Source organism: Notamacropus eugenii, chromosome 1 (genome assembly GCF_028372415.1).
Source record: "Notamacropus eugenii isolate mMacEug1 chromosome 1, mMacEug1.pri_v2, whole genome shotgun sequence".
NCBI classification, from domain to species: Eukaryota; Metazoa; Chordata; class Mammalia; order Diprotodontia; family Macropodidae; genus Notamacropus; species Notamacropus eugenii.
The window spans coordinates 737,096,050-737,164,112 of NC_092872.1; the positions used below are offsets into that span (position 1 = coordinate 737,096,050).

A 68,063-nucleotide genomic window follows, 5' to 3' on the forward strand; every position below is an offset into this window, starting at 1 on the left:
ATAATAATAGGTGAGCACTTGTATAGTGCTTCATGTTTTCTGTATGTGTCTGACTGTGCACGCACACACACGTCTTACTCTGTAAAACTTAAGGCTCTGTATGTCACCTATTATTCTTCTTTACCTCTTGCCCCTGTGGGTATTTGAAAAGCCCCCAGGGATCAAGGCCCAGAAGTTGGGCTGGGAATTACTGGGAACATTCTTTAGAATCCCTTGTTGGTTGAGGGCTGAGAACAGGAGGGGCACCTCTACCCACATTCAGAACTGTCACATCAGAGAGGTCCTAACCTTGGTCTGCTTGGCTCCAAAGTTCAGGAGGAAGGGTGGGATTTACAAAGAGGTAGGTTAGACTTGATATCAAGGATAGCTTCCTAACAATTAGTACTGTCCAGAAATGGACTGGATTAAGATTGAGATTGAGGGATCGCCCCTCCCTAGAGAGCTTTAAACAAAGGCTGGGTGGCTACCCTCTCATGAAGAAAGTATTGTGGAAGCAATCTTTGTTTGCGTAGGGACTGAAGTAGAAGATCTCTGAGAATCCCTTCTGATTCTGAGGTTCTAGGATTCTATGATGTTAATAGATGTAGCATGAAGCTCTGCCCCCCTCACTTTGGGACCCTCCAAAAACAACCACACACTGGAAGAACTATGTGCCTCAGCATATACTGGAAAACCACAGCTCATGAGTCCCCATATGGGGGTTGTTGTCTTTTTCCACCAACCAGAGGTCACATTATTTAAAAGCAAAAGACATTCTATCAAACAACAGAACAAAATAAGGGACAAAAAAAAATCCCCTCATATGCAAAAGATACAGTCCTCCTCAAGTGATCATCAGACCAGTGGGGGAGGTGACAAGCATAGAGAATCAACCAATTAGGGAAGAAGGATAGGGCACACATACATAGAGAACATTTAGATGGTACTATGGATAGAATGCTCAGTTTGGAGTCCAGAGGCTCTGAGTTCAAATCCAACCTCAGACACTAGTTGTGCGACCCTGGGCAAGTCACTTAATTCTGTTGGCCTCAGTTTCCTCATCTGTAAAATAAGTTGAAGAAGGAAATGGCAAAGTCAGACAAGACTGAACAACAAAACTGGGTATACATATGTAGGAGAGATGTTTGGCCAGGTAACACACGTGACGGGGCACAGGGGCAGGGAATCAGTGTAGTCAGGTAACACTCATAAGCCAGAACAACGGAGTGCTAGATGTGGTATAGTGATGTCACCAAGACCCACTGTGCTCCTCTCTCTAGCAACCTCCACAGCATCACTCTTGCTCTCTGCTACCATCTGTTGGTCTTCATGCAAAATGCGTCTTTTTCCCCCACAGGAAAGAATCTCCCATCTCTATTTAGTTTATGGCCCTAAGGATTATCTTAGCCTTTTTTGCGACACAGACCCCAGTCAGATAGCTAAGCCCTTCAACTTCTTAGTCACTTTTGATGCCTCTCTGGCTCTTTCTATCAAAACACTTCTTTGGCTTAGAGGGAGAGAATTGCTTTGAGTTCTTCAACATTTCAATTATTCCTATCTTGGTTCACAGAAATCACTGAGCCTGAGTGGAGAAGAACAAAAAAGGCGAATTTTGTCCTACAACCTCCTCCCCTCCCCCAGGAATCTGTTGCTGTACTCCTTACACCTATCACAATAATTCACACGTATCTAGAGTAAACTGAGATTTATAAGGCACTGTTCATGTAACAACCTGATGAGATAAATAATATGCTTATTATTATTCCAGATAACAGACATGAGGAGTGAAAGGCCAGCAACTCCAGATGGAATTCACGGCCATTTCTCCTATCCCTAGAATACAAACCCAGATCCACAAATTCCCCCAAGCCAAGGTGAGGCTCCTGAAGAAAGCACTGGATAATGTTCTGGAGGATAGCATCTTCGCAGCTATCATGTACCTTATCAATAATCCCCCTAGGAGAGGGAAGACTGTCAATCCCCAACACCTAAGTGTGAGTGAATTAATCAGACTCTTTCCTTCCCCTCCTGACTGCGCAAGAAGTGGCAGCCTGGGGGCTGTGAGGATGGCTGAGCTGGTTTTGGAAATAAAAGGTTTCATAGGCAACTACTTAATCCAGTAGATAAAGCTCTATTCTGCCTCAGACACGTTCTAGCTGTGTGGCCCTGGGCAAATCACTTAAGCCGCTGTCTGCCTCAGTTTCTTCAAGTGTAAAATGGGGATATTAACAGCACCTCCCTCCTATAGCTGTTGTGAGGTTCAGATGAGGTATCACACGCACAGGACTTTGTAAACCTTACAATGTGTGATATCTGTGAGTTCTTATTATTTAAAATCTTCTAGTTCACACCTTCATTTTGTAAATGGAAAAACCAAGGCTCAGAGAATTTAAATGACTTGCCCAGTTTACACAGGTAGTGTGAGAAAATTCAGATCCAGGTGTTCTGACTGCAAATCCATCGAACACTCTTTCCTCTAGACCAGTGCCCTCCAAAATTTTTGACTCTGGCACCCTTACTGGTTGAAAAAAAATTGAGCATTCACCCCCAATATATGCATATGCATTTTTTATTTATAAATCATATATGCAGGTAATGCTATATTACTATATCATCTACCTCCTAAAACAGAGATGAAAAATACATTTTTTTTCAAAGAATTAAGAAAACAATATCTTATTTAACAGTACAAAAAAAAAACAAACCTTTGGAGCTCCCTGAAAATCACTTAATATTTTTACGAATTACATTGAGGAAAAAAGAGAAATATAATATAAATATATTTATAATATAAAAAGAATATAATAGAAAATTCATTATTTTTGAAAATCTTGGTTCATATATATAACATTAGGAATGTCTGTTTCTAAATTCTTTTTTATCCATAGTTTCAATGACAGTCATAACTGGACAAGGTACACAGATACATAAATCCAAATAGAATAAATGCATCATTGACTGTCCTTAATAAGTCATAATACTCTTTTTAAAAATGAAGTCTTATAATCAACCAGAAAATCATCAATAGACATGAATATTTTCATATTCAAAGAAGGCTGCAAAAAATAACTATATGAAATCATTAATCTCTTAATAACTAATCTATAATAATAACACTAACCCCCAAGATTATTGTGAGAATAAAATGAGACAATTATAAAGCACTTTGCAAGCCTTAAGGCTTCATATAAATTCTAGCTGTTATAATTTTTATTATTATTATAGACAGCTTGATTTTACATATATTTAACATAGGAGTTGCAACACTGCCCTGCTTGTCTATTTCCCCTTCTCAACTTTCTTCTCTTTTCTGTGTATTTTTTAAAGCTTCATTCATGTTTTTCTTCTTTTTTAAAATCAGTCTCAATACCCCCAGATTTCACCTCCCCACCCTGATTAAAAGTCCTGTCCCTCCTTGTAACAAATAAGTATTTATATGACAGACTAAACAAATTTGTGTCATGTTGGTTGTGTGTGGAAACACACATCTTATTCTGCACCTACAGGCCATCTCTGCTTCACCAAGAGACAGAAAACATACTTTGTAATCAGTCATCTGACGTCATGATTGATCATTGTGTTGATCAGAGATACAGAGTTTCCCAAAGTTGATTTCCTTTACAACATTGTGGAAAATATATAAATAGTTCTAATTCCATTCACTTTACTCTGCATCATTCCACACAATTATTCCCTGGTCTCTCCAAATCCATTCCTTTCATCCTTTCTTACTTTGCCATAATATTCCATTACATCCATAATCTGCTTAGCCATTCCCCAATTAGTGACCACTTCCTTATTTTCCATTTTTTTTTACTATAACAAAAAGTGCTATTATAAATATTCTTGTACCCATGGGTGCTTTCTGTCTTTATCTCTTTGAGGTATAGGCTTTTGATTTTTTAGTTGTTGCAGTTGTATCTGACTCTTTATGACCCCATTGGGGGTTTTCTTGGCAGAGATACTGGAGCGGTTTTCCTTTTCATTTTCCAGCTGAGGAAACTGAGGCAAACAGGGTTAAGTGACTTGTGAAAGGTCACACAGTTAGTAAGTGTCTTGGAGCAGATTTGAAGTGGGAAAAATGGCTTCCTAACTCCAATCCTTGCAGTCTATCCATTGTGCTACTTAGCTTCCCTAAGGCATAGACCTAGTAGAGGCATTACTGAGTCAAAGAGCAGGCATATTCTTTGGGGGTTTGAATCCAAATCCCTTTCCCAATGATTGGACCAATTCATGGCTCCACCAATAGGGTATTAATATGCCTAGCTTCCCACATCCCCTCCAACAACTGTCATTTCCCATTTTTCTCATTTTTGCCAATCTGATGGGTTGCTTTAATTTGCATTCCTCTTATTTTTGGTGATGTGGAACATTTTTTCATTTGGCCCTGAATAGTGTACCTTTCTTCCCTTGAAAACTGCCAGTTTATTTTCCTTTGACCATTTTGCTACTGGGGAAAATCTCTTGTTCTTATATATTTGTGTGTGTGAGTATACATATATATGTATATATATACACACACACATATATATACACATACATATACGTATATATGTACATATATATACATATATATCCATTCCCTATATGTCTCAAGTGTCAGTCCTTTATCAGAGAAACTTGCTACAAATAACTGCTTTTCCTGCTAACTCAACAGCTTTTGCTTATACAAAATCTTCAATTGCATCCAATCAAAATTGCACATTTTACTTCCTGTATTTCTCTCTCTATTCATAATTGAAAGTGATCTCCTTCCATTCCCCTCAAATGCATTTATGGGATAACTTTTAAGATATAGGGTTTTTTTAGAGTTTATTGTGGAATATGGTGCGAAATATTGCTCTAAACCTAATTTCTCCCAGGCTGCTTTCCAATGTTCCGTTGTACAACAAGCTAAACAAATTTGCAATATTGTTGGCTGTAAATGGGAATGCACCTCATTCTGCACCTACAGACTATCACTGCTCCACTTTATAGTCAGTCACCAGACATCATGATTAATCATTGCATTAATCAGAGATCTAAAGTTTCTCAAAGTTCATTTCCTTTACAACATTGCGGCTGTTATATAAGTAGTTCCAATTCTGCTACTTCACTCTGCATCATTTCATACAATTATTCCCTGGTTTCTCCAAATCCATCCCTTTCATCATTACTTACTTTTCCATAATATTCCATTACATTCAGGTAATACAGTTTGCTTACTGTTCCCCAATTAGTGAACACTCCCTTAGTTTCCATTTTTTTTTTTTGCTATAACAAAAAGTGCTATTATAAATATTCTTGTACCCATGGATGCTTTCTGCCTTTAACTCTTTGAGGCATAGGCCCATTGTTCAGACATTTCTGTCATGTCCGACTCTTCATGACCCCATTTGGGGTTTTCTTGGCAAAGATATTAGAGTAGTTTGCCATTTCCTTCTCCATTGAATTTTACAGATGAGGAAACTGAGGCCAACAGGGCTCAATGATTTGCCTAGGGTCACAAAGTTAATAAACATGTGAGGCCAAATTTGAATTCAGGAAAATGAGTCTCCCTGTCTTCAGGTCAGCACTCTATCCACCACACCACCTCACTGCCATATTCATCAATGCCTGTCTACATGTCTAGTGCTTTAAGAAAATCTTTTGTGATAAAAGAAATAAATGTTCATTATCTGATCCATTTGGCATCCTGAGTGTACTTCCAGAAGATATCTTGTTAGTCCTTTGCACAACTCAAATTCACCATGTCCAAAATGGAACTTATCTTCCTCATTCTCCTTTCAAGCACACCTCTCTTCCCAACTTCCCTATTTCTGTTGATAACAATCAGAACAAACAACAGAAATTTATTAAGCACCTAGTGCCAGACAGATACTATCTGTCCCAAAATTGAAAACAGCCCCAGGCTTCCAAGAGTTTACATCTATGCTCCCGTCTAGTATTCACAAATCCAGCTCTTCACTCCCTTACTTTCCATATTCAGTAAGTTGCCAAGCCTTGTGGATTTTATCCCTAAAACATTCCTTATGTCTGTCCCAATCTCTTCACACTCCCATTCTTTTCAAAATCACCCAGTCTGAGGCGTCATCATTACTTTCTTGCCTGGCCTAATTTAATAGCCTCCTGATTAGTCTCCCTACCTGTAACCCATTCTCCATGCAGCTGCCAAGTTAATATTCTTAAAGTACAAAACTGACCATATCAGTCCTATACTTGAAAAGTTTCAAAGATTCCCTAATGTCTCAGGTATAAAATATAAATTCCATTGTTTGTTTCAGTCTGTTTTTCCAGATAGAAGTCATATCACTCTCCTTTACCCAATCTACAATCTGACTAAACTCACCATTTCCCATCTGCATGCCTTTGAATGGCTTGTCTGTCCCCATGCCTAAAATTCATTGCCTCTTCACCTTCACCGCTTAGAATCTCTAGCTTCTTTCAGGATTGAGCTCAAGTGACACAAGGTCTAAACCTGCCCACGTCCCCATCTTGTCCCACCCTCTTGGATCCAAGTACTGAGTCCCTGACATTGCTATGAACCTGCCCCACTCATTTGTCCACTCCCCAACTTTTCCCCTAGGGCTGGATTGGGGAGGAGAAAGAAGGAATAGAAATAGAGAAAAAAGAAATCAGGAAACAACGAAGCTGCCTACTCTACTCCTGTGCTTATTAAAAACTTCAGTAAAGAAAAAGGAAAAGAAGGGAACAGAGAATGCAGAGCAAGGCACACAGTCTGACTAATGGCCATAATTCCCCTACTGATCATTTCCATCTGGACCTTGGACCTTGGAAATCCTAGACCTCTTCTGTTTACGTCTTGCTTATTTGGGGGAAGTGAAAGGAGATATACGTGGCCATAACTTCTACAAGGCAATCAATCATAAAAGGGTGTCACCATGGGGAGCTAGGCACACTAGTCCTGACTTTTGTCATGCCACTGGACTTTGATGACTGGAAGAGAAAATGAAGCTGATGACTTTGTACAATTCTGCCTCCCTTAACTCCAATTCCCAGGCAAGTCAAGATGTTGTCGAGCAATATCATTAGTCGTCCTTGAAAATGAAGGGTGAGTGACAACACAATACAGTCCCTGGCACACAGCAGGTTCTTCGTGAGTGCTTCTTGATAGATCCATCCGTCAGTCTGTCCTAAGTCCAGTTCTCTCAGCCAGTCATTTGAGGAGAACACGGGGGAAAATGAGAAAAGGGAAGGGAAGGGACCAGTCATTTATAGAACTTTACAAATGCTATCTCATTTGATCCTCACAATAAAGTAAGTGCTGTCCTTATTCTACAGTTGAGGAAACTGAGACAAATAAAGGTTAAGTGACTTGCCCAGGGTAACACCGCTGGCTAGTAAGTATCTGAAAATAGATTAACTCAGGTCTTCCTGATTTCAAGGCTCTATCCACTGTCCCACCAAGAGAGATAGGAAACCTGCCCTCGGAGTTCAACTGACACTCATACATAGAACAAAAATGAGTAACTGTGAAAGATAGGCATTCAGTTCCAAGAGGTTCTCAGAAGGGAGCAATCACCCTCAGAAGGCTGTAGAGACTGTACTGGAGGACACCCCTGAAGAGACGCCTGGACCCATGGGTGGGACGGTCCAAACCTGAGGGCAGACAGCCAGTCCAGCCTCAGTTCCTCTACTGGAGCCCCCCCATTCCCCACCCTCACCCCTTCCTGGGAGGATTCATTGAGCTCTCTGAGACCAAGAGCCCTTGGGGCACTAGGCAAGGATGGAGAGGACTGATTTCTGCCTCATGACTGATTCTTCTCAGGCTTTCACTTCCACTTCCACTTCCACTTTTTGACTTATTCTGCTTGGACTAGAGGAGGTGGGGGCAGGGGCAACTGTTATGAGTTCAGTGGGGCTGGAGGGAGATGCACTATTACATTTCAACCAGAAAAGCTTCTTGGAGAGTCAAGGCATGAGAAAAGAGGGGTCCCCAAGAATCACCCCATCTATCCTCCTGTATAGCAATTAATACCTGGGGTGGGAAGGTGACAAGGAAAGGGGCATACCTCTTGTTTTTTAAGATCTTGCTGAGATGATTTAAAAATGGAGAGTTTCCCCTCCCCTAGTTCCAGGCTGTTGACCTGAAAGTTTGGTTAAAGGAGGCAAACAGTTTAAGTGATATGTAAATTCATATAGTTTATTCCCTTAAAGCTAGCTCCATGATCATGGAGACAGAAGGAAACTTCTGACTGTCTGATGCAAGAATGGCCAGGCTTAAATACACTTTTAGAACAAATCCCAACTCAGCAAGTCTGTGTCACTCAAATTTATGACCTCCATACATGTTTAATCATATTCTGAGAAAGGAATTTTCTTATTTGAATAGGTGGTAAATACAATAAGATTAGAGAGTTGACAAAGCATCGAGTGAAATTATGACCCAGGATATCTGTGTTTTCTTTACTATTAACATTCCATAACATAGTATATGTCTGCAAAATATTAAGATATGGGAAAAGTCCTGTTATTCAAGATAGTGTCTCGGGTTAAGGGTCTCATAAAGAATGCTTTTAAGTCAGCCCCATCTGGTCCTGTTGACACAGGAAGAGGTATTCTCTGAGTTTACTCAGAGAACAAAGAAGCTGTTACCTCCAAGCTCTCCTTCTGGCTGACTAATTCAGGCTCTGGCCCTTATTAAAGTCCCAAAATGATATTAAATGATTATCAAGGCAGATTGGTAAGAAATGGGAGACCTACTATCTCAGATTCTAGGGGTAGTTGGTAAGGTCATATGGCATGGGGTTTCCATGTGTGTACATGGTTTGTACCATGTGGTGGTAGGACCTTTGCCCAAAAAGGGAAAGAAAACCACCAGGCATCCCATAGCATGGCAGGACACAGACACAAAAAATGGCCTCAAACGCTACGCTGGTCTACTGCCCAAGCTCACACAATTTAGCCAGCCCCACCCCACAAACCTCAAAGTACTTTCAGTGGGGGAACCAGGGCCCTGACCAAATCTCTGATTCCCCTTCCTTTTCCCCTAATCAGAAAGAGGATGTGAGAGAATGGGGGAGGGAACCAGGAGTCTTTTCTTTATAAGAGATAGGGGGATGGGCATGAAGGTTGAGACCTGTTCTTTCTTCAGTCCTCACTGCCAAGATGGTGCTGGATCATATATCCAGTAGAGGAACCTAGAAGTGAGATCAAGAAGGGTCCTTTGAGACCATCTGACCCCCTCATTTTACAAGTGAGGAAACTGAGCTTCAGAAGTTCAGTGATTTGTCCAAGGTCACACAGCCAGTAAGCAGCAGTTGAGATTTGAACTCAGGTCACTTGAATCCAGACTTGGTGATCTTTTCCCTCTGACTGAAAATTCAGTATTTTTTCCTTCATATCATTCTTCATTCACTTACTCATGTGAGGCAGTATGGTGTGGAGAACAAGACATTGAACAATTTCCAGCCCCTTTCACCTTCTTGTTTGAATGTACTTGTTTGCATGTCTTCTCCCCCATTATATCATAAGCTCTTTGAGGGCAGGGACAGTCTTTGGACTCTTTTTGCATCCCCAGTGCTTGGCACAGTGACTGGCACATTTTTGTTGCTGTTCAGTCATTTCAGTCATGTTCTAAAAAGTTCGAGAGAGAATTTCTAGATAATTAATCATTTCATTAATCATGCTAGCAAAGATCAACAAAAGAGGCCAATAGGGGCTATTGATTCTGATTAGTTAACAAGTAATGAGGGAGAATGAATATTATAATGAGAGGTGGATCCATTCTAATGAAGGGCTGTGGGATGGGACTCTGATTGTGTCATTTACTTCCCAATCACCCCCAGTCTTGTGCAATCTAATCAAAGAATTTATCCTTCCCCACCAAACCTGAGTAGAACACAATGGGCTTCCACACCTTGGGTGGGGTATGAAAAAGACTGAGGAGAAAGCCAATCCAATCCCATTATTAGCAATGTCCTTGAGATACTGGTTTGGCACAGTAGAGGATGAGGTTTCAGACGGATAAATCCCCAATTTTAACAGTTATTTAATAATCATTTCTCTCATGTGGGGTTTCTTGGCAAAGATCATCATTTCTCTGTGACCCATGTGGGGTTTTCTTGGCACAGATACTAGAGTGGTTTGCCATTTTCTTCTCCAGTTCATTTTACAGATGAAGAAACTGAGGCCAACAGGGTTCAGTGACTTGCCCAGAGTCACACAGCTAGTATCTGAGGCCAGATTTAACTCAGGAAGATGAGTCTTGCTGACTTCAGGCCTGGCACTCTATCTACTGTTTCACTTAGCTGCCCCCAGTAAAGTTCTGAGTAATCTTCTCCATAGGGCAAGGATTGGCTTACTTGTCTTTGTATCTCAGTGGAATAGGCAGATGAGAATAACTGAAGGTGGCTGAAGGAGGTACTTGGTCAGACATCAAAGACCCAAGGTAACTTCTGTGTCCCAGCCATCACCAACTGTCCTGACTTTGTCTTGCCACTGGACTTCAATGATTCTAGAAAAAAGAGTGAGGTTGAAAACTTGGCACAACTCTGCCTCTGTTAAATCCAATTCACTCTAGAGTCAAGATGTCACCCCAGAATGTCATTGGTTCACTTCCAAAACAAAGGAAGATCAACAGCTTAGTATAGCGTCTGGCACAAAGCATGTGCTTAATAAATGCTTGTTGCTTGACTGACTAATTGAAAGACATAAGAACAAGGATTGGTGAAATGACTAATTGTGATTCTGTGAACTGTTGGTGAAAGCCCATCTCTGGTGACAAACTATGTGTGTGTGATGAAGCTCGCATTGTCAGTCATGACCAACGCAATGATTCCCTGGGCTTGGCTGTGCTTCATTGTGCGAGATGGTTCCGTGGAGCAGAATCATGAGAAAACGACAACGATGTCAGAAAAAAGAGAATCAACTGAAACATTTCTTTGATTTTGAAAAGGGTGGTGTAAGTTTCCATTGCTGTATCACTACATGGCTAAAGATGGAATGGAAGTTAGACACCAGGAAGGACTTCCTACATCATGACACTGAAGAGGCTTAAGCTGGAGACCCAGTGGCACTGCCTTCTCTGGAGGACAAAAGGATATCTCACCTGGTTGAGATGAATTTATCATTCTATTCCAGACCATCCATCCCAGAGACCTGGGTAGGCTAGTTTAGTCCAGCATAAGCCCACAAGACATTCTAAGAGGGAAGATTCTACTACTCTCCTCCATGAAACAGTAACAGAAGGCCCAGAATGTAATCACAATGAATTAACTGGTATTAAACTAACTGTTAAGATGCCTCTAAGTCCTTATTCCTTTTGAGGTGCAAATAATTCTCTGATTAATTCAAGAAGTCATTTATTGAACAAACCAAATAGCCAGGTTTGTAGGAACCTTAAATAACTAAGCCCTGGATCGATTTCAATGGTTCTTGAGACTGAAGAGAGGAATGAGAGGCCTACAGAGGAGAACCCTCCAGGAGCGAAAGGAAGACATTTCTCCTCTTCAAAGTTACATAGCTGTTGGGAGGAGAGCATAGAGAGGAGTGAGACCAGAAGGAGACATTGTATCTAACATAGATACATTCTCCAGACAGATATGGATGGAAAGACAGTCACTCTAAGAAGGAAATAGTTTCAAATATTGTGACCCCTGGCAGCAGAGAAAAGAGTTTGGAAATCAAGTAAAACAAGGCCTTCCTAGCAGAGAGCCTACATGCAAAGGGAGCTATATGAAGACTCTAGGGAGAAAAAAGACTTCCAGACCCTACAGTATCAGGAGTTTTGAGTTGTGTCACTGTACATATGACTGTATATATCCTCACTATCACTATACTTTAGATTTGAGCCTATCTTTCCCCTGGACATTGTGTGTTTCTAGGAGAGTGTGACCCAGATTTGAGGGAGAGTGGTGTGTTTTGTAACAACTATTTTTGCTATGCCATTTGAGCAAATTGCTTTGATAAGGGCTAAGTATACCTATTGGCTGATTGCTTCTAAAAAAGCACCTAATGGAGCTTGTGAATTCAAGTTGTAAGTAACCTACAGACATGCCCATGGAACCTCAGGCAGTGGCCACCATGTGGGCCTCAGTCCTTGAGGATGACTGAGGGTTGGGGAACAGCTCCCAGAGAGAATGCTATGCATCCCAAAATAGTGAGGGGGAAGGAGGAGGAGGAACTAGAAGATCCCTAAGATTCCTTTCAACTTTAATATTTGGGGATTCAATGAATCACCTAGCCTAGTTTACTGGTTCAACTCAAATCAAAAAAAGTATAACCAGCCCTGACTGGATAATTATGTCAGGAACTAAAAAAGGTAGAGTCCCAGCCTCTGGCAGCTTCCAGTTTCACTGGGACAACAAAAATCATATCCATGAAATAGAAGAGAATCATCCTGTGGTTCAGATTTTGAATGGTAGGATTGCTTATGAGAGAGAGAAATGAGTCCAGAGAAATTAGGTGAGTCTGCTTGGAGAAGGGTAGAGTTGAGTTGGACCTTTAAGTGGGGGCGCTAGATGGTCAGGTAGGATTTGAAGGGACAGAGAAGATAGGAGAAAGTGGGAGAAGGCAAGTACAAATTCAGAGAGGGTGTTTGGGAGCTAGTGACCACACCAAGTGGGAACAAAGAGTTTGTATAAAGAGAAGAGTAAGGACTAAGAACCATAGCCCATAAGAATTAGAGATAAAAGGGAATGTTGAGACCTTCTGATCCAGCCTTCTCCTTTCACAGATGGAAAGACTGGCTGAAAAGGTCAGAGATTTATTGCTTGAAGGGAGCTCAGAGACCATCTCATCCACTCCACCCCCCTCATTTTACAGGTGAATAAAGAGAGGAAGTGAGGAGCCCAAGTCACATGAGTATTACGTGGTAGAACCAAGATTCATCTCTAATTCTCCAAAACCAGTCATCTTTAAGGGTGGTATAGAGATGGTACCATGGACTTTGTCCTATAAACAGTAGGAATGATTAATCTGCCCAGGGTAGATTTGAAGAAGAAAATGGAGACTAGTTGGGTGGAAGTAGGACAGGGTCCACCCCTGCTCACTGACTTTTTGTTCCTCCTTCCACCCCCAACACACAACCATGTACAAGCACAGAGACCCAAGCCACACAACCTTATCACTTCATCCCCCAGATACAGATCAGAGGTGGGAAAACAGTTCTAGGACAGGGTTATGTGGATAACCAGAGCTCCAATTGGAGGAATGCCAAACAGATTCCCTCGCTAGCAGCCCCACCATGAGTTGGCAAGCAGGGAAGAGGGCGGGGACAGAGTCAGGGAAAGTATCCACCCAGAAAACACTTCTGTTTTCTCTAGGCTGCAGAGTTCCAAAGCATGGAAGGCTGTGGTGAGGAGCAGGAGAAGAGTCTTGAAGCCCTGGCAGGTAAGAGACTGTCCCCCCTTTCCCACCAAGTCAGCAGGCACAAGGAGGGTAGATGAAGAGCCCTTACAGGAGGCAGAAGGGGTACAGGGAAGAATTTCAGCTTTTCAGCTTTCATCATAAAGAAATAGATACAAAGACAGAAACACACACACACACACACAGAAGCACAGATGGGCAAAAAACACACAGCAGAAAAAGACACAATGATATAAACACAGAAAGAGACAACACCAGCACACCAGAGACAGACACACAAGTACTTCGACTGAGATGACACATGGTAGACCAATACCCTGAAATATTGGGGATCAAACTCACACAATCTCTGACACACTGTCTCACTTGGTCCTATGACTTGCACTCGTTCCTGAGAGGCCAGAGAGGATCAGTGGTCAGAGAGCTAGCCTTGGAGTCAGAAAGTCAAGGGACTCAGGTCCTGTATCTGCCACATACTGGTTGGGTAAATTATTCAGTCCCTTGCTGGGGGCTCGAGGCAAGCCTCTGACCAACTTACAGAGCAGTCACTGATCTACATTGGTAGAGGGAGTTTCCTGACAAGGGAGCTCCCTACACCAATAAACTCCTTTGCCCAAACCAAAAAGAAAACATCCTTTGTGCCTACCCTGGCCTCTGGCTGTCCACCCCTCTATCTCTGGCTTTACTGAATCCATCCTCAGGAAATACCCATTGGCTTAAACAAATTACTGCATCTAATCCAAGCGGTCATGGCAGAACACTTCCTCTTTCCTTCCCAACCCCCTTTCCCCAGGGTCTTAGCCTGTTGGCAGCATCTTCTGTGAGTTACCCCCAATGCTGACTTCCCTTTCACACAGGGACCATGACAATTACAGCCCTCTGACCCCAGCCCTGGGAGAAGTGTTCCCACTGGGCCTTGAGTTAATCTGCAATCTACAGTATGGTTGTGACTGGGGAGGGAGGGATAGAAGGACCACAAAGTATATTCCTAGCTAGGATGGTAGAAAACTTACTAAGGAGGAGGAAGAGCCTTTGGGGTAGGGGCCTGTTGAAAGAACCTTGGTCAAGGGAAGTAGTCTTGTGTGGAGGCAGGTGGGAAGAATTTCTCTCCATCAGAGGCAAGCCTGAGTCTGTCCCTCCCCCTCTCACTCTAAGCCTCCCCCTAAAAAAAAAAACCCTTCTTTCTGTCCTAAAACACCTCACTTAAGATTTCTCTGATTAAAGTCTCTTTAAACCAATGGGTATTTACTGTGGATCTACTATGTTCCCCCTGAAATCAAGTTGGGTTTGGTACACAGGAGAAAAAAGAGGAGAGAGTGGGATCCTGCCCTCAGGGAGGGGATACTCGATTGGGGAGGCTTCCTACCAATTTACCCCAGCTCTGGGGTCCATAGATTTGTTCGGTTGCTGCTTATTCTGTCTTTGTTTCCATGTCTTTCCCCTCAACATCTGCATCAGATAGGACTTGGGTCTCCATCACCAAACTAGAGACTCCTTGACTTTATCACCTATCACTCATATGCTCTCTGCCACTATCTCCTCCTTCACCTTTATCTCATGTGAAGAGACTGCCTTATTCCTTATCAAGACCCACCTGTTCTAATGATCCCATCCTATGCCATCTCAGCCAACAGATTGCCCCCTTTGTCATCCCCACTCTATTACTTATTTTCAATCTCTCCCTATGTACTTACTCAGTGCCCATTTCCTATAAACATGTCCATGCCTCTCCAATCCTGAAAAGCCCTCATTTGATCCTTCCTTCCCATTGCATCCTGGGTCATCTCCAGTCATCCTGATGAATATCTGGTCACTGGATCCAGATGGCTCAGAAGGGGAAAGTGAGGCTGGTGACCTGCACAGCCCTCACTCAAAACAAAGTCAAGTGCAAGTCATGTTATCATTTCTCTGATGTCATGGTCTTCTTTGAAAACAAAAGAAGAACACAGATAGACCCTCCAATATCATGCTTTATCTCTTCTGCACTTCATAGTTAAACTTCTTGAAAGAACCATATTCAGTAAGGGTCTCCACTTTCTTACAATCCGGCTTATACCTTCATCATGCCACCAAAACTACTCTCTCCAAAGTTACTAATGATCTTAGTCACCAGATCCAATGGCCTTTTCTCAATCCTCAGTCTCCTTGACCTCTCTGACTCCACTGATCACCCTCTGGGTTTTTAGGACACTCCTCTCTCCAGGTCTTTATCCTACCATTCCTTCTCTGCCTCCTTTGCTCCCTCTTCATCCAGACCATGCCCTCTAACCATAGATGTCCCAACAAGGTTCTGGCTTGGGCCCTCTTTTCTTCTTTCTCTAGTCAACTTCACTTGGTGATCTCATCAGCTCCCATGGATTTAATTATCCTCTCTATGCTGACAATTGTCAAATCTCCCTCTCCTGCCTTAACTTCTCTGTGGACCTCTAATCTCACATTTTCAGCTATCTTTCAGACATCTTGAACTGGATGTCTTGTAGACTCAATGTGTCCAAAATCTAACTCTTACTCACTCCTCCTAAGTCCTCCCCTGACCCTCCTAACTTCTCCACTGCTGTCAGGAGCACCACCATCCTTCCTGTTTCTGAGGCTCAAAGCCAAGGGCTCATTCTAAACTTCTCTCTCTCTCTTATCTGCCATATCCAACTTATTCCAAGGCCTGGCAATTTCACCTTTAGCATCCCTTGAATAAACCCTCTTCTCTCATTTGACGCTGTCTCCACTCTGGTGTAGGCCCTCGGCTCCTCATCACCTTGATGGTTACAATAGCTGCTGGGGGTTCTGCCTTCCTCCAGTCTCCATCTACCTCCAGTTCATCTTCCATTCAGCCACTAAAGTGATTTTCCTAAAATTCAGGTCTGATTATGTCACCCCCTGCCCAATAAATGCTAGCGGCTCCCTATTGCCTTCAGGAACAAATAGAAAATCCACTTTTTAACATTCAAAATCCTTCACATCCTAGCCCCCTCCCACCTTTCCAGTTTTCTCATTACTCCCCAACAAGTACTCTTTGATCCAGTGACACCAGCCTCTGTCTCTCGGCTCCAGGCATTTTCTCTGACTTTCTTCCATGCCTGGAATGCTCTCACTCATCTCCTTCTAACCTCCTTGGCTTCCTTTAAGTCTCAACTAAAATTCCATCTTTTCAGGAAGCTTTTTCCAACCCCCCTTGATTCTAGGGCCTTCTCTTTATGAATTATTTCTTATTTATCTTGTATATAGCTTGTTCATACATATTTGTTTGTCTCCTCATAAGGTTATGAGCTCCTTGAGGGTTTTCTCTTTTTGCAGCACCAGTGCTTAGCACAGTGCCTGGAACATAGTAGGAACCTCACAAAATTTTGACTGACTGATTGAAGGCAGGGCCTGTGTCTCCTCCATCAAACCAAGGCCTACTTGAGGGCAAAGGCAACCTTCTCCATCAGATTAGGAGCCACTTGATGGTAGGGTCTGTGTCTCCACCTCAGACTCTATCCCACCCAGTCCTGTACCCAAATTGTAGTATAATAGTGATTCACATTTACATAGCCCTTTCAAGGTGGCCTGTAGGTAAGGACCACATTTTTATGCCCATTTCACAGATGAAGAAGCTACAGTTTAGAGGGGTAGAGTTGCCCCACTCTAGGGCACACATTTAGTAAGACCAGAGCTGAGACTGACCTCCATGCACCCACTTCATCCACTCTACACCTCAGTGCTTATATAGTCATGAATGACTAGAGCAAGAAGAAACTTTTCAAGGAAGTCTTTCCTGAAGGAAAATCTTTGAGTTCATTTCTGTGGCAGAGAAGGCACCCAATGGATGCCAGTGGGTGAGGGCAGAGAGTTCCCGAGATCAAGGCAGAGTTTCTCTGAAAGCCTGAAAGAGGCAATTACTTATGTCCAGTAGGGCAGGTCTAGCAGGGTACAGATAGGGAAGAGAGTCCCCAGGGACTTCCCCAGAATGAGGGTTGCCATCAGGGAGGTCCTGAGTTAGGGGCCCATGGACCTGGATCTTCCAGCTATCCTTGAAGATGTTGACGACATCAGAAAAAGCAGTTATGCATCTTCCCTCTCCGAAGAAGCCAGCACATCTGAAGATGAGGAAAAAGAGCTGGAAGAGGTACAGAGACCCCCACTAAACCAACACTGCAATCCCACCTCATTCCTCCCCAAATCAACTGGCCCAGAACCCAGGCTTATCCTGTGGAGACAGGCCTCAATATTCCTTAATACCTAAATACCTGAAAGCTGTGTCTATACCTTTAGAATGGAGAGCATGACTTTTAAGGGAAATGACCATAGTGGCTAAAAGATCATAGACTTCCAGATGGAAGAGAACTTAAAGGTGATCTAATCCAACCCCTTCATTTCATGGTTGGGGAAACTGAGATCTGGAGAGATTGACTTGTCCAAGGTCACACAACCCAGAGGCAATTCTCACATACAAAAAAAGGGCCACCAAGATGTTGTGGGGATTGTAGATCATGCCAGATGGGGGTCATCTGAAGGGACCATGAACCTCCTGAAGGCAGGGACTATGGCCCTCTCTAGGAGGCTGACCAAAGAGGCCCAGGAGCCTAGGGTGGGCTGTGCCAATACCTCCCTTTGTGCTGTTTCAGCAAGGAGCCTGGGAGCAGGGCCAGAAGCAGTTGATGGAATTAGAAGAAGGTGAGTCCATCCCTAACTATCTCCCCCTCTCCCTATCCTCTGCCCTCCCTAGAGAGAACCAGGAAGTCAGACAAAGACCACTAGCATGCAAGAGAGAAAGTGGTCAGGACTGTCCACTAGATGAGCTAAGTCACCAGAGCTAATGAGGCCTGCTGTGATCCTCCTTGCCCTTATGGTCCACCAAGCATTTCACAAATATGTGCCATTGGCAGAGAAGGTAGTTCTGGGAGTGTAGATGGCTCTAAGTGGCCCGTCCCCACTGTGAGGGGCCCAACTCCAAGGCCTATCAAAAGAGATGATGGTATTTTGGAGAGATCCATCCTCTCAGAGATCCCTCGCCACCAGAAAAGTGACAAAACCTGGCCCCTTGTCAGGGACACCATGACCAGCTGTCCCCTCTACCTTAATCTATCTTCAAGTCTGTACAGAAGCTTAGGATGTAGAACCTGGGCACAAAACCACACCTCTGTTAGAGGCCAGGGCCAAAGGCAAGGATGGATGCTGGAAGGGTAGAGGAGTTACACACCAGGCCATGATCAGAGCCCAAACTGGGGGAAGCCCAAGGTGACTGAGAGCAGAGTCCAAATCACGATCACCAACCTAAGCTAGGGAGAAGGAGACTGAGTGGTCAGTGGGCCAAGTTATGGAATTCTACCCCTCAGAGGGGAACCCAGAGAGACTGGACCCTGGAGGACCTTGTCTAGCTCAGCAAGAGGCTGGAGCACTCTTTCACTGCTCTTTCCCCAGCCTCCCAGGCCCTGCTGGCTGAGCTGTCTGTCCTGGAGGCCGAATGCCAAGTGGAGAGGTCCTGCAGGGAGCAGGCAGAGGTCTACGCTGCTCAGGTGAGTAAGGGTCCTCCTGCTGCCCCTTTCTCCACCTCCCCAGGCTCCCTGACACATGTGGTCACTTGTCTCAGAAAAGGTACATTCAAAGTCCCACCATCTTCCTTCTTCCAACCATTATTTACTTCAAGTCTTGGTGATCTCACCAGTGATGGTGAGAGTGTTGGAAAACCTGGGTTCAAATCCCACCTCAGACTCTTCTTGCCTGCATGACCCTGGGCAAGCCAACTCTCAGCCTCAGGCTCTTTATCTGTAAAATGGAGGCAATCAGAGATAACCCCTGCCTCCCAGGGTTGTTGTGATAATCAGGTGAGATCCTACCTGCCAAAAACACCATGGCATGTGACCTGTGCAGCCCCTCCCTCCATCACCACAGATCTGAGCCCCTCTATTCCTTTACAGAGGGTTTCATGAGTTTGCGTGGTTAAAAAAAATCAATTTGTAGCCAGCCCTCTGGAAGTGATCTTGCCTCACCTACTAGGCTGGTGCTCAGATGACAGACATACAGACTTTGCTTCCATTTATGAAACACAGAGACAGAGACAAATAGAGAGAACACAAACACAAGGAGAGAGGGAGGAAGGGAAGGAGATGATAGACTAAAAAAAGAGATTGAAAGAGAAAGAAAGATGATAGACTAGACCAAGAGAAGAGAGACTAAATGTATATGCGCACATATGAATTCACACATGTATGTATGTATATATAATATATAATATGTATAGTATATGTGTGCGTGTATATATGTATATTTCCTTGCACACACCTAGTTGCCTGCATGTTGGCTCCTTAGCAGAGCATGAGGCTTTAGAGGGCAATGGACTATCTTGGCCTCTCTTTGTATCCCCAGTGCTTAGCACAATTCCTGGCACACAGTGGGGCTTAATAAGTGCTTACTGGCTGATGGTCTCATTTGATCTTCACAACAACCTTGGGAAGTGGGAGCTACTCTTATCTCCACTGTGCAGATGAATAAACTGAGGCAGAGGGAAACTAAATGAGCTGCCCAGGGTCACACAGCTAGTAAGGGTCTGAGGGAAGGCCAGAGTCTCCGAAGAACAACCTCTCTCTCTATGAGACCTCATTTGTATTTTTAATCTAACATCACCACCTTGTCGGAAGACCAGGGTTCAAATCTTGCCAGGCTGCCTACTGGCTGTATGACTTTGGAGAAGTCACCTTACCTTTCTCAGATTCTGTTTTCTTATCTCTAAAATAGGGTAACAACACTCACACTATCTACCTCACGCTATTTTGTGAGAATCCAGTGAGGAAAAAATAGCTAAAATTGCCTAAAAAACTAGAAAGCTCTGAATTAGGGAGAATGGTATTCTGTGCTTGACAGACCCACCCCCATCTGGTCTGGGTAGGGGGGAGACAGCATGAATAAGGAAAGCTCTATTTCCTTACCTGGGCAGCTAGGTGGTGCAGTGGATAGAGCACCAGTGCAGCAGTCAAGAGGACCTGAGTTCAAATCTCACCTCAGACACTTGACACTCACTAGCTGCGTGACCCTGGGCAAGTCACTTAACCCCAATTGCCTCATCCTGGGTCATCTCCAGTCATCCTGATGAATATCTGGGCACTAGATTCAGATGACTCTGGAGGAGAAGTGAGGCTAGTAACCTGCACAGCCCTCCCTCACTCAAAACAAAGTCAAGCACAAGTCATGTCATTATTTCTCTGATGCCATGGTCTTCTTCAGAAACAAAGGACTAACACACAAATTTCCTTATCTCAACCACACCCCTTGACCTGTCCATTGCCTGGGTGAAATAGGATTTGGACTTAAATATCTATTTGACAGATGGGGAAACTGAGGCAGGTGGGAAAAGTGAAAGTCTTGTCCAAGCTAAGGTAGTCAAGGTTCGCTGACTAAGGCCTCTCAGCCCTGGGACTTTCTCAGAATAGAAACCAGCAGAGACCTCTGACCTTGCTGGAACCCAAAAGGCCCGAGGGGCTCCTTGAAGGAGAAGGCTCTCTTCCCTGGGACCAGGGACTCCCTGAGGGCAGACAGGGGCTGCCTACCCCACCAGACCAAGGCGCTCCCTAGGGGTAGGGGGTGCCTCTTCCCAAACAATGAGCAAGCGCCTCTCGCTACACCTTTGTACTATCCTCCACTCCAGGTGAGCCAGGAGAACAATGAGCTGAAGTGCCTGAGCGTTGCCCTCCTCCCCTGCCTTGGCCCCGAGCCTCTGCACATCCTGCCCCAGGAGCAGGGTCCCCCCTTAGCGCCCAGCATGAGTCCAGAGCACCAACACATCAGAGGTGAGAAAAGAAAACACATCATGCTCAGAGTGGAAAGCGGGGGCTAAACCCGAGAGCAGAAAGCCCTAGCCCTGCCCGGCCCCCACAGTTGTGGTTTCCTCACTCGTAAAAAGGAGGTGAGCTTAGAGAAGTTAGCCTGACCTGGACTCCCTCTTCTCCCCCTGGGGTTCGAGGAGCCTCAGACAGGACTCAGGCACCTCAGGGGAGCCCAAGCAGGTACTAGAAAGCTGTTCAGCCTCAGGCAGTGAGTACTGCCTAGCCCCCAGGTCGAGGAATGGCTACCAAGATTGCCAACTCCCCTCCAAGTCTGAGGGCTTCCCCCGAGCTGAGCTGCCTCTGTTCCTTTCAAGATCTTGGGGCTCAGGTGGCCAAACTCCTCCAAGAGAAGAAGGAACTAGCCCTCCAGGTTCAAGAGCTCAGGGGGCAGCTGAAGGAACAGGAAAAGCAGGTAGGAATGCTGGGGGCCTGCCTAGCCCCCTTTCCTTCTCTCTGGTTCCCTGCTCCCTTTCCTTCCTTCCCTCTCTCAGCCTTGGCCCCTCCTTTCCCTCTTCTGTGTCTCTGTATCCCCTTTTCCCTCTATCTCCATCCCCCTTCCTCTTTCCTTTTCCCTGTGGCCTCCTCCCAGAATGGGGGCTTTACGCAAACTGGAAGCAGCAGAATAGCAGTGGGAAAGGGGGGTTATGTAAATCTACCTTTGACCACCTTTTGGGGTAGGGGAGAGACAGAGAGACAGAGAAAGACAGAGAGAGAGAGAGAGAGAGAGAGAGAGAGAGAGAGAGAGAGAGAGAGAGAAGGAGGAGAAGGAAACTATTAAACTAGCTTACCTCTCAGCTCCCTTACAACTTGTCATCCCCCTTCTCACAAGACCCAACAGAATAGGATGTGGCTAAATATGGAGGAATGGGAATGAGGCAAAACACTCGAGGAGTGATCCTCTCTGCTTGCTTGGAATCCACACTGAGGGGGGCAGGGCAGAAAGAATATTCTAGAAGAACACTGGGGAAGGCAAAAAAAAGAGATTTACAGAAATAGGGTCCCCAGTACAAAGCCACAAAGCACACATACTGTGTAACCCTGGATACCCCTCAGTTTCTATATCCTTGACCAGATGACCTCTGGGGTCCCTCCCAGCTCTAAGTCGAAGGTCCCATGAGCTAAGGAGAACTAGAGGGCCCAGGAACACCAGGCTCAAGTGGGCATCCTCTGGGAAAAACAGAGGCACCTGTAGTGTCAGCCCACCCTGCCATCAGCCTTACCACCCGGCCCCACACAGCCCCTTCCTATCTGTCCCTATCTATCAGTATATGTGTCTGTGTATCCACAGCCCTTTGCAGCTCTGACTCTCTTTTCTTTCTGTCTGTATCCTTCTGATGGGGTCATGAGACCTGAACCCTAAAAAAAGGAAAGACTCATGTCCTGAACTTTCCCCCACATCTCTACCTACAACCCCAACACTCCTTCTAACTATCTTTTCATTGCGGCCCTCGGATCCAGCCCAGCCTTTCTTTGTCTACACCTGGACACCCCAGGCTACGCACTGCTTCTGGATCCCATTCGATGTTTCTCAGTCTTTTTCTGTATAAAAGTACCAATCTTACCCCATTAAATGGAGCAGATTCTTAGAATCTCATCCACCCAACAGGTGTTATAATAAAACGTCACTACTCTGACTGAAAGAAAGCTTGAGTGGTTGAATTCTTTCAAGACAAACCCACTCTATACCCTTGAATTTCAGGGTTCTTAACACCCCTAGACCACATCACTTCCTGCTTCTCTGTCCCTGGGTCCCTTTGGTCTATACATGTCTCTTGGCACTTCTGTCCACATCAGTTTGTTTTCCTCCCTATTCTGTATCCTCCTCTCTCTTCACACCTGTGTCTGCCTGTGTCCATTGCTCTGCATCCTTGTGACGGTCCACCTCTGAATCTGTGTGGATCTCTGTCTATGGCTGTCCACACTCATCTGGGCCTTTGGCTCCCTCCATACTAGTGTGTTTGGGTCTTCTTCATCCTTCTGTGTGTGTCTTTCTGTTCTTGTTCTTTTGCATGTCGGCCCTGGCTGGCCAGCTGGAAGTGCATAGATGGGCCTGTGTTTCTGTCTGCCCAGATCTCAGGGGTTGCTGTCCCCAACTTTGTCCCCACAGATTCAGAAGGAGAGGCTGGAGCGGAGCTCCTTGCAGACATCTGTGGGGCACTCCCAAAGAGCCCTGGCAAAACTGAAGCGGGGTAAGTGAGAAGTGGGGATGGGGGAGGCATGCACCGTCTATCCGGAGTCAGCTTCTCCCCGCTAGCCTTGGAGTGGGTCAGTTGTGGGGATCACAATGTGAGGTCCAACGTTCCTCATTTCCAGCCTCCCCTCCTTTCCCCAAACCCTGCCAGATGATGCCTTCCCTGTGCTGCCCCCCCTCACGCCTCTCCCCTCCCCATCCCTCCTAGTGTCCCACCTGGTACTGCAGGAATGTGGAGAGGCCCTACAGCAGCTTCACTTGGAACAAGACCTGCGCCAACAAGCTGAGATCTTCGCCCACCAGGTACCATCTTGGTCCTTCCCTGCGGATGTTGCGCATGACTTTGTGTCTGCCAGCCTCAGCCAGCAAGGATTCACAAAGCATCCATTTTGTGCCAAAGAGTCCTACTAGGACAAAATGGCACCTGCCTTGAAGGGCTTATGGTCTCTGGGGAAGATGATGAGTGCACACAAATGCAGAAGCCGAGCTGGGCTTGGAGAACTGGAAGGGGACTGGGCTGGACAACCCTCCAGGTACCATCACAGCCCCCTCTCCTTCCCTATTCCACCCCATTCCAGATGCTGGTGGAGAAGAAGGAGGCCCACCGACAGAGCGCCATCCTCCTGCAGAACCATGCTCCGGGCACCCAGCTGTCCACAGCCCTGCAGGAGGTGGCTGCTCTGAGTAGAGCCCTGGAGGAGGCAAAGTGCCAGCACCGGGAGCTGGTGAGGGGGCGGTGGGGCTGTGGTGAGACAGGGTTGAGGTTGGGACGGGCTTCAGGATGCCCAGGGTCCTGGCAGTGCTGCGGCCAGATCTGACAGATACAGGGTGGCCTGAGCATGAAGGTAAGGGGGACAGGAGGGAAGTCCAGAGATACAGGAGATCTGACCAAGTAGAGACAGAGCCCATGGCCAGTAACCCCAGATAGCCCATAGATTCATGGCTGAGTCATTTAACATCTGTGGGCCTCAGTTTCCTCATCTATAAAATTGAGGAGACTGGAGGAGGTCCCTTCCAGCTCTCATTCTATGAGCCTGCAATTCAAGTCCAATCCTCTCCCTCTCTTTGCTGCTGTACTATAAACACACTTGATTCTGATCTCAATGAGGCTGTGACCTCTCCAAGGGCAGAGGCCATATCATCCCTTTCCCTGACTCTCTGCAATCTAGGGAAGCACAGAACAGAGAACAAAGTAAGTCTAGCAAAGAAAAACTTACTTATTTTTGCCCTGCTAACTACCAGGAAGCATCCTGGGAAGCATCCCAGGATGAAGTGGGATGCCTCAAGACACAATTGAAGGAGGTAAAAGACAAGAATTCCCAGCTGGACGCTTTGGGTATGTTGTCCTTGTACAATCATTGTGACTTCCCTCCTGAAATCCCCTGTTCTCACTGCTGATTACACATACAAACATCCATCGCCCTGGCTTATTGGGAGCCCCTGGTCTGACAGGAGAGATAGGGATACAAAAAGGCAGAAGGGGGAAAGTAGTATTGCTAATGGTGATGGTAAATTGAAGAAGAAAGGTTTCCTGGAGCTGTGAAGACCTCCCTCTCCGAGGCTAGGCTCCCAGGACCTAAAAGGAAAGCTGGAACCCAGTGGAGATAGAACTGCATTTACAATGAGGCAGTAAGGTCGCACCATGGACAGAGTGCAGGACAAATCTGGCCTCATACACTTTACTAGCTGCGTGACCCTGGGCAAGTCACCTAACCTCTGTTGGTCTCAGTTTCCTCATCTGTTAAAAATGAGGATAATAATAAAATCTACCACCCAGGGTTGTCATGAGGATCAAACAAGATGAAATTTATAAAACCCTCAATGCAGCCCCTGGCATATAGTAGGCATTATATAAATATAGGCTATTATTATCATGAAACTTGGGAAAAATCCCTCTCTGGGCCAGTCTCCTCATCTATAAAATGAGTGCCTTGGACTAAATTATCCCTAAAGTCTTCCCCAATACTAAATTATATCTATTTTTTTATGTTACATTCAAATTTTTAACTTTTTTCTTGTTTCCATTTCCCATTTCTGTTAGATTTGTCTAAGTCTGAAAGGAGTGTACTAAAGACCTCAAAAAATTATTTACTTACTACCAGTGGATTAATTTATCCTGTTTATTACCTCAAAAATCAAAGAAACTTGTGGCTTTAAGTTAAAGAGGTCATCAGTCATGGGATCATAGATTTAGGAATGGAAGAGTTGTTATTTAACTTACTCATTTTACAGAAAAGGAAACTGATGCTTGAAAAGATCAGATGACATGTTCATGGTCACACAGAGGCAGAGTCAGGATTTAAACTTACACCCCAAATCCAGGGATATGTGCGCAGAACTGTGCTGGTGATCTGCAACATTTAATTGGGAGTGGTTGCAATTACAAGTGAAGTCCCTAGACACAGCATTCATCCTCCTGCCTTTCCCCACCTCCATCTACAGTCTGTGCCCTAGAAGAGAGGCTGAAGAGGGCTGAAACCCCAAGCCAGGAACCAGAGGTTCTACCTCCTGCGCCCCCACCCCCACCACCCCCACTGCCTCCACCCTCTGCTCCTGCCACAGAGTAAGTACCACCCCCCTTATTCAGCACTCCCTGCTTCCCTGAAATGACCTGGAAGGTGAGGAGAGTCAGGTCCTGAGACTGAAGGGAGGAAAGGAAGCCTTTGGGGGAGGTTGGGGTTGGGAGACAGGAAAGGGAATGCCACAAGTGGGCAGAAGCTAGGAGGAGATGTGTCTCCTGAGATCCCTCCTCCTCACCATCTCTAGCCCTCTTCAATTCATCCGGCTGAGGCGAGGCCTGAATCCACAACCAGGTCAGTGATGGGGATGGGAAAATGAACTTGGGGAGGCCAGTTTGGGTGGTGGGGGGCTGGGTGGGAGAGGAAAACCGGAGCTCCATAGTGGGAGACACTTTTAAAAATGAATGTTAAAAATGGTCTTTATATATAAATGGAAAAAAAAATACTAAAATTTAAAAAAAAACAGTGAGGGACAAGGAGGATGTCAGGGGAAGACAGGAAGGGGAAAGAAAGCCCAGGTAGACTAGGAGGAGAGGTCTATGACCCCCTCCCCAATATCCACTGCCCCCAGCCCTGGCAGCCCCCTCCCTGGAAGACAAGAAGGCAAAGGCAGTGCAGGAAATGATGGAGAGGATTCGTCAAGGAGTTGTGCTGAGACCGGCTGCCAGAGAAAAGGACCCCAGTCAGGTACCAATTCCTGAGAAACCCACCTCCTCCCTGCCTCCCTTGCCACCCAAAGGAGCTGGGTCCAGCTTTAGCAGGGGGGACTTCATGGAACAGGAGGCAGTAGCTCCATACAATGGAGACATGGAATTGAGCTTGCTCAGTTCAGGCACTGTGGGAGTCACAGCCTCTCTGGGCCTCAGTTTACTCTTTAGTAAAATGAAGAGGTCAGATCTTATGCCACCCAAGGGGCAGCTAGCTGGCCAGTGCAGAGGACAGAGCTCAGGCCTGGCGTCAGAAAGATCTAAGTTCAAATCCAAACTTGGACACCTACTGGCTGTGTGACCTCAGGCAAGGCACTTAACTTCTGTTTGCCTCAGTTTCCTCATTGGCAAAATGGGGACACTAACCAGCACCAACCTCACAGAATTGTTGTGAGGCTCAAATGAGATCATATTTGAAAAGTTCTTAGTCCACAGTGCCTGGCACATAGTAGGTGCTATGTTTAACTATTATACAGTTCTTAGCACAATGCCTGGCACATAGTAGGTGCTATATAAAGTTAGCTACTATACAGGTCTTAGCATAGTGCCTGGCATACAGTAAGTGCTATATAAATGTTAGCTATCATGAAGGTTTTAGCACACAGTAGTTGCTATATAAATGGCAGTTATTATAAAGTTGTTAGCACAGTGTCTGGGGCACAGTAGGTGCTATATAAATGTTAGCTATTATACAGGTCTTAGTATAGTGCTTGGCACATAGTAGATGCTATATAAATGCTCACTATTATTATTATCTAAGTTGCCTTCAAATTACAGTCCTATAAGGAAGAGACCAGTGTGAGCTGAAATGGTCAGGAAAGCATCCTGGAGGAGATGATATTTGAACTGGACCCACTGAGGCTATTATGTAATTCTAACATTAGAATGGAAGTGCTAGGAGAGCAGGAAAAGTTTCTTATTCTTCTTAGCAGGTGCTTTGTGGGTTGGGTTTTTTTAATGTTTATTCAATTCACTAACAAACTGAGCAAGCATCTACTAAGTACTCTATGTGCCTGGCACTGTGCAAGGTTCTGGGGATAGAAAACCAAGCCAAGACAGTCCGTCCCCTAAAGAAGCCTGAATTCTATTGAAGAACAAACAAGTACATTGAGAGGGAACACAGAAGGAACACCACCCAGTGGGGGAGTCCAAAAAGGCTTCAGGGAGGAGGGACCCCTTTGCTCAGCCTTGTAGGAAGATGAGGACTCTGAGAGGGGATGAGGAGGGAGAGCACTCCAGGCAGGGAGGCCAGTGTGTGCAAATGTAAGGTGATGGGAGATAACCTGTCAAGCTCAGGAAGCCGCTAGTTTGGGAGGAAAGATGGGGGAGTGGTGTGGGCTAAGATCACCCAGCTCTGAGCAATTCCAAAGGCAGGGACAAGATAAGGAGCTCTATCTGCCCTTTCAAGGCAAAGAGGCGCAGGACTACTAGGCAAAGACACAGAGACTGCATAGGGATGCTTCTGCCTGTTGGTTTCTTTAGTCCCAAGGGAGGGTGCAGCTGAGGGAGAGGGGTTTGAAACACCTCATATAAAGGGAAAAATGAATGAATTGATGGATGATAAAACACTTACTGTACCCCGAATATTGTGCTAGGCATTGGGAATACAGATACAAGAAGGCAGGCCTTGCCCTCAAAGAGCCTCCATTTTAGTAAGGAAAGACAGCATGTGTAAGGAAGGGGCAGTCATGGAAGGGGGCTTGGGGCTTAGAAGTCACAGGCACGGTGAGTGGAGCCTTGGTTGGGGTGGTTAATTGACATGACTTTTTCATGATTGGTAGGGTTGAGGAGGTGCTGAAAAGGCAGATGGAAATGAGATGGTGGAGGGTTCTGAATGCCAGGCTGAGAAATTGTGTTTCATCCTAGAGCCAAAATTGTTGGGCATGGGGGCATTCTTGAGTGCCTCAAGAAGATAATTTGGCCAACTATGAGGGCAGATTGGGGAAGGGAAAGAATGGAGACCAGGAGGAAGGAAATGGTCTAGGCAGGAATTCATGGGGGCCTGAACCAAGGAAGGAATTTCCAGAGATGTTGGGCATGAGAAATCATTAGGACCCCTTGGAAGTGAAGGCAAGGGAAAGAGATGAGGTAGAGGTGAACTCCTGAGGAACTGTGAGGATGGCATCTCACCCATAGAGATAGGGTAGTTGTGGGAAAATTTAGAGGTCCACAAAATGGAGTTGTCTAATAGAGTTTGCCATGGAGGGATGTGTGCTATGCAGATTCCTCATAGTCTGTGTCCTCCTCTTTTTACTCCCAGGATCGAAGCAAGCGTAGGAGCACTGCAATAACTGAGCTGCAGACCATGCTGGTGAGAGGCATCAAAATAGAGGGCGAGGAGGGAAGTGAGGAAGGGACTTGGCACAAGGCACTGTGAAACTGAGGTAGTGAATGAACATCCAGTACTAACCAGGGTTCTCTTGTCAAGGAGCAAAAGGGCTGCGAAATTCACCTGAACCACATTGTAAGGGACTAAACAGCAAACCAAACCTTGGGAAGGGCCTGCAGAACCCAAAGGGCATAGAAGAGTAAAGTGCTAATGGTGGGATTTCAGATACAGTGATGGGACAGTGGGAGAGCTGTTTGAAGGAATTCCTTCCCAATCATGTGGTCTCTAGGTAGGGCCAGCCCTGTTGGGTAGTTCAGACTGGGCTATGGAGGCTGTCTCCCCCAACCTCCCTTGCCTCTGATACCAACCCCATTCTAATTCAGTTGACTACCCCATGAACCTGGGAGTCTCAGGAGTGTTGGGTCTGGTTCTGGACATAAACTTTGGGGCAGAACCTTCACAAGCTGGACCAGAGGACAGTAACCAGGATGATAAGGGAACAGATGACCATAACATGAGAAGACACACTGAGGGAAATGGGAATGTTTAGCCTGAAGAATACTTGAGAGGAATAGGGGAATGTAATAGCTATCTTCGAGGATGTAAAAGAAGGATTTTATTATTTTCCTTGGCCTTTGTGGACATAACTAGAGCAATTAATGGAGAGTGCAGAGAGGCAGATTTTAGCTTTATACAAAAAAAGAAAATTGTAAAGATTAGAGCTATCCACCACAGGAGGTAGTGAGTTCACCATCATTAGAGGTCTTCAAGCTGAGGCTGTATGACCAGTATTGGGGACATGCCAGTGTGGATCCCTGTGGGGTGTAGCCGGGTTGGGCCAGATGCCCTCTGATGCCCCTTACCCTTCTGAGGTTCCCTAATTCTTTGAAGGACTCACTTATAGAATGATTAAGGATCTAGGAGATGACCTGTTGCTGCCTACACCTCCTGGTTCTGCTGCCTACCCTTGCTCCCCTCCCCTTCCCTCATGCATGGAGGTGAGGCAGGCATCTCTTAAGGGCCTCTCCATCCCCAGGCTTCAAAATGCCGGCCCCTGCACAGGGGCAGCAGGAGAAAAAGGAGCAGCCGGAAGGGCCCAGAGAGCCAGTTAGTGACCATCCTGCAGAGAAGGCGCCATCTGGTCGACTCCACTTCAGCGAGGTTCCAGGACGACACAGGGGCAATTGACAAAGGTGTTCACAGGGCTGAGACTCAAGGCACCAAGAGCCAGGGCCAAGGTGAAGACTGGAGGTCTGGGAGCAGAATTGTTCAGGGAGACAAGGCTAGGGCTAATTCAAGAGACCTTCCTGGAGGAGGTCAAATGACCCTTTTGCCTGAGTTAAAAAGCCGTCCTGTAACTGACCATTGCTTCAGCAGGAAGACAAAGGAATGCCCAGTAGAGCCAGGCAAGGAAGATCAGGCCTCTATTCCCCAAGCCCAGGTCAGTTTGAAGACCCCTGCTCTGTCAAAGGCATCTGTCCTTTGGGACCAGCCAGAACATCTATAAGAAAACCATATTTCCTCCCCTGACCTCCACACCTAATCAGAGTCTCCCGGGAGGATATGGCAGGAGGAGCAAAGACCAGGGAGTTTCTGACAACTTCCTAGGGGAGGAAGGAGGTGGTTAAGAGTAGTGAGGAAAGGACATGTACCTCCAAACTACCAGCGCTGGTCTGTAGCAGGATAGACCACAGGGTTAAGGGCACTATATTCAGGCTACAGCTGCCCCTCCCCCAGGAAGCCTCGAAGTCAAAGTTCCCCCTACCCCAAAGACACCCCAACCTAGATAACTCACTTCCCAGAAAAGATAAGGCATCAGACAGAGTTAAGTCTTTGGATTCAGGAGCAATGGGGAAGGGGATGGTTGTCTCCAAGGCCTGGGAGAGAGAATCCAGAGGGAAACCAATGATAAAACCCACCACCAACCTCCCTTCCTCATCCTGAGTTCTACCCAGGCCCTGTCATTAAAGTTGGTGCTGAAAAACTGAAATGCTAGAGTGACTCATTTTCTCCTTCCCAAAAAACAAAGACCCAGATTTCGGTCCCAATCCCATGCCCTCCTCTACATAAGGGTGAGCTCTGCCAAGAACAACGATACTGACCTATCAATTGTGAGGAAAAAAGCTTACAAACCATAAAACTCTCTTGAAATGGAAACAATGATTAAGATATTGCAAACTCTAAGGTGCTGTGTTATCGTCGGTGTCAATCCTCATTGGTAAGTGCTGACTGCTGCTATGACAGAACTCTGGGATTACAGAATATGGGTGTTAGAAGAAGAAGCCTTCTCATCCACTCTATGCATAAAAGGAAGCCCTGTCCTAATATATATAACAAGGGGTGGTCCAGTTACCAGCTTAGAGACCCCTGAAGTCAATCAATTATGCTTGGTACTGTGCGAAATGCTAGGGATATAAAGACAAAAGGGAAAGAAGCTTGGTCCCAAATCTCCTCCTGTTTGAAGATTCTAGGCTCCATAATTCAGGCTCCCATCTCCTTCTCAGTTCTAACTTTCTATCTTCTTTCCAGTTGCCCCCTCCTCTGTTGCATCCCTTCTCTGTCTATCCCAGCCCTTTTTGTACCCCTCATCATTTCTCTGTTCTGGGCTCTTTTCCTCCATATCCCTGCTCCCTTCTTCATCCTCTTTACTTTGGACATAGCCAGAGTTGAAGGGATTGGAGGCAGGCAAGGAATTTTTCTGTAGCAGCAGGAAGGAATCAAAGAGCTGACATGCTACCAGGGAAAGCAGCAAGTATATACAAACATAGGCAAGTCACAGAATTTGAAAGCTGGAAAGGATCTCAGCAGTCATGCAATCCACACCCAACCTAAGCAGGGCTACCTGACAAGTGGGCACTCAGCATCCATTGTCAATTCAATCCAGTTTTACAAGCCTTTCATAAGCACCTTCTATGCACCAGGCCCTGTGCGGGAGGCTTGAGAATACAAAGGCAAAAATGGAATAGTTCTTGCTCTCAAAAAACTTCCATTCTACTCTGTTCTATATTTTCCTTCACTTGGAGAGGTCTTGGTAGAAATAAGGTCAACATAAATTGGAACAAAGAATTCTCACAGAGTTTTTTTAACTTATAAGTGAAAGCAGCAGCGACAACTGAACAACTAAATGTTCAGCCGCCAAATTATAATGGCCAATCTTGTCCTTGACAAAAAAAGAGAGATGAGAAGGCCCTTCCCCCTCTGCTTTCCAGAGGTGGGTGAATATGGGTATAAAATACTGCATAAAAGGTCAAACTTTGGGGATATGTTCGTTTTACCCAACTCCTTTTTTTCTTCTTTTCTATAAGGGATTACTCTCTGGGAGAGGGAAGGATGTGTTGGAACACGTAGGTGATGTAAAAACAAAATATATTAATAAAAATCTAATTTTTAAAAAAATGCAGTTAAAAAAAACTGCAATGGAAAAGTCCGGAATGGAGAACTAGAGGGCCTAAATTCTGGCCCTGACTCTACCACTAACTTCTATATATGACATTGGGTGCATTCTGAGTCCACAGATTCATTCTCTCACCTGTGAAGGTAAGAGTTTGGACTCTGTGGTACAATCAGGAGAAAAGGTGACTCATAAGTCATTTGCAGGTGACATAAGAGTGAGAGGGACAGGCCACATGATGGATAGCAGCTGGGATTCAACAAGATCTGAATAGTTTAGAATTGGTCCAGAAGGCTTGCCATTTACAAATCTAACCAGGATGCCTTTATCCAAATCATTGGTAAAACTGTCAGCAGTGCAGAGATTCAAATCCTAGTCATGTACTCCTTCTACGACCTTAGACAGGTCACTTACCATTCTGGGCCTCAGTTTCCTGATATGTAAAATGAGAGAGTTAGACTAGATGACCTCTAAGGTCCCTTCTAGCTTGAGAGCTATGTTCTTATGACCCCTTTCTGCCACCTTTCACTCAGGGTCTTCAAAATCTGGAGGTCTCTCTTTATTCCTTCCTGCCTCCCATCTCTTCAGCTCTGGTTATGTCCAAAGTAAAGAAGATGAAGAAGGTAGCAGGGATAGGGAGGAAAAGAGATTAGAACAGAGATATGGTGGGGGTACAGAGGGGCTGAGACAGATGGAGAAGGGAGGAGACAGAAGAGGGGGGAACTGGAAAGAAGACAAAAAGTTAGAACTGAGAAGGACATGGGAGGCTGAATTGTGGAACCCAGAATCCTCAAACATGAAGAGATCTTGAGCCAGGACTGTGCTGGAGCTAGCTCATACCAGCTGATTGCTAAATTTTCAATGTGAACATTTTCATCTTAGAGATTCCACAAACGCTACATATCAGGGCTTGATGTATTGTTCTGTTGTTTGTCTAAATTTAAGAAAGTTATGGAGACAATGTTAATAATGCAAATTAAGCTTTAAAATGTTTCATCAATACTTTTTTTTTTCCCGTGAGCTGATGTTAAAACTTTTACGAGCACACCACCGCTTTGTACCATAGAATGTCTGAGGTCAGAGGGACTTTGGTGCATCGACGGACAGAGCAGTCTATAGGACATACAATGTCTGAGCTGGAAGGGGACTTAGAACATAGTATGTCAGAGTTTAGAAGGCCTTTACAGATCAAAACCTCCGTTTTACATATGAGGAAATTGAGGTTCAGAAAAGAAGATTCAACAAAAGTAACAACTAAGTCAAGGTTTCTTGATTCCCAGTCTAGTGGACTTTCCACCATATCTGAGTAGGATTATGAGGAGCCCTGGCTTCTCCAAGCTGGCTGGATGAAACATCGTACCTATATGATTGACTCCAAGGTCATCATCGCTCAAATACCTGGTCCAGTGGGCATCACTGAAAGTGAGGACAAAAGGAACAAAACAGAAACATATACCACTGTCACCTCAAAGCATATTTCTTGGAGCCAGGGCAAAAAAAGAAGAAGGGGAAGAAGAAGGGGAATTCCAGTTCATCTACCAGCTGTGGGTGAACTTCAACCTCTGGACACAGTAGAAAAGAAAGAGACTATCCGAATTTGGCCAGTTTTAGACACACAGCCAATCAAAGGAAACTACTCCCACCCACATGGTAGGAACACAAAGGATTCAGGGTGCCTCCATGTTAGGCTGTCTGAGACTGCTGAAGACAGAGGGCACAGAGGGAAGGGGTAAGCCCCCTTAAACTTGGAAGAGGGATGGATGTCAATCTAGCCAGAGCCAGCAGCAAAAAAGGAATAAAGGGGCAGGGGAGGACCGGTCACCAAGGCTTTGCCCTAGAGCTTAGAGATTTGGCCTCTCTCGTCTCTGATATTGGTATGAGCTGGGGTAAATATCTTAACCTCTCTGGGCCACAGTTTCTTAAAAGGAGGACATTAGAAAGATTGGCCTTTGAGGTCCCTTTCAGTTCTATAACTAGAATCTTATGACATTTCATAAGGTTAAATTCTCCACCTTGGGTTCAAAGTGTCCACATCATCAGTGCAAGGTGGAGGAGTGAAGGGGTGGAGAAAGATCTGAGGGTTTTAGTGGACTGCAAGCTCAGTGTGAGACAACAACGGGATATGACAGAAAAAGACTAAAGAAGTCTTGGGTTACATTAGTGTCTAGGACTAAGGTGATGGCCCTAGCCTCTTCTATCCTCAGAGCACATTTGGAATATTGTGTTCAGGTCTGGGCTAGGAAGGACTGTGATGAGCTAAACAGTATTCAGAGAATGTGATCAAGGGGATGGTGAAAGGTCTTCATGCCAGATGAGGATGAATACAAATCAGTCATCAGTTGTGGAAGATAGCATGTTGGATTTGGAGTCTGGGAGACCCGAGTTCAAACCCTGCCTCAGGTAAAATGCTTAGTTTCCATAGCTCGAAAGTGTTCAAGAGAAGACTGAATGAATCACAATAATAATATGCCAATATTAGTAATATTATTATTATATATTACAGCATAATAATTGCTCACACTTGACACTTTTTAAGGTTTGCAAAATACTTTATAAGCACTGCATTTGAAATTCACAGCTTCACGAGTTAGGTGCTATTATCATGTTTAACTTCATATCTCTGACTATTGGAAATCAACTCATGCCTTCCAAGGCACAAGTGAAGGAGGAAACTGTCTTTCTCCACCTTGCAACTTGCAAAGGAAATGCCAAATAGCTGTCCCTCAAAGAATCTTGCCCCAGTTTTATACTTATCTTTCAGAGATGTGACTGTAGTTGAGACAGAAGAACAAGCCAAGAATTGATGGAAAACTGAAAAGGCTAAATGCCTGGAGTATAGTAAGCCCTTAATAAATGCTCAAGGATTGATTTCACAAATAAGAAAAACAAGGATCAGTGATTTAAAGGGACTTGCGTCACCCAGCAAGTGTCCAAAGCAGAATCTGAACCCTGGGCTTCCTGATTCCAAATTCCAAATTCATCCTCTTAAAGCACTTTTCCTACATTGTATCACCTGCTCATCCCAACAACCTTTTGAGGAAAGTGCCAGGATTAAATGCATTTTACAGACAAGGAAATTGGCAGGTAGTCAGGCATTTCTATTGTCTGTCTCCCATGCCTCAAATGCTCTCCCTCCTCGGCTCCACTTCCTGGCTTCCCTGCTTCCTTCAAGTCCCAGCTGAAATCCCACCTTTTACAGGAAGCCTTTCCTGATCCCTTTTAGTGGTAGTGCCTTCCCTTTGTCACTTATCCCCAATGTATTCCCATCTACAGCCTGATCATATTTACATATTATCTCCCCTGTTTGACTATGAACAAGTATTGACTTTTACTTTTCTTTGTATCCCAGCCCTTAGCCCAACACTTGGCACACAGCAGGCACTTTATTTATTGACTGACTACGATCAAGGGGGCTTGTTGAATGGGGTGGGAAATCTGACTGGATGATCTTGAAGGTTCCTAACAACACATACAGTACAGTTCTTATTCTAGTTGTAATATGCTTTGTGGCTTTAGTAAACTTACAGCTTCCCTAGAGACCAGCTTATCTGTCAAATACTGAACAGATGAAAGCTGCAGAGGTCAATTTGAGTCTGACATAAGGGAAAACTCCTAACAATCTGAGCTGACTCACAGCTTCCTTGGGGGAGTAAACAGGGGGTTTACCAGGTTCTCCCTCAAGAGGACTCTTTAAGCAAGAGTTGAATGAGATGATGAAGCACAGCTTTCGCTTAAGTATGGCCAGAGAGCTCTCCCAACTTTGAGGTTCTGCCTTTCAGCCTCTCCCAGCACGACATGTTTTAAAGCAACCTTTCACCTCTGACATTCCAAGAGTCTAGCATTACATTAATGAGCCTTTTGAGAATGTCAGCTAGCCAGAAAGCACATGTGGCACTGCCCTCTGCTGGATAGACATGCCCCATGCTGAAAAAAAATCCAGGTTACAGCTTCCCAAACTAATTCAGTCCAGGAAAGACTGAAATGAGAGAGGCCCCATACATACTAGTGTAGGGAGCCTGTGGCAATAGAATTTACCCTGCTCTGATGTAGGGGAGTAGGAGAAATTTAGCGAGGTAAAATAGAGTCAATTTTCATACAGAAAATTTGTCACTTGCCTTGGAGTTGGGGGCAGGGGTGGGGGAGGGGAAAGGGAAAGGAGGGGTCCAGCTCTCAGCTCTACACTAGAAAGTATAGAGAGAGAAAGAAAAGGAAGGAGACATGTGATTTGCTATTAGATCTAGCCACAATTTTATTTTTTCAGTTCAGACCTAAACTGAGCAGATCCCCCAGAGTGAATTCAAAGTACCACCATGTTTTTAGACAATATTTTACCATAATTAATAGAATACAATTATATGGTATCTTTCATAAACATGGCAAATCCCTGTACTAGAAATAACCCCAAAATGTTCTTAAGAAGTCAAAAACTAAAGTATACTTGAACTGAACCATCATTAATACATTCAACTATTGCCCACAAATGCCCAGATATAATATTGATTTAAAGAACAATCTTTTTTCAATGTGTCACTATACAAATTACTCACAATCTCCAAAAACGCTGAAAAATTCTCAAAATAGAGAGATCTAGTAACTAGAGGAGAGGATGGGTCCGGAAATTCCAGATCTCCTACCCAGTCAGGTAACTCCCAGATGGGTCACAGCCAGACAAGAGGGGAAGAGCAGGACCTGGCGGGAATCAAGCTGGAACGGACTTGAGGGATGCTGGGGAAAGGTCCAACCAACTCATTTTACACAGAAGTGTAAAGGAAGTCCAGAAAGGGAAGGGAACTCTATGACAAGGCAGCCCTGTGATCCAAATCCAGACCTTTGGATTCCAAAGTCGGTGGTGTGCCCCCATCACACACGGCACGCACACTAGGTGTCAGTGTTTGTGACTGAGTCCAGCTAGCCTTATGCTTTCTCCCTCCTCACAGTCTTCCCACTGAGATTCCCTCTGATTCCCTGCAGATTTGATCCCATGAGATAACATGCTCGTTAGACTGAAGGTGGGGATTTCGGGGTTCTATCTTTCTTTGTATAACCAGCGCTTAGCACTAGCTTAATAAACACCTGCTGACTTGACTAAACTTTAGCTTCCCGCTCCACTGGCATTTCCCATGAACTGCCTAAAGAGATGCTTCTGGGCTCTGAGATGCAGATTCCGCCTTTCTCCTTCCCTCCTCCTTCTCCCCTCCATTCCTCCCCTCCCCCCCACGCCCCTTTCCGGCTCGAGGCGGCTGGAAAGAAGGTTCAGCTGAAGGAACCCGAGAGAGGCCTCGAGGCTCTTCCAGCTCGCGCTCCGAGGAGCCAGAGTGGATCAGGAGGCTCGTTACTACCTACCAGTCGTTCCGCTTGCCCCCACTACTCCGCGACTGCCGGAGCCGCGTAGGAAACGATGAGTAGGTTCAGCCTACCGTCTGACTCTGAAAGCCAAACATCGGACTCTTCCCAAACCGAAACGGTGAACGGGCTGGAAAGCCCGAGAGATGGGGCCAAAGATTTCCTGAATTGGTCCCTCGAAAGCCGGGGCTCGGACAACACGGTTGACCCCTGGCACAAGAGCAATTGGCGGTGGTTCTCTCCCGCACAGTGGGCCTCACAATGGACTGAGAAATCGCCCGCTCATTTGGCTCTTCATCCGCCATCCGTCTGGGTGTCTGCGTGCCCTCTGTGCTCAGGCCAAGGGCCAGAGTGGGCTCGCGTGGTCCAGGAGCCCCCACCCATCATCCATATCCAACCCACCGACTTCTCTTCGAAAAAGAAAAGCTTACCACCCTTCTTACCGAAATTGTCCCTCATAGACTGGGACGACTCCTGGGGCCACCGACAATCTTACAGTCGGTGGGTAAGATGCCAGAGCCGGCAGGTGGGGGAGGAGGGAGGAGGGAGCATGCGGGTGGGATAGGAATGGAAACCCACCGTGGGTAACCGCAAGATGGGACCTGAGCAGGGGGTGGCAATAGAGGAATAGTCTAGTCCTCCCCTACCTGGATACGCGGACTCTGCCAGCCTGCAGAAGAGAGAGTTCGTGAATGCGTAAAGGAGAAAAGAGGGAGAGGGGCTAGGACTAGGCTCTGGTCAGGTCTGAGAGGGAAGCAGAGGCAGAAAAGTGAAAGTGGCTTTGGCTAGGAAGTAGACGGAGCACTAGAGGTGTGGAGTCAGGGGAGGGAGAGGAAGCAGGCAGAGATGGATGAGAGGAGTGAGATCGGCACGGAGAAAGGTGAGAGAGAGAAGTGGAGCCAGGATGAAAGAAGAGACTGACGGAAGGGCCAGGACGGGATCGGAGGTATTTGAGGCTTCACTTAATAAAAAGCATAGCGGATTGGATTGGTTTGGAGTGGAGAGAGGACTGAGGTTGGGGCGGCGTGGTCAGAACTCGGAACAGGTGGGGTTAAGAAGAGGAGGGGCGGGGCCTGGACAAAGGAAATAGGGCGGGCCCTGGGCGTGGTCAAGAGAATAGGGAGAGCCCAATACGAAGAAAAGGGTGTTTCCCAAGTGGGGTAGTTAATGAAAGAGAAGCGCGACAGAAGATAAAAAATGGGGAGGGAGAAGACCTGTGAGGGCGTGCTCAGGAGGGGACGTGGCCAGTACCCCAGTGTGCATGAGGGAAACTGGATGTCTCGAGTCTCTTGTTTCCCCACTTGTAAAATGGGGATAATACTAGCGCCTCGCTCCCGGGTGCTAGGGAGGATCCCATGAGATAACATCCTCCGGAGCTTGACTCTGCGGGCCAACCGTCAGAGGGGCCAGTGGGACGGAGCAGATGCCCACCCAGTCTGATTCTCATCCCTGCTCCCAACTAACTCCAAACCCACTTCTAACACGGCCTTCGAGCCACCCCTGCAGGTCATCTTCCCCAGGTTCCGCCCTCCCGTGGTCCCGGCTTCTTCCTTACCTTCCCTCTGTCTCCTAGCCCCGCCCCTCCGCCCAGCTCCTGGAAGGCCCCGCCCTCGTCTCCGCCCCATTCGCCTACAGGTCAAGCCCCTACAGGCACCACCTACAAGCCCCATCCTCTCTCACCTTAACTTCTGTGCTAGAGCTCCCGCTTCATCTCTACGTCCAACCCTCCCTGACTCCCGCTGGCTTCCCTCATGCTCCCAGTACTGCAGGCCGGTTCTTCAAGCTCTTGTCCCAAGCCAAGGGCTTCCAGACTTCATGTATTCCCCCTGCTACGATCCCCCTTTTCATTCACCCCCAGCTATCGAGCCAGCAGGGGGATCCTTTTCCGAAAGAGCCCGTTTCCGCAAGACCAGGAACTTCTGGCAGCCTCCGTGGGCCACCTGGACTGGCTGCATCAGTCCCTGAAGAACCAAAAGGACTTCCGTTCTGACCGCAGGGTGCGGCCCCCGGGCACGGGGCGGGAAGGAATGTGGCCCCGGGTCCATCGGGGATACCAGGCTGCTCTCAGGGAGAACCCGCCTGGGTCATTGAACTAGAGGCTGTCCTGAAAACAGCATGCCCATAGTCAAGCTAGAGAAAATGAGATCCCAGGGCTCCTATCTCCAAGAGAATACTAGTCCCTGGATATTAGAGCGGGGCAGTGACTGGGGTGGAGAAAACAAAGAAGGAGGAGGAGGCAGAGTAGGGACCTCGGTTCTAAAGGAGCTAGGGAAGGGGTTAGGCAGATAGAGTGGACAGGAGGGGATGGCTATGCTCCAGGATGGAAGGAGGGAAGAAGGGAGAGATGTAGCTCAACCGTGCCTTTCTTCTTCCATTCTTCTTGCCCCTCTTTCCTTCCCATCCATCAGGGCTTCACAGCCCTCCACCTGGCAGCAGAACGTGGCAACCTGGAGTGCATGATAGCGCTGGTGGATCACTACAAGTTTCCCCTGGACATGACCACGACCAAGGGCTGGACACCCCTTCACCTGGCCATTAATAAGGACAATCCAGTCATATCCCTTCAGTGTATTGAGTACCTTCTCAAGAAGGGAGCTCCAATCAATGCGTGAGTGCCAAGGCCCAGGGCACTGGCCACCTCCCCCTACCCCGCCCCCCAGCACCCTCAGAGGCAGCATGGCTAAGTAATAGAGGATCAATTTCCAAGTCACGATCACCTGGGTCTACATCCCACCTTGAACTGGCTGTGTGATCCTGGAAAATCTCTATGACTAAGAGGGATGGAAAGTTGCAGGTCTGCCTAGTGAAGGATGTTTCCACACTGGGAATTCCCCTCATGCAGATAAAATCAGGAGTCTATCTTCCCCCAAAATACATTCATGATAATCCCATTTCTATAACTTTGCATAAGTACTTCCCTCACATTTGCCCAACGAAGGGAGTCCTGCAAGCATTTTTATCCCCCATTTTACAGAGAGGGAAACTGAGGCTTGAAATGGCTTGTCTAGGGTCACACTAGTAAGTGTTTATTATGAAATCATTTAGTGATATAGCCAGGGGAGATTTGGAAGACCTACCTCTACCACCAGTTTTCTGGTGTGACCTTAGGAGAGTCCCTTCCCTTTTGTGGATCTTGGTTTCTCCAACTGTAAAATGAGTATATTGGACTAAATGGGGGGGGGGGGGGTGTCCTGGACCCTGTGGGCAATCTGCTGAAATCTGTGGACCCCTTCTCTGAATCATGTCTTTAAACAGCTGAAGGAAATGCTAAACTGTAGTTAGAGGTTGGTGAAAATAAAGTTGGAGTACAGGGTGGGAGTGGGTAGAGACCCTAGAGTAAGAACCCCTATGATGACTTGGTGATGATGACCTTCTTATGTGTCTATTCTCTTCTTCATCTTCACAGTACCTAGTGTCTATTTAAACCTCAAATACCTTGGTGAGAGATAGGCAAGGTAATGGTTAGCTTATGACCATTTGACAGACCAGGGAATTGAGGTCAGTAGAGGTGACATAACTTGCCCAGGGTCACACATCAAATCTCATGTCCTTTCTGCTACTAATTCCCCCTGCCCTTCACCACCCCACCCCTGGTATGCTTCTTCTAGCCGGAATCGAAATGGCATGACCCCCCTGCACCTCGCATCTGGGGAGGGCATGCTGGACTGCATAAAGGTCCTGGTGAAAGCTGGAGCTGATGTACATGCCCTTGACAACCAGAACCGGAAATGCATTGACATATGTAAGACGTGGAACCACCGAGAATGTGCCCGGTAAGAGCCTCAGAACCCCCAAGGGAGCAAAGGGTTTAGAAGGCAGAAACTGGGATGGATGAGGAAGGAATCAGGCCCCTTCCCATGACCCCTCTCCCAACCCCAACTCAGGTTAGAAGAGCCCCCAGAGTGGGGAATATGAAGGATGAGTGGAATTGGCCACCTCCCTGACCTCAGTTCCTGAAACTCCTACTAAGCTCATTGGGGCAGATTTAGCACTGCCCTCTGATTCGAAAATACAGGGGTCCCATTTCCTGATTAGTCCCATGGTACAGACAGGTCAGAGGGGTCACCTGCCATAGCTAATTAATAGGTAGTCAGAGACAGGTACGAACCAAAGTCTTCTGACTCTTGTACATCCCTGAGAAGGAGAAAATATTCATAGGATTCTAGAATTGAAGCTGGAAAGGAACATTAGAGGTCCATGAGTCTCACCCCCTCATTTTATACAAGAGTAATGGAATCCCAGAGATGTTAGATGACCTACCCAGAGTTCTATGGGTAGTATGACAGCTAGACTTTGCTGAGCCCAAGTTCAATATTCTACCCACTGTGATGCCACCTTGCCTCCTCTCATTCATTTAATGAATGTATTAAACACCTACTACATATGATCTCCAGTTCTAGACTTTGGGAAAATAAAAAGATCACATGAAGTGAGGCTCTTGGTCTGGGTGGCAACAGGGAGGGGGAGGATGAGATCCACAAAAACATGGTAAATCTGTAAGGGCAGAGAGGCAAAATGAGGACTGGAGGGAGTAGGGAACAGGGACAACTTGAGACAGGAAGTGTCTTCTAAGCTGGGCTTGAAGGATGGGAAGGAATTTAAAGTGGGAGGATTCTGGGGCCAGGAAATAACCTTAGCTAAAGCCTGGAGGCAGGAAACTTAGAAGATACATATTGGCTCCCAGAGTGCCAATTAGGAGGGTGTAACCTGAGGTGAAGCTGGGAGGGTAGGGAGGCCCCAGGTACAAGCAGGACTTGGATGCCAGGCCTTGACATTCCAGTCCCTGGCAGTGTGGTGGGAATGGAAAGAAACTTAAATTTGAGGCTATACTTCCTGTGTGATGTTGGGCAAGCCACTCACCTCCATAAAGGGAGGAATAGGGGAGTGGATACAGCACCCACACTTCACCCTGTTTGACTCAGTTTCCTCATCCATAAAATGAACTTGAGGAAGGAAATGGCAAACCACTCTAGTATCTTTGCCAGGAAAACCCCAAATGGTATCACGAAGAGTTGAACATGATTGAAATGACTGAACAACAATACAGAGGAGCAAGTTCATGGCCTCTGAGGTCCCTTTCAGCTATGGTCCCTATGACTGCATTTGAAAAGGGTCCAGGAAGGAGAGAAGAAGCCGGCTGGAGACACAGGCAACTTCACCCTTTCTTCCAAGGGCAGGTGTCCTCTCCTTAGTCTTGGCTTTCCCATATAGACTCCTTCTCTGGGAGAGGCCTTTGGAGGTCACCTCCTCCCCTCCTCTGCCTCCTGGCAGGACTGTGATACCCCTCCCCATTCCCTATTCTCCTTTCCTTTCACTTCTCCTTACCCTTACCCTTCAGTGTCTCTCTGTCCTCCCCCTGAGCTAAGTAGGTAGAAAAACTCCTTCATACAACGCTGACCCTCCCTTAACAACCATCTTAAGAATTTACTATAAAATGGCCTAGGGAAGATGAAGTAAAAAGGTGAACTAAAATATGAATAACTGGGGCTGGGGTGGGGGGTTCGCCATTGTTTGGGGTGAGCACAGCTGGTTCAGAATCTTGAAGGGCAGGAGGGAATTGATTTGAAGGCTGAGCCCCAAAAAGGGTACAAACAGCACTAACCACCTGCCTCCCCACCTCTGCCCACCCTAAACCCAGGTTCTTGAAGGATGCCATGTGGAAACGGGACAAGAAAGACTTGGCTGAAGAGATGGGTCAACTGAACCAGCTTAAAAAGCGATTGCTGCTCATGCAGAATAAATACCTCCTTGAAAAGAAGGTAGCAAGAGGCAGGAAGATGGCAGGAAAGGACAACAAATACATGGTGTCGAGCTTCTTCGGGGAGGGGTTGAGGGAGGGGACTTGTGGAAGGACTGGGGGAGGGAGGTCTCAGAGGAAGCAGCCTGGGTCTCAGGCCTCACTGAATTCCTTTGTCTTCAGACCTGGGGCTCACAGGAAACCCAGCTTCAGCCCTTGACATTTTAAGGCCCTTGGTTAACTTGATACCTTGAGAAAACTACTCTAAGCCTCCCTACAGACCTAACTTCTGCCCATTCTCAGTGCCCATTGCCAGATTCCTTTCTTCTTTTGTCTCTGACACTACATATATACTTGGCTGCACTTTTTACACTTTATTTCCATGGAAGCTACAAACAAATTCAGAATAGTTGTGTGAATCAGACCCATTCCTTAGCACCAGTCCAGCTAACCCTGATGATCTGAAGACAAGCCAGATAGCCCCCCATTCTGGAAGTCTTAAGGAAACTGGATAACCATGGTCATGATATGGTATAAGGGAATCCATGAAAAGAATGAACACCTCTTCTCCAGCCATTCTCATTGAATAGGTATTACCTGACTGTACCAGACACTGTCCAAAGCACCAAAGACAGAGACAGACTTGAAAACATCCCTGTCTTGAATCATCGGTTCTAAGGAGCCTGACTCTGATGTTTACCTGTATGACCTTGGGTACATCACTCCCTAAGCCTCCATTTCCTCACCTATTAAAGGGGGAAGAAGTGAAGTGTCAATTAGCAGACCTCTGAGGTCCCTAACAGCTCTAGAACTATGATTCTATTTAAACAGTAAGCAATGTACCTGTGAGAAAGATGGGTTGAAAATGGATTAGATGAGTCTGGAACTGGAGGTAAGATTTGCCTGTTGTTATTCAGTCATATTCAAGTCACTCCATTTGGGATTTTCTTGGCAGAGATACTGGAGTGGTTTGCCATTTCCTTCTCCTTCTTTTACATATGAGCAAACTGAGGCAAATAGGGTTAAGTGACCCAGGGTCACATAGCACAAAGTTTCTGAGACCAGATTGGATGTTCCTTGACAGAGATACTAGAGTGGTTTGCCATTTCTTTCTCCAGCTCATTTTACAGATGAAGAAACTGAGGCAAACAGAATTACATAATTTGCCCAGGGTCCCACAGTTATTTTCTGAGGCCATATTTGAACTCAGGCTTTCCTGACACCAAGCAGAGCACTCTATCCACTATGGTGGCCCCAGCTACTCCCAAAAACTAAGAACAAGAAGTTCTTGGCTTGTTCAAGGTCACATAGATAAGAAAAGAAAAAGGCAGAATGAGAAGCTCAGTCCTCTGATTCTAAACCTGAGACTCATTTCAATACCAGAATCTTCTCTGTAAAGTTCAACTGAAGTACCCCCTTTCTTCTGAAATAGTTTGCCACACCCCTTTTCCTCCCCTGGTCTCCCCAAAGAAAGCATTATTCACCCTGGGCAAGGCTGTCTAACACCAGGTGTGTGAAGAGACCTGTGCCAGCTTTCCTTCCCTAGCACCTAGAGGATGGGATTAGGGTGGAGCCATCAGATCCTTGTTTACTGACACCTGCCAATGAGTAATCATCTAGTAGAATATCAGGGCAGGGACTTGTTGTATGCCTTTCTAAATACACTGTCTGGAATATTTTTTGATTTTAGTGATAGTAGCATGGAGTGTCCAGAGCTGTGATTTCATTGATAAAGGGAGAAGAAGTTCCCTCTGTCTATGTAAAGCAGCAGCACCTCTACAATTTCTATGCTCAGAGAGTGGCCTATTTTCCTAAGAGCCTAAATGCCTTTACCCAGGATTGCTCAGCCTGGAGGCCAGCCTTCTGTCCAATGCAACATGTTGTCTCTTCGCATGTATTCAATTTTTTAAAGACAATCTTCCCCACTGGTACTTACAGTGCAGTGAGGAGGTAAGACAAAGACTTTAATAATTGTAATGGACAATATCATTCCATGATAAGTGCATTGGAAGTCAAGGTCAAAATGTAGGGGAGGGTGGGGTGCAGAGATCAGGGAGGGGGAAGGTGCTGCATTGTGAAGGGCCTTGAATGGGGAGGGTCTTCACTGTCCTATAACTGTATAGTCCTGGCAAAAGTGTCAGGAGGGTTAAAGCTCAGAATGGAATGTCAGGGAAACTCAGGATGACAGATTTTAAAACTCTATTGGGAGAAAAATGAAAACCAAAAAAGAGATGAGACTTTTGTCTGGGATATATGGGTCAATAATTGATGAAAGAAGGCAGAGATCTTCAATTCCTATTTTGCTTCTGTTTTCTCTGCCAAGGAGAAAGACCTTTGAACTGGAAAGGATAATGGCTAACAGGGACTTGATGCCTGAGATAAGTAGGAAGAGAATAGGAGAGCTCCTAGTTTCCTTTGATGAATTCAAATCACCTGGTCCAGCTAAACCACATCCTTGGATACTAAAAGAATTGACAAATGTGATTGCTGAACCCCCCATCAGTAAAATGTGAAAGATCGTGGAAAATGGGAGAGGTGCCACAAAGTTGGAGAAAGGCAGATGTCTTGTTTTTCAAAAAAGGGAAAAGAATAGTGTCTGCAGACTCTAGGACAGTGAGCTTGATTTTGATTCCTTGGAAAATTCTAGAATAGATCATTAAAGAGATGGTTGACCACCACCTAGAAAGAGAAGCAGGGATACCAAGAGCCAGCAGGGCTCCATCAAGAACAGATCATGTCATACTAACTTCATTTCCTTTTTTGACAGGTTTCCTAAAATGGTTGATCAGGGGAATGTTGTAGATAATGTTTACCTTGATTTTAGACAAGCCTCTGATCAAGTATCTCCTACTATCCCTGTAGAAAAGATGGAGAGTTGTGGGCTAGACTATCATATAATCAGATGGTCTCAGAATTGGTTGGATAATTAATACTCAAGAGTAGTCATCAAAGGTTTGATGTCAATGTAGTTGGAGGTCTACAGTGCAGTACCCCCAGGGATTTGTGGCTGGTTTACCATTATCATCAGCCTCTGCATCCTGGGCCATCTCCAGTCCTGATGAATATCAGGCCACTGGACCCAGATGGCTCAGGAGAAGAAAGTGAGGTTGGTAACCTTGAACAGCCCCTCCCTCACTCAAAGTCAACTGCAAGTTATGTCATCATCTTAATGTCATGATCCTCTTCATGAACAAAGGACAAACACAATGTCTTGGCTAAAGGCATATATGGGATGCTCATTAAATGTGCAGAGATGCAAAATTGGGAGGGATAATTAATATACTGGATGACAGAACCCAGATCCAGAGGGTCTTAAAAGGCTAGATAGAACATTGGGCTGAAATTAGTAAGGTGAAACTCAGTAGAGATAAAATCTTATCCTTGGGTACAAAAAAAAATCAAGTATAAGGTGAGGAAAGCATGATTAGAAAGCAGTTTGTCTGAAAAAGATCTGGGGGTTTCAGTGAATTCCTGAGCTTGTGCTAAATATGAGTTAGCATGAGGGAGGAGAGGACTGTGGGGAGAGCACCTAAAAAAATCTAGTGGGATAGTAGACTGCATTAAGAGGCAGAGCTTCCAGGAAGAGAGGTGTCTTCTGCGCTGTCCAAATCCCATCTGGAATATTACAGTCTAGGTTGCCACAGTTTAGGGATGCTGATTAACTGGATATAATTTATAGGAAGGAAAGTAGAATGGTGAAGAGCCTGGAGGCCATATCATGTAAGCACCAGTTGGAGAAAATGGAAGCGTCTAGCATGGAGAAGAAAAGACTCGGGGGAGAGGAGGGCAAAGAGGGAGGGGTGGAAAATGACGGCCTGAAGGTCTGAAGGAGTGTCAGGGTAGAAGGGTTAGACTTGCTTGACCCCACAGGGCAGAACCTGGAACATTGGAGAAAGAAACAAATTTAGTTTTGACAGAACAAATGTCCTAATAATTAGCCTTATGGATGCCAAGGTGGAATGGGCTGCTATAGAGTAGGTGGGGTCCCTCTCCTTGGAGGTCTTCAGGAAGAGAATGGACAACCACCTGCCCGTAGGTTGTAGAGGGTGATTCTTTGAAAGTACATAGGGCTTGGACTAGAGAGCCTAGGAAGTCCTTTCTAATTGTGAGTGCCGGCCAAGGGGAGAGAGCTCGAATTCTGGGCAATGGGGACTGCTGAAAGTGACCCTCACACTGGGGAGGTGAGGGGTTGGGGGCGGGGGGGGGGGAGGGTAACCTCTGGCCCGATCAATCACGCGTTCCCTCTTATCGTTCCAGAAAGAGAAGGAGGTCCAGAACCGAAACGCCTTCACCAAATGGCTCCAAACTAAGCCTCTGCCCAGATTGCCCAAGGTTAAGATCCTGGAGCCTGCCCCGATTACGCAGGATTCCTCCCGGGTTACGAAGAAATCTGGCCCGGTTACGAAGGAATCCGCCCAGATTACGAAGGAATCTGCCACGATTACTAAGGAATCTGCCCCAGTTATGAAGGAAATTGCCCGGGTTACGAAGAAATCTGCCCCGATTACTAAGGAATCTGCCCCAGTTACGAAGGAATCCGCCCGGGTTACGAAGAAATCTGCCCCAGTTACGAAGGAAGCCGTCCCGGTTACGAAGGAGCCCGCCTCAGTTACGAAGGAATCTGCTGGGGTTACGAAGGAGGCCCCCCACGTTAAGAAGAGCCCCCAGGTTACGAAGCCGAAGCCCCCGCTGAGGCCTCGTCCGCCCTCCAAGAGGCGCCCGGTTTTGACTCCTCCCGCCCGACGAAGATTCCGCTCCTTGGAGAGAGCCAAGCTTTCGAGGCCCCGCACCCCCTTAGCCATCCTCCCCTCTTTAAGCCCCCTCATCCCGAGTCACCAGTCCCCGTCCAGCCCCCAGTCTCGTCGTTCCAACTCCCTTGTCGCTCATAGGCCCCCTCTCCTTTCGACCGTCCGATCGCTAGCCTCCAGCCTGCCCCAGTCGCCCCTGGCAGAGTCGAGCTCTTCACGCCCCTCCGCGAACCTCTACCTGTCGCCCAGCTTCCCGCAAGGCTCCTCCTCCAGGGCCAACCTTCGCCCATCTTACCCATTCTTGCACCCGCCACCCGAGCTGACACCCTGTGAGTTAAAGCCACGGGATGCCCAGAAACTCAAGTCCTCCGTCTCGGCGCCCACAAGCCCGAAGCAGCCCCTGCTGTCCCTCCTAGATTCCTATTTAATGGGCATCCCCCCAAGCCCTCCCCCGGCCCGGCCGTCCTCGCCCTCCTCCTGGACCGTCAAGTGGAACCTGAGCACCAAGCCCGACGCGCGGCCCGTCACCCAAATAGCCTTTCCTCAGGGCGTTCGCCTGGGGGTGCACCCGGACCCGGTGAGGAAACCCGACTTCTGCGACTTCCTCCACTTCTCCCCAGACGGTGAGGGCGGGGTACACATCCAAACTGCCGACGGCCAGTGGATCTTCCCAGTGCCCCGACTGCCCTTCAAGGTCCTACTCCAAGAGTTGTGCCCGAGCCGGCAGCGCCCGCGCCTGAAAGTGCCGGAGGGTTTGAGGCGCTTAGCGATCCAGGACCTGCCCCGGAGGCGCTATCCCGGGGATCAGTGCTTCTGGACAGACTCCATGGCCATGAGCCTCCGGAACACCTTCGACCCAGACTTCATCTCCTTGGTTCGAAGGCACCAGGGCCTTCCTCCCCTCTCCCCCACCTCCCCCACTTCTCCCAGCTCCTCGTCTTGCTCCTCCCTGCACTCTTCAACCGCTCTCAGGCAGTGCCGGACCCTTCTCTTCTATTCCCCTAATGACCCTCCCCTCATAAAGTAATTTTATTGGCTCGTCCTTCTACCACGTGACAGAGTTTCTATTCACAATCCAGGGGTATGGAAGGTGTTGACGTGACAGTATAGATGGGGAAAATGGCAACATTCCGCTAACGTTGGTTGGGTCCAGACTACCCGGGAAGGCAGGATTATGGACCCATGCCTTTGCCTAACAGGATGAACTATAAAGCCCCTGGATTCTCACCTCGTATCCCCATTTTAATCTTCCCCAACCTCCACACACACCCAAGGGAAGGGTTTGGAGACTAGGCTGGAGAAACTTGTGTACCAGGGGTTGGAGAAATCGCCCTGCAGGGCACACTAATCAGGTGCCTGAGGCTCGAAAGCAAAGAACTTGGTGGACTTCGGACTGCGGCTGTGGCTGCCTCTGTGAAGACAGCACCTAAGCCCCCGGGGACATCCCATTCACCAGTTCAGCTCTTTGAGGCCCCCACCAGAACCGAGCACTAGCAAGTTCTGCTCAATCCCTCCTGCTCGCACGTTTAGACCTCTTTTCTCTCGGTCTGGGGTGGAGAGGAGCTAACCAGCACCATGCAGGGCTCCTTCAAGCTGCCCGGGTATGATCCCCTCAGCATGACCTTGTTCAGCAGCATCTTTTCCAATTACAGCGGCAGAAGCCGCTTAACTCCAGCAAGTGCCTGAGCCAGCTATTGTCCAGAGTCTGGCTTCAATGTCCTCTGCCCCACCCCTCTAAAGTCTGAAAGTATTTGTTCTTGGGGACAAAGGATTCCTCTCCAAGAATCCCTCCTGGATAAAAAGCCCTCTTCCCTAGTCCTTCCATCATGGCCTTCCTTTTGTATCTCTGAACATCTGTAGTCTGTCTGCCAAGTATGCTGTTGAGTCTAGTACTGGGTACGGCTCAGCACCAGGGCTCAAGTGTGACCTGGGAAAGTTCCTTTCCCTGGGTACTGTCTCCTCCTCTCCACAAGGGGTCTGAGAAAGGCAGTCTCTAAGGTCTCCACTGATAAAATAACCTGTGATCCAAATCCAGCCCAAGCTGTCACCTCTGAACTGAAGAACACCAAGTCTATCCTGTACTCTGATGGGAGGCCATCTGGATTGATAAGTCTTTCAAGGCCTCCATAAGTGGTGTGGGAACTCTAGGGCCGGAGTTAACCCCTCCACTCCTGGTCCAGTTGGCATTCCTGCTCAGGCACTGCCTAGGCTAGATGACCTCTGAGGTCTCAGGAGATTCACTAGTAGAGTGGGGGACTGACCCTGGGCACATCACTGCCGCCTCCCCCTCCCATAGGCTCTCTGAGGCCCCTGCTGGCACCAAAAAAGCATCTGACAAACTCATACTGATATACTAGGAACTTAAAATAGCATGTCTCCCCAGGGACTGGCATTTCAGAAAGAGCCCAAAGATTAGTACTTAAATAATACTATTCTTAGGAAATTTCAGGCAATGTGATAGGCAAAAGCACACCAAGGAATCCCCCAACCTGCCCCTCAGCTGTCCTCAGGTGCTTCTAGCACACAAGCCACTCTTTGGTTTCCCCATTTTGTGATGGGGGAGACAGAATGAACCAAAACCCACTCCCCTGAGGAAGACTTCCAAAAGATGGCTTCAGAAGGTTTTTAACCCAGATTTCAATTCAAATCTCCATCTCCCCTACCACCCTCAAACTCCCAAAAGGCCTAGAGCCAGGCTAGGACTCCTCCATTTTCTGTTCCTCCTGCCAAAGAGATGACACGTGGAGGTCTGGGGAGGGAGAGCTTCTGGGAGGGCAATGAGCAGAACTGCCCTGGGGGAAAAAAGGCCTGGGCCAGGAGCTTGTCAGAGAACAAGCTAGGTACAAAGAAAGAAAAAGGAGTTTTCAGGGCATTACGGAAAAAATGCCACCTCGAATCTTTATTCAAATGGGTATTTGTACTTTGACAAATCACAGTTCGATTCAACACCAAAAAGCTATTTCCTTTGGAAATGCACCAAGTCATGTTTCCACCCCAGGGTCCTCTACAGAGAGGAGCCCATGTCTCTGCCTTCCCCACAGCAGAGCCCCATACTTTGGGACTGATGGCCCAACATCCCCATTACAGGTCTCAGAAGGAAGGAATGAGGGGCAACGTTCAGCCTCCTGGCCTGAAGGTTACCCAAAGTCCAAAGATGGGCAGCCCTCCCTAGACACCTAGTTCTGGACTCCTCCGGAAGCAATGTCCAGGTCGCAATACATGGCCTTCAGCTTTATCTGGTCCTAACCAAGACCCCTCAGGGGTGTAGGGGATTATGGGGGAGAGGGCCAGGGTTGGGGTGGAGCCTCCATAGACATTCACCATGACAATGATGATGACAGAAGATTCAATTCCAGGCTCGCTGCCCCGGCTCCCTCCTCCTCACCCCTGGGCCCCCTCCCCAAGTGGTCAGTAAATCTTCTGACGGCTGGGCAAGATGGCCTCCTTGATGAAGGAGAAGACAACCAAAATTCCAGAACGTTTGCCTCGTTTGCCTTTGGTGAAGTAGTTGGAGACCACATCATCTGTGGAGGTATAGGCCAGGATTAGGGGAATATTCCAGGGCCTGGGTCCTACCCTTGTGTCTTATTCTTAGCCTAGGGTGTCTTTCCCCATGAGACCAGAGTAACAACAACAATAAGTAGACAAGGTCTACTCTGCCAGTAGACTGGGGGCTAGACCAGAGAATCCCAGAGGGTAGAAGCTATGCCTCTTCCATCAGAACTGGGGCTCCCAAGGCAGAAACATTCCCAATCTCCTCATTCAGCAGAAGCTGTCTGCTCACTCCCACCTAGGTCAGTTCTAACACAGACACACACACACACACACACACACACGCTCACACACTCCTTCATTCCTCCCTCTCAGCCCCTCTCACCTCCAGGCTGTACGGTGGAGGGCAGGACGTTCTCCCCAGCAGACAGTGAAACAAAGAATGCAAACGGGATTAACCAGAGGCAGAATGTGAAATAGGCCAGGACCTGTCAACAAGAAACAGTGAGGAGGGAGGATGTTTGCTATTCAGACCCTGGGTTCCCATGTGGGAGGAGCCCTGAGACACCAGGAAGATTCCAGGAAGCTGAAGAAAATCCACAGGACAATCCAGACAGTCAACAGGAAGCAGTCTACAACAGAGATGACTGGAGGAAGGTTCTGCCCAGCTTTAAGCAGGGGAAACAAAGATGGCCATGCCCTCTGACCTGGAGGCTGGGGTCTTTTGTCTGTTATTCCTTCTCATTCCTTCCCTGTCTGCCTGTCTGTCCCTCTCTCATTCTTGGTACTCTGGAGCCTGGAAGCCTGACTAGCCTTGGAGCAGGTAGGCCTGGGAGAGCTCACCTACTCATGTCCTATTTACAGGAATGCCTGAGTGTTGCACCTTTGAATTAATATTAGTAGTTATGTTCTCTGGTCCAAACCATCCTGGAGAGCAGCTGGGAACTCAGTTAAGAAAGGGACTAAAATGAATGTCCAATGCTGGGCATGCCCTGAGAAGGTCACCACAAAGCGGAAAGGCGTCATCTGTGTCCAAATAGTTGTAGCAGCACCTTGTGGTCTGCCAAAGACCTGGAAACAAAGAAGATGCCCATGGCCTGGGGAAGGCGAATGCAGTGAAATAGGCCTTTACTGTAAGAAGCCACAGACGTGTAGAGACACATGTAAGGGCAAAGTCAGGTCAGAAGAACCAGGAGAACAACCTGCACAAAGGTGACCATCATGAAAGCAAAAAGAACAGTGAAATGAGCTGCACACAGTCTAACAGTGAGCCCGGCGCTTTGCCAGGAAGAAATGCTATCTCAGTTTAGATCTCCTCCTCCTCCTCATCACATCAAGCAAAGATGTGCACAGACTATCTCCAAGGATACCAACAACCCACGAGGGCTACTATGATGCCCATTTTACAGAGGAGGAAACAGAGGCTGAGAAGAGTCAGGTGGCTTGCCCAGGGCCACACAGCTAGGAAGTGTCTGAGGCCGGACTGACACTCAAGACCTGTACTCCATCCACTGTGCCAGCTGGCTGCTTCTAGTGACTAAGCCTGGCCCCAAAGGAGAGGTTTGAAAATGCACCTCTCTGCCTTCTTTGTACTGGTGGGAAACACCACACGGAACGCTGCATATTATGTTGGACACTGGTTTTGCTGACCTGGTTTTTTTTCCTTTTTAAAACATTCTTTGTTATAAAGGATGACATGATGGAAGAGGAAGAGGTGGGACATACTAAGAAATATAGATGCTGCAAAAAAAAGTAAGTTTTTAAAAATATATTTCTATAAGTCATTTATAATGAATTTTTATACTTACAGTAAATTACTGATTTCCCCCCAAAGCCCCAAAGTATTCTAGTTCTTTTCTCTTCATCTTCTTAAAAAAAGTAAAAAGCTGAAGCTTCAACAAAACTCAACTTGAGAACAATAGCCAATGTTAGGAGCACAGGGTCAAAGCTGAAGCACTTGGCCTCCAGTTTATTAGCCACGGACAAACTACAATTCCCAGAAGGTGCTTGGTCTGCTTGAAGGGTCTGTTGCATCAAAAATTCCTCCATCAATAAGTTTCCAATGAATACTGAATGATCAGTAGAGGGCAACAAAAGTGACTCAGTTTACAAACATTAAATATAGGATAAAAACTTTCCACTTACAATATAAAAAGGACCAAGTATTCCAGGAGGCTGCTGGGCAGCTCCTAGAGAAAAGTCACCTTCTTAAAACCTCAACAACCAGAAGGCTTTAAGCCCACTCTGTATCTACACCGTCCCTGAGTACTGTGAAAGGCAGCTCGAAGTGGTGGAGTTGTATGACAGGAACGTTTCAGGACAAAAAAACCCTGTCAAAAGCCAAGTCCTATCTGGTCTGAAGGAACAGAAACTGAAGGGGGTGAGATTGGTAGACATGAAAAAAGGAGACATCTGGGAAAAAACACTTGGCTGTGGCCATTAGCACTGTCCCCAGTCTCGCCCCCTCCCAGAGCCTCAGAGGGATGGGGGCCCCAACCCTAGAAGTCATCCTTTACCATCAAAAAGTAACATGGATCAGATATCTTTCTTCCCTTCTCAATGGGTAGGGGAGAGAATTTGGAACTGAAAAGATTTTTTTAATTAAAAAAAAAAGTAACCAGGGGTAATTTTTCTCCCAAAGAACAGACACAGGCTAGAAACAGAAGCAGAGAAAGGAAGAATTTGGAGAAATGACTGAAGAAGATTCCCGGTGTGGGACAGGAAGAGGGGCATTTAGGGGAGGGGTTTCAGACCCACCCAGTCTGAAAAAACACTCAGGAAGAGTACAAGACCTCCCCAGAGCAATCCTCTGGGACCCAAGCAAGCCAGGCCCAGAGGAAAGTGGAGTGAGAGTGGCCCGGAGAACCCTGCTCACAGGCACATGCTAAAGGGGTTGGAGTTCCACAGGAGAAGACCTAAGACAACTCCCAAGATCCAGAAAACGTCAACCACTGTGTTCTCCTGTAATGTTAAGGGAATTTGAAGATCTTCCCTGCCCCTTAACAGACCCATGTGACCTGCTTTGACCTTCGGCCCAGCCCACAGCCTAGGTCACATGAAGCCCAAGGTGGGAGCTTGCTGAATGGGCAGGGCAGGAAGGGTGCAGCAGAAGGAGAGAGGTAGAGTTGAGAGACAGGCAGCAAGCAGAGCAGAGCAGAGCAGCTAGCATGAGTGAGAGAGGGAGGAATTTTGCCTAAGGGAGCTTGTTTGTGGGGAGGCTTAATGAGGGAAGGCTTGGAGATGGCAGTGCTCCCTTTATTGGTAATGCATACAAACAGCCTCGTTATCATGGTGGAAATGACTTTCTGGTATGTGAATAAATATCTTGGTTCCCTCTGTGGAAGAGAGTTAATATTTTGCAAATTTACTCTGAAAATATGCATGCATATCCAAAGAGGCTGCTGTGGGTATCGCATTGGTGCTGTATCTCCTCACTTATGTACCTAGGTGGTGCAGGGCCTGGAGTCAGGAAGACCTCAGTTCAAATCCCACCTCAGACTCTTACAACTTTTGTGATCCTAGAGAGGTCACTCTTCACCTCTATCTAGCTCATTTTCCTCATCCATAAATTGGGGATAATAGCTCTTAACTTGTAGGGTTGTCATGGGGATCAAATAAAGTTGTAAAGCACTTAGCACAGTGCTTAATAAATGCTTGTGTCCCCCTCACCCCCAAATGTCCTACAGTGCCTCTTACCTCTGAGAAGGGGTAATATTCCTCTGCAAAATACTGGAACGCTAAGTAGTGATTGACCACCACCAACACTGCCAACAGAAGAGGGAGCAGAGGGAGAGAGAATAAGAGGTCAGTTATTTAGAAAAAAGATCCATAAAGATTCCCCCTTCGGTGGCTGGCCCAGCCCTGCCCCCCCTCCCCCCTCCCCCTCCCCACTCCTGCTCTCCATGGATGGCTCATATCTCTAGAGCTCCTCTTCACAGCAATGGCTAGGCTCTGCCCAGCTCACCCAGGGCAGGCACCACAATCGCACAGCCAAAGTGTTAGGGGTCCCTGGCTGGATGAGTAGAAAAGCTCTCAGGACTCTGTCTCACAGGGTCGGCGACCTGCACGTGGGAGGGGCCTCAGAAGCCAGCTAGTCCAACCCCCTCCTTTTAGAGAAGGGGAAACTGAGGCCCAGAGAGGCGCGTTCAGAGTGAAACGGTGTCTAACGTTCTCTTTATCTATGAAACCAGTCTGAGGGCTGACCCCTCCCAGCACAGGACCCCACGATGACAGCGGGCACCGTCACCCTTGGTTCAGAGAAGGAAACCAAGCTGGAATCAACAAGCATTATTGGTTGTTGTCCTTCGTCTTCTAAGAGGACCACAATGATATCACCATGGTAAAGTGAATTTCCAGTCTGTCCAACTGTGGCTGATCAGACCAATACGAGCTCAGAACGCTCTACCACAGGTTGGGCACAGATGGGCCATATGAATATTTGGGGTGGATATGCCAAATTTGTGCATCTTGCATTTACTTTGTGCTGTCCCAATTCTGCTTTGCTCATAGAGCACAGCATCCTTTCTGATACAGGCATGCCATGCTTAGCAGCCTTGTGCCAGTGTCTCCCATGTTGCACAGTCAAGTCCAAAATTCTTGAGAGAGAACTTGAGAGTGTCTTTGTATCGTTTCTTCTGGCCACCGCGTGGTGGCCTGCCCCATGCAAGTTCTCCATAAAATAGTCTTTTTGGCAAGTGTACATTTTACATTTGAACAACGTGGCCAGCCCATCAGATTTGTGCTCTCTGAAGCATAGTCTGAATACTTGGCAGTTCAGCTAGAGCAAGAACTTCAGGGTCTGGTACCTTATTCTGCTAGGTGATCCTCAAAATCTTCCTAAGACAGTTCAAATGGAAGCAATTCAGTTTCCTGGCACGGCACTGGTACACTGTCCATGTTTTACAAGCATATAACAATGAGACCAGCACAACAGCTCTGTAGACCTTCACTTTGGTAGTCAGTCTAATACCTTTTCTTTCCCAAACCTTTCTTCAGAGCCTCCCAAACACTGAGCTGGCTCTGGCAATGCGTGCATCAACCTCATTGTCAATGTGTACATCCCTGGAAAGTACGCTACCAAGGTAAGTGAATTTATCCACAGCATTCAGAACTTCTCCATTTGTTGTAACCGATGGTTCCATGTATGAATGGTGTGGTGATGGCTGATGGAGCACCTGGGTTTTCTTAGTGGTCATTATTAGGCCAAAATTAGCACAGGCAGCAGAGAATTAATCCATACTTTGTTGCATCTCAGCTTCAGAGGCTGCATTGAGTGCACAATCATCTGCACACAGAAAATCATGCACCAACACTCCCTCCACATTGGTCTTGGCTTGTAGCCTTTTCAAAGTGAAGAACTTACCATCAGTACGGTAGTTGACTTTGATGCCGTGTTCATCCTCATTGAAAGCATTTGTCAACATGGCTGAAAACATCCTGCTTTTTAAAAAGCATTAGGCACCTACTATATGCCATGCTCTGGGGAACATATATGAAAACTAAAACCAGCCCTACTCTCCAGGACCTTACACCCTAAGTGAGAAGACAAGTATAGGAACCAGGAACAGCAGGAGAAAACGGGTAGCACTGTACCAGAAACAGAAGAGTCTGGAAAAGGGGCAAGGCTTTGTTGGGTTTTGGGGGTTGGGGAATGGGGAATGGTGAGCTGTTTTAGACGTGTTGGATTTGAAATGCCTACAGAATTTGCTATCTGAAATGTCCAGCCGGCAGTCAGTGATATGAGAACTGATGTGACGCAGAAGTTCAAGAGAGAATGGACACAGAGACACACACACACACAGACACCTAAAGACACACGCAATACACACACATACACACTCATGAACACATACATACATACACACATACACAGACACACATACACATAGATATGCATACACACACACACACACACACACACACACACACACACACACACACACACACACACACACACACACACACACACACACACACACACACACACACACCCTTCCCTGGAAGAAGGGAGGGGTCTCACCTCAGGCTGCTTGAAGCCTCCTACTGGCTGGGTCACCCTCCTCCTGACCTCTTCCAGGAAGCCCTCCCTCAGTCCTGCTCCAATCTGTGTTTACACCATCTCTCTCCTGCTTCTCTGCTTCTCTGGTGAGTGTCCCATCTTCCCCTCAACCTGACCCTCCATCAGGGCTGTGCCGGCCCTGATTAGCCTAAGAATTCTGGGACTTGGGACCTGTGAGGCCCTTCTCTGGCTCTACTCCCAGCGAGGATGCTGCCAACAGAAGGGCCAGGCCAATCAGGAGAGGGGCACCTCCCACCCACTCACCCACCCCCATCAGTCTCTGCCTTACCCAGTACTCACCACAAGAAAGGATGAAGTTGGGTGAGGTCAGCATGATGAAAGGGAAAGTCTGAAGGAGGCCAAAATAGACAAGGTTGGTGAAGAGGCCTGTGCCAATGAGGAAGCTGGGGAAACGCTCAAAGACATAGAGGCCAACCAGCACGGCTGTGGAAAACTGAGGCAAGCACAGAAGGAGACTCAGGATTCCCGTCTCCACCACCCTGCCCCGCTCCTTCAGGAGCACTTCCCAGTCTAGTTCTGGAGATGGACCTCCCCCACCATCCTACCAAGGCTCAGGAGGGATCTGGGGAGGGGGAGGGAACTAGTCATTAGGGTGATTTGGGGGGAGCTTAACTAAACCTTTTAAGATCACAGCACCACAGAGCTGGAAAGGACCTTAGTGGTCTTTAAGTGCAACCCTTCATTTTACAGATGAGGGACTGAGGCCCAGGGAGAGCTCAGAGAATCTCAGGCAGGGTTCCTGTCTCTGGGTCTAACAGCCATGTCTCCACCTTACAATGCTGACTCCAAGCCAGCTCTGTGTGCACTGGTAGGAAGGGCTGGAGGACACCGGGAGGTCCCATCTACCCCTCAGCATCATGTGACAGATGAGGAAGCTGAGGACCAAAGGCAGGAAGGGAACTTCCAAGGTACCAGGCAGCAGAGCCTCTGGCATTCACACACAGACAGACCACACAGCAGGTGGGAGGTCCCGGATTCCTCCTTTCCTTACACTTGTGAGCACTGGCTACTTTATCAGACCACCAAGTTATCAAGCGACATCCCTGGGCATGCAGGGTGGCCCTCAGGCATGAGGCCTAGGAAAAAGACTGCTTCCTGGTGATGACCCCGGGAAGCAGGTAGCAGTGGGGCAGAGGGAGAGAGCAGGCCCCTTACCCAGATCATGTATTTGATGATACGACTGGTGGCCACCGTGTACTCTTCTATTAGCTCAGCCAAGTAGTAGAGTCCGGCCGCTGAAAAAGAGGCAGGAGAGACAGCTAGGCTGGCAAGCCCAAACCCCGATGTGTGCCCCACTGTTTTCACAGGATCCCATAAAGGTGAGAAGCACAAACTCATAATGAGTGATGGTCACCAGATCCCCACCTCCCTTGGTTCACCCAAGCACCCACCTTACCAGGGTCCCTCACTCCTATACAACCTGATCTCTGGGTTTGTCAGCCCTGAAGGTGGTCCTTGTCTGGAGAACTTTATCAATGCCCGTATGTCAGAGGGCAATGGCTCTTACCAGGTTCTTGGACATTGACAGTGGAGAGGACTGGAAGGGAGCCTAGTAATGGTCAATGCCCCCAACTAAACACCTCCCCTCCAGATGAAGCTATCAAGATGCAAAAAGACTTGTCCAAAGTCACCCAGCAGAGACAGCACAACTCAGGGCCACCAGTCTTTCCTCTGCCACGCCATATGACTGGCTTCCCCACCTCCTTCCCAACCCAGAACTCACTTTCCAAGGTCTGTGATTCAGTCCTTAGGAGAGCCCCCTCCTCTGGGGGAACTCTAAAGCACCTTCACCTTCTCCCTGATTTCTGTCCCAACCAGCCCCTAAATCCTCGGCAGGAAACGGGCCCATCTTTCAGGAAGCAGCACTCACTCCACCCAATTTCTAACAATCTAATGGGTCTAAGATCTTTCAATGCCAGTCCTCTCTCCAACAACACAAAGTCTGACCCATCCACGCCAGCCCTCAGTCCTGGGTAAATGTCCTCCGTGTCACCCACCCATCTGACACCAAGACTCCCCTCCAGTGCGGGGGGGCCTGCCTCCCACTTCCTGCAAGTACTGACTCTCCAGGCTCTTTTCTTGTCGTAAAACTATAAAATCTATATAATACCTGATCTACATAATACCAGATGAGTAAAATACCCGCCCAAAATGTGGAGGGAGGTAGAGGAGGCTGGAGCACGCTGTACAGTGAAGCGTAATCATGTGACTTTTCAGAAATAAGAAGCACTGAGTACGAAGGAGCCAGAATGAGGCTAAATAATAATAACAATCATTTACTCCTCTGAGTAACTTGGAACTAGGGAGACCTGAGTTCAAATCCTGCCCAAAACACGGGTTATACGACCAGACAAGTCACCTCAACTGTCAGTGCTCTTGAGCAAAGTCTTGTTGAAGAGGTTTTGCTGGCATCTTTTTTTAATCACGTTCATTTCTGCCCAGAAGCCACTGCTCATGTGGAAGCACTTTTAACAAAGAACTGGGGGGGAGGGGGTGGGGAAGTAAATCCGTCCAACTGAAGCCTCAGCCACAGCCACGGCCCCTCACCCCATACCACCAAACAACACAAGGACTTGTAGATCTGCATCAGGTAAGGAAGCCTCCCACACCCGTGGAATCATGGGCCTGGGTGAAGTGGAGACAGAGCTGACCTCAAAGTTCAGAGGCCTTGGGTTCAAGTCCAGCACCTAGCACAGACTGGCTGGGATGCCCTGGGCAATCCCTGACCCTCTCAGAGGGTCCCAGGAAACTCCCTGAGACAGGGCCCACGTTCTACAGCACCGGGAGCTTCCTTCTCAAGTTAACAAAATCAGGTCCCCAGCTAGTGCCCTTTGATGACGCCCCCTCTCCCACATCTGGTTCTCACATCAACCCGGGGTGGGGAGGGCCCTGACCGAGGCCCCAGGACCAAGGCTGCATGGACGGACTGAGTTCGAGTCCCAGCCCCAAGTCTCCCAATCCTGCTTTTCCTGGGCCTCTGAGTTCACCAGTGTGACACAGCAGGTTCACTGACCACCTTGGAGGACCTGCGGGCGCTCGGACCTTCCCCCTCCCCCAGAAAGTGGTCCTATGATGCACAAGGCACTCCTGGGCAGGGGAACAAGCCCTGCCCTGGAAGGGGGCACTGCACCAAGGACAGCCTCCTCACATTCTCTGGACCTTGGAGCCTCTCCTGGGCTGCCCAGCTGGGCCTGGGGCTTCCTCTCCCTCCACCCAAGTACAGCCCCTGCAGTGCCCCCATGCAGCCGCCCCAGGCAGCGGCCCAGGCAATGGGTTTGCTCCGCTATTCTCCAGGGGCGCGTCCATCCCTGACCTTTCATGCCCCTCCACGTTCTCTCCCCTCACTCCCTTCTCTCTAAAATTCTCCAGTCTATCGTTCTCCTCGAAGGTGGGGCTGGGAGGAGCCCCCCCCCCAGACTCAAGGGGGGCCCAGACACTGTCAGCCACCTGAGAAGGTGAGAGGGGGAAAGGATGTGGGGGAGGGGGTGCCCTGCCCAGCCTCCCAAGGGGGCTGAGGAGGAACCTGCTGGGGAAGTGCAGGTCTATTAGGGGAGGGTCTGAAGAACACGGAATGAGGGTCCAACCCCCAACTTAGAGAGAGGGGGGGTCCTCTAGGGCACTGGGCTGGAGAGCTCTCCCTGCATGACGTGGGAGATCACGAAGTATAAACGGGGGTCTCATCCTGGCAGAGCCTCCTGCTACTAGGAAGGGGCATGAGGGCGGCCTTAGAGACCACTAGGATTTGGAGGGGCTGGGGGGTGGGAAAGGAAGGAGGAAAGGGGGGGTCCCCCGGGATCCTGGAGGGGCGGTGGATCTAGGCTAGGAGGAGGGTCCTGGGCATGGGGGAGGATCTCTACCCGGGCACTGGGAGGAAGGGGCTCTCAACATCCTGGGGGCCGACGGAGGCCACAGAAATGGGGAAGCCCGGGCTAGGGGGGAGGGGAAGGGTCTCTTGCTGTAGGTGTCTGCACGATACGCTGGAGGTCCTCTGGTCTAGGGCCTCCCATGTAGGAGTTCCCACAGTACACTGAGGGGGGCCTGCTGGTGGGGGGATCTCTCGCTTAGGGGGTCCCCTCGCAGCACTTCCATCCCTGAAGCCTACCGGGAGTCTCGAGGATCTCCAGAACACTGAGGCTCTCTCACTGCTGGGCTCCCCGCAGTGCACTGGGAGTCTGGGGGGGGGAGGGTGTCTCACTATGGTGGTCCCTGCAGTGCACCGAGGGTGACCACAGTACATCAGGGGTCCCTCCCCAGAGGATCCCCCGCAGTGCACGGGGCTCTCCCAGCCTAGGGATCTCCCCAGGAGGTCCCCACACCACCCGTCGGGATGCCCTCCCCAGGGGGTCCTGCAGGGCATGGGGGTCTGTCGTGGGGGTCTCACTATGGTGGTCCCTGCAGTGTACCGAGGGTGACCACAGTACATCAGGGGTCCCTCCCCAGAGGATTCCCCCGCAGTGCACGGGGCTCTCCCAGCCTAGGGGTCCCTCCCCAGGGGGTCCCCACACCACCCGTCGGGATGCCCTCCCCAGGGGGTCCTCGCAGTGCACAGCAGGGATCTCTCCTCATGGGGGCGCCCCCCACACCACCCGCCGGGGCGCTCTCGTTGTGGGGGTCCCTCTGGGGGGCCGCTCACCGATGGCCAGGGTGACGAAGGCCACCTGGATGAGCAGCGACAGCCAGCTCAGCGCGTACATGAACCACATGGCTCGCCGCCGCCTCTCCGGCCTCCGCCCCGGCCTCCCTAGCTCGGGCCGCGGGGACACGGAGTCGCCGCCGCCGCCGCCGCCTCAGGCCCCGCCCCCGCCGCCGGCGACGTCTCCGAGAGGGGCCGCGGGCTCGGAGCGCGCCGGCGCCTTCCCGCAGCGCCTCCTGCAGGCGGGAGGCCGAACTGCAGCTGCAGCGCCTGCGGCCCAAGGCGGCCGGGGCTCGGAGCCACCCGCTCGGAGGGGAAACTGAGGCGGGAGGGCTTCGGAGAAAGGCTACCCCCTTCGCACCTGCGCGGTCTGTGAGAGGATGGGGTTCAGGTGGACGCCCCTCCTGTCCTGGGGGGCCAAGCCTCGGCCAAGACGCTGCGGGCCATTCTGGTCCCCGACCTTCCTCTCCCCCAGACCTCGCAGGGTCCCCCAAGTCCCCGCCTGGGAGGCCGCGGCCGGGCTGCCCTGCTGGGCTCGGGGCGCCACCGTTCGGCCAAGACGTTGGTGAAGTGGAGAGTGAGAAGGAGACACAAGCGGGGGGCGCCCCCTTATCCAGCACGGGCGTTCCGGGGATCCAGCACCCCCGGACTCCTGCTGTCCCCCTGGAACCCCACTCTCCCCTGCGGCTCCAGAAGCCGCAGCACGCTCCTCATGCCCCAGTCGTGCCCCTGGCACCCTCTGGGCAGGTAGGCTAAACCAGGTTCCGGGGTGAGTTAGGGAGCTGTCCACTCCAAGTGGGCGAAGACTCCCCGCCGCCAAGCAAGGAGTGGATGAAAACAGTTGGTTCCCCCGGCCTTAATAAAGGCAGCTGAAGTGGCTACTGTGGCACCACCTAGCTGAGACAATAACTAGATGCCTCTAACTCCAGGTCCTTAATCTTTTTCATATCCTGGATCCCGTGGGCAAGCTAGGGAAGCCCATGGCCCCTTCTCCAAAGACTGTGCTAAATGCATAAAATACATAGGATCACAAAGGAAATCAATTATATTTAAATACAGTTATCATGATGCTGATTTTTTAAATTGCCTGGCACCTAGGTTAAGAATCCGTGCCTATCTCCTCTGTAGTAAATGAGGTGAGGAGGAAAGCCATCAGACTGTCAGATAAAAAGGCTTTCCAAGGAGGTCCAGTGAGGACCAGAGGGAGACAAGAAGTGAATGAGTTTTGAGGAGGGGGATTTGCTGCCCCCATGTGGCAGTCATAAGTAAGTGGCCTTGGCTCTGACCACTGGGACAGGAAGACCTCTTTTTAATTCATTAGTTCAATAAACGTGTATTAAGCACCAACAGTGTGCAGAGAACTAGGAGCCGAGGAAAACACAAAGTTATTTGCAATTATAACACACCATGGAAGAGTCAGTTTTTGTTCACACAACGTGCACCTGGAGTGGCACAGAGGGTCAGTCCAGCTAGATCAAGCTAGAGATGAAGAGACTGCAGGCTAGGGCAGTGCCAGTCACCCACACAGACGTGTGGACACATACGTGCCTACATGCATCCAGGCACACGCGCACACACACACACACACACGCACACACACGCGGGTGCGCGCGCTCCCTGGAGAAATCCATCAAGAGGTGTGAGGGGCTTCTCAGGCTTTTTTGCTGCTGTCCCTTAAACTGTGAAAAAAGCTCCAAGCTAATTCACAAACCTGTCAGCTCTGCCCTGGGCAGATCCCTAGGAAAGGATCAGTGACGAAGAAAGAACCTGACCACTCCATACACACACACCCCATTATTTACAGGGGCTCACACACTAAGCAAAAAATTATACAGAGCATCACCCTTTTCATTCAACTACTCCACCCCAAAGTTTACTAGTGTTGTGTGTGCCACTGTGTTTAATATCCTTCTATCCCCAGCACCAAGCCCAGGACCCTGCACATAGTAGGCACTTAATAAATGCTTGCTTATTGAGTGGTTGATTCATGTGGATGAATCGGACTTAAGAAGTGTCTCCTTTCTTCAGCTCTGCCCCGGATTTTCCCACCTCCCAGCCATTGCTCAGGGTGGAACACCCTCTCCCTCCCATCATGACTATTAAAATCAGACCCACCCTTTCAAGTGCAGTTAACCTGGAGTTTACCTGGAGTCTATCAGCCAAAGGGGACTTGTCTCCTCACACCTCATATAGTACTTTATTTGAACCTCTCTGATGAAAATTTAACATTATGAATGTCTTAGTTCCATAAAAGACTAAAAGGCCCATGACATGGAGCGTTGGGAATGGGGGCCTTCCACTGCACCACCTGATTGCCTCCAGATTGTGTGGGTGTACGTGGGGGGGTTGTGTGTGGGTATGTTGAGGGGGGGTATAGGTGTGGGTGTGTTGTGTGTGGGTGTGTGTGGGTGTGTGGAAGTAGGTGTGTGTGTTGTATGGGTGTGGGAGGTGGGGCAGCGTGGGTGTGTGTGTTGTGAGGGGGGTGGGGGTGGGTGCCAGTGTGTGTGTTGTATGTGGGTGTATGTGAGTGTGTGTGTGAGTGTGCGTGTGAATGTGTGTGGTGGGTGTGGGTGTGTGGGTATGTGTGTGTTCATCCTTCATTGCCAAAGAAGACCATGCCATCAGAGAAATGATGACATGATTCACACTTGACTTTGTTTTGAGTGAGGGAGGGCTGTGCAGGTCACCAGCCTCACTCCAGAGCCATCTGAATCCAGTGAGCAGATATTCATCAGAATGACTGGAGATGACCCAGGATGAGTCATGGGTGTGTAACCGATTACTGGAACTGTGCTTCACTATCAGCCCCTGGGAGGTAGGGATTATCATCCCCAAGGATCTGGGAATTCTCAAAGCCAGTACTGCATTAGAGCCCCCTGAGGGCAAGGGGGACTCTGGGGCTAGGCTATCTTCTTAAACCTACAGTCCCATGAGGGTCGGAGCTGTCTACTCCCTGACACCCAGACTCCCTTGTGGCAGTGACTGCCCCTACCATCCCTCTCTGTGCTAACTGCCTGAGCAGACAATAAACACTATATGAGGAGAGACATGAAAAGAGAAAGATCCACTCAGACCATCTGTCACTTCAGTTTAAATCTCACCACAGAGGAGACTCTATCCCACACAATTTCTTGCTGGGTATGGAGAAGCCGGATACTGAAAGAAAGGAGAGAGCGTGAGAGATACCAGCCTAGAGTGGGAAAGGTCAGACCCAGCTTCTCGGGATGCCCATTCTCAGCGCATGAAGCAGCAGGGCAAAGGCATTTGGGGCTGAAGGTGGGATGACTTTGGGAGCCTCCATCCCCGACCCTCAGTCTTCCCATCTCCAGCAGTCAGATCCAATCATTGGACCTGATCCTCACTCCCCTTCCACAACCCTCAATGCCCATTCCCAATGCTCAAACATAGCCTGAGCCCCCAAGAGTCTCTCCTAGCTCTCAGCCCTCTCCCTGACCCTCGGGCCCTCTGGTTGAGGCCCCGAGCTCTTCGTGTTGTACCTCCTCCTTCTTCCCTGCAAAGCTAGTAAATGGTGCTCCTTGGAAGGTGCCAGGACACCCTTCCTGCGAGAAATGCCCATTTAATTCCTTCCACCAAAGCCGCAAAATTACACTCTTCAAAGTCATAATAAAAGTTCCCTCTTCCCACCTGGCATTTGGCCCATAGTCCAAGGTGGGGGCATCAGTCCCATTGTCAGCAAGGCCCTGGGAGGAGGCAACCTAGAAAGTTTGGGGGGAGCCCTTGGAGGAGGAGGGGGCACAGGGTCCAGATTCCCGTGACTCTCTGCTCCCTTCCCCTCCTTTTTGCACTGACGTACAACCAGCTCCTGTTTCTTCACTCTGAATCAGTCACTATTGCTGAGGAAGCATGTTCACCCCAGTGGCTAATTCCACCCCTGAGCCCCTACTCCCCTAAAATCCCCCTCCCAGCCTGGAGCACTGCCCTCCAGTCTCCCTGGAGGATCATAGGGTGGCTGGAAAGTGGGGATGAGTCTGGAAAGAAGGGGAGGATGGAGGGAGAGAAGAGCCAGCCAGGAGAGTGAGCTCCCAGATTCACATGCAGACATAGTGACCAGCTAGGTAGATGCAGCTGTGACCTTGGAGAGCACCTGCCCAAACTGCTCATATTACAATGAAAAAGGAGCTGCTCACAATGGAAGAGGGTCTTACCCAAGGTCACCAAGTCAGGAAGCAGAAAACCCTGGATTCCAGCCAACAACTTCTGAACCCAAATACAAGACTCTTACCATTCCTCCTATAATAAAATCTACTTTTAATCAACCTCAATAACTTCTAATCATTATCTAATCACTTTTAATCACCTGGTATTTATGAAACACCTGCTATAGACCAGACACTGTACTAGGTTCAGGGACTCCTCTATAAAATCACCAGGAAAAACCTTTCAGTTTGAAAATCACAGATTTAGGACTAGATGGGACCTTAGAGGCCACAAGGCCTAACCCCTTCATTTTACAGATGAGGAAACTGAAGTAGACAGAGGTTAAGTGACTTGGCTGGAATCACACAGCTAGGAAGTGTCTGAGGCCAGATTTGAACTCAGGTCTTTCTGTCTGCAGGCCCAGCACTCTATCTACTAATCTAATTAGCTGCCTTTAAATCTGTGGCCCTCATATAACAGTACTGGGACTCAAACTTCTGACTCCAGGTCCACGGCTCTTTGCATCCATTATACCAGGCCAAAAATGGCCCTCTGGTCCTATATGATCTATGAGATGTGCCTCCACAATAGGGGGTGGGTGCACTGAGCCATCCACATGGGTGGAGAATCTTATAACTTGCAGAGAACCTTTGTTCTTCATTCACCCCCTTCTGGAAGCATTAGAAAGTGCTCTGGTTTTGAAATAGAAAGACCTGAGTTCATATCTCATCGCTGACTCTTACTTGGGTCAGTGACTTCCCCATTCTCTGCCTCTATTTGCCATTTGTAAAGTGGGAGAGCTGGACTTTATGGCCTCTGAGCTGGGGGTCAGCCTTTGCCCACGCTTAGAGAGTCAGGCAATAGATGGGAATCAAAATTCCATTTTCTGTTGGAAGCCAGCCAGTCTGGCCTGCCATTGACCCTGTGCCCTTCACTTTATGAACCCTGAGGGCCAAAACACTAACCTAAGAGGCCCAATCTGAGGGCAGGAGACCCTTCTACCCTTCCCTCCTCATTTTTCAGCACATCCTCCTTCTTTCCTCTAAACTAGGAAGCAGTCGGGGTAAGGACTGAACTCCAGCTCATCTTCCTGATAACCTATCAATTCTTCTCCTTTTTGGGTCACCAGTCCTCCATCAGCTCCCTTCTCTCCCTTCAAAGTACCCTCCATTTCATTCCCCATACATGCCCAGTCTCACAAAATGAGAATCATGAAGAAGTGAGTCCAAATCCTACCTTAGACTTACATTAGCTGTGCGTCCTTGTGTCAGTCACTAAGCTTTTCTTGGCTTCAGACTCCTTTGTAAAAAATGAGGTGTTTGGCCTCTATGGTCTCAAATATCTCCTCCAGCTCTAACTCTCTGATCTATGACATCTAACCACTCAGTCTGTGCATCAGAGCTAGAGAGGTTGGAAGTGGGCATGGTGAGGTGGGGAGGACTGGGTCCTCCTCTTCACCCTCCAGAGGTATGGCTTCCATCACTTTGGGGTCTCTGTCCCCCTCAAAGACAAGGTGACAGGAAAAGGCCAAAATCATAGTCTGTTCTCACCTTCAGTAGTTTTAGGCCCACTTGTCTTATCCATATTCATGGGGCCAGGGAGGTATCGGTTCTCCTCTATGCACCCACTCAAGGCCCAACGCCTCTCTTACTT

General features: G+C 47.9%; 3 protein-coding genes and 1 long non-coding RNA gene across 5 annotated transcripts; 2 read left to right on the forward strand and 2 right to left on the reverse strand.

The window, feature by feature from the left end:
• Nucleotides 1-8,101: 8,101 nt before the first annotated feature.
• LOC140506811 (uncharacterized) lies at nucleotides 8,102-10,435 on the reverse strand. The gene is made up of 2 exons (XR_011968820.1): nucleotides 10,284-10,435; nucleotides 8,102-9,555 (listed from the first exon to the last, which is right to left on the reverse strand). It is a non-coding gene; the product is annotated as an uncharacterized lncRNA (long non-coding RNA).
• A 2,776-nt stretch (nucleotides 10,436-13,211) lies between these two features.
• LOC140517170 (shootin-1-like) lies at nucleotides 13,212-30,819 on the forward strand. The gene is made up of 15 exons (XM_072628554.1): nucleotides 13,212-13,311; nucleotides 17,289-17,389; nucleotides 17,889-17,937; nucleotides 18,685-18,779; nucleotides 20,906-21,047; nucleotides 21,398-21,495; nucleotides 23,191-23,272; nucleotides 23,483-23,577; nucleotides 23,853-23,999; nucleotides 24,517-24,610; nucleotides 25,717-25,837; nucleotides 26,041-26,087; nucleotides 26,365-26,480; nucleotides 28,761-28,811; nucleotides 29,866-30,819. The coding sequence occupies exons 1-15, from the start codon at nucleotides 13,263-13,265 to the stop codon at nucleotides 30,334-30,336; spliced, it is 1,758 nt and encodes a 585-aa protein (XP_072484655.1). The 5' UTR covers nucleotides 13,212-13,262; the 3' UTR covers nucleotides 30,337-30,819.
• Nucleotides 30,820-37,437: 6,618 nt separating this feature from the next.
• Nucleotides 37,438-49,090, forward strand: ANKRD53 (ankyrin repeat domain 53). The gene is made up of 6 exons (XM_072623889.1): nucleotides 37,438-38,064; nucleotides 39,422-39,560; nucleotides 39,972-40,171; nucleotides 41,172-41,336; nucleotides 43,202-43,322; nucleotides 47,558-49,090. The coding sequence occupies exons 1-6, from the start codon at nucleotides 37,619-37,621 to the stop codon at nucleotides 49,073-49,075; spliced, it is 2,589 nt and encodes an 862-aa protein (XP_072479990.1). The 5' UTR covers nucleotides 37,438-37,618; the 3' UTR covers nucleotides 49,076-49,090.
• A 1,830-nt stretch (nucleotides 49,091-50,920) lies between these two features.
• TEX261 (testis expressed 261) lies at nucleotides 50,921-62,444 on the reverse strand. 2 transcript variants are annotated; one of them, XM_072629641.1, is made up of 6 exons: nucleotides 62,253-62,444; nucleotides 58,775-58,854; nucleotides 57,899-58,052; nucleotides 55,237-55,304; nucleotides 51,926-52,028; nucleotides 50,921-51,572 (listed from the first exon to the last, which is right to left on the reverse strand). In XM_072629641.1, exons 1-6 carry the CDS (start codon nucleotides 62,320-62,322, stop codon nucleotides 51,457-51,459), a joined length of 591 nt encoding a protein of 196 aa, XP_072485742.1. In that variant the 5' UTR covers nucleotides 62,323-62,444; the 3' UTR covers nucleotides 50,921-51,456. The 2 variants fall into 2 exon arrangements, with proteins under 2 accessions (XP_072485742.1, XP_072486511.1); XM_072630410.1 differs by having other exon boundaries at nucleotides 57,899-57,947; nucleotides 62,253-62,420.
• Between the last annotated feature and the right edge of the window lie 5,619 nt (nucleotides 62,445-68,063).

Excerpts from the sequence above, each read along its gene's own strand:
- LOC140517170 (XM_072628554.1), top strand. The coding sequence starts at position 13,263 with ATGGAAGGCTGTGGTGAGGAGCAGGAGAAGAGTCTTGAAGCCCTGGCA. Across the intron at positions 24,000-24,516 it reads AGTGCCAGCACCGGGAGCTG|GAAGCATCCTGGGAAGCATC; the intron begins GTGAGGGGGCGG and ends GCTAACTACCAG. Across the intron at positions 25,838-26,040 it reads CCCTCTGCTCCTGCCACAGA|CCCTCTTCAATTCATCCGGC; the intron begins GTAAGTACCACC and ends CACCATCTCTAG.
- ANKRD53 (XM_072623889.1), top strand. The coding sequence starts at position 37,619 with ATGAGTAGGTTCAGCCTACCGTCTGACTCTGAAAGCCAAACATCGGAC. Across the intron at positions 40,172-41,171 it reads AAGGGAGCTCCAATCAATGC|CCGGAATCGAAATGGCATGA; the intron begins GTGAGTGCCAAG and ends TGCTTCTTCTAG. Across the intron at positions 43,323-47,557 it reads AATACCTCCTTGAAAAGAAG|AAAGAGAAGGAGGTCCAGAA; the intron begins GTAGCAAGAGGC and ends TTATCGTTCCAG.
- TEX261 (XM_072629641.1), bottom strand. The coding sequence starts at position 62,322 with ATGTGGTTCATGTACGCGCTGAGCTGGCTGTCGCTGCTCATCCAGGTG. Across the intron at positions 58,855-62,252 it reads CTTCGTCACCCTGGCCATCG|CGGCCGGACTCTACTACTTG; the intron begins GTGAGCGGCCCC and ends CCTCTTTTTCAG. Across the intron at positions 55,305-57,898 it reads CAACTTCATCCTTTCTTGTG|TGTTGGTGGTGGTCAATCAC; the intron begins GTGAGTACTGGG and ends TTCTGTTGGCAG.